Source organism: Elaeis guineensis, chromosome 9, assembly GCF_000442705.2.
Source record: "Elaeis guineensis isolate ETL-2024a chromosome 9, EG11, whole genome shotgun sequence".
Taxonomy (NCBI): domain Eukaryota; kingdom Viridiplantae; phylum Streptophyta; class Magnoliopsida; order Arecales; family Arecaceae; genus Elaeis; species Elaeis guineensis.
Genome location: NC_026001.2, coordinates 14,798,901 through 14,870,989, shown reverse-complemented (window position 1 = coordinate 14,870,989; position 72,089 = coordinate 14,798,901). Strand labels below are relative to the sequence as shown.

Here is a 72,089-nt window from a genome sequence, read left to right as displayed (position 1 = left end):
ATCTTAACCAAATCTCATCTGGTTTAGCCCAAATAAAATAGATGAAATCCAATATAATTAGGTTTATAATTTTTTATTCAAATCTTAATCAAATTAAAAATTGATTGAACTAAATTTCTGATCAAATCAGTGACAATTCTCTCTTAGTAATTAGGTCATCTCATAACCTAATCAGATCAAACCTAATTGAATCTAATTCAATTAGATTTTATTTAATCCTCTTTACTCAATCAAATTAAGTCAATCAATAATCTAATTGCTAATTAATCCTTCATTAATTTACTAATACTTAGTGAATAAATTTATTATAACTTTTGCATAAGGTTAATCATCAATCGAATTGATGATTAAGTCTTTGAATGATTCTCAATTATTGATCAACTACATGATTAGTTAGAAACTTCTTTTGAGTATGACCCCATAGGTTTGAACCTAAATCAGTAGCACAAGAATAAATTTTTGAATTAATCGATGTAACCATCTAGCAATGGTGACTCGATGTCCGAATAGATCGAATGATGGTGAAAAAACATTCAAGAATCTACTGGTGTATAGTTATTGTATAATTCATCCTTTTGACTCGAATGCTCAAAGACGATCTAAGATTTAACTATCAATCCTAGATAAATCATCTACATTATATTTCAATCTTTCAAATCCATCACATGGAGTATCTAGATCCAGATTTTGCTAAATTAAAATACATTGATACATTAATTTCTACTAATTCGGAGGGATCAATCTCATCTTAACTCACATATCGATTTGATAAGTACTTGACTGCATCCAAAAATTTTTTATCACTGAATTATAAACTCAAATAATCTGGCATCAAAGTATAGTGAGTTGCTTATAAATCACCGTGGTGATCTCAGATCGGAGGGACACTTGTACCCATACTTTTCGCAAGCTACCCTTAACAGCAGAGTGCTCTGCAGTTGGTCACGTTCAGTGACAATATACTCTTACATCTCACCTACATGTTATACTAATATCTCCACACCATTTGATTATGAGGACAACTAATACATATGGCATATAATGACTTACACTTAATATCGCTATCGTCCTAGTAATAGCGTGTCATTTAGTAGCAAACTAGTTTAAAGACTACATGATAAATCCTCCTTTATCAATCAAAGTAATCCTAAGAACTTCATCACAATATAAGAGCTCGTTAGAAGATGTAACCTTGTGATGAAGAAAGTCAAATAATATTTATTATTGATCAATTCATATGCATTTATAATTAGCACAATCATCAAATGATTGGCTTTAGGATACATTTTCTAACAACTCCCACTTGAACTAAAGCCAATCAATATAGTATCATATACCCATCTTTGTTTTATCTTCTCAGAACTCTTATATACTGAGGTTTTAGTAAATGAGTTGGTCAGATTTTTTTTTTCATCAATATTTTAAAGTTCGACGTCACCTTAACAGATTTTTCGAATAAAGTGATAGCGATGCAAAATGCTTGGTAAGCTAATGAGACTTTAGCTCTTTGGTATGAGCTATAGTTTCGATGCTGTACAATACAGCAGAACCATCATTGGAGGGTGCCACTCCTAGCTTGTCAGTGAATTTGTATAATCACATATCTTCTTTGCAAGCATCAGATGCTGCAATGCATTCAGCCTCACAAATTAAATTTGGCTATAATTTTTTGCTTGAATTTTTTTCAGCAAATTGCTCCATTATTTAAGGTATGGATATATTCCAACACACTCTTGTTATTATTATGTCCAACTAAAAATAGGAGTAATACTCTATAAATTTTTAAGTCAGATTCTCTATAACCAAGTCATCGATCCTTAGTATTTCTCAAATACATAAGAATGATCTTCCAGTGATTCTTATCTAGATCTTGCAAGTATCCACTCACTATCTTAGTGAGTATACTATATCTGATCTCATACATGGTGTACATGATAGAATAAATTCTACTCATAAACACCTCATATATGTTGGATTGAAAAAATTCAAGCAACCTCTTAGATCTATCTCTATAGATCTTCATCCCTAGGATAAGAGCTATTTTTCCAAAGTCCTTTATGGAGAACTATGATAACAGCGAAACTCTTATTCTCTGTAATATAAGGAATGTCACTCCTGATTAAAAAAATTTTATTCACATATAAAATAAGAAATATACTCACAGAACTATTAATCTATTTATGTTTGCAAGGTTCTTCTTCGTTCTCAACGAAGCCATGCATTTTGATCATTTATCAAAATGCATGTTCTAATTCCAAAATATTTTAGCATTACCACAGGAAAAAATTATCTCGTTATAATCAATACCATAATATAGATGATATCCTTAGGCAACTAGATAGACTTTATAGGTATCTACCTTCTTGTCTACGCTCTTTGATCCTATTGAAGATCTACTTACACTCTATGGATTTTATCCCTTCGAGTGAATCAATGAGTATCCATACACCATTGACTTTTATGGACTCCATTTCGAATTTTATGGTTTTAAGTCACTAATCAGAGTCAGACCTCTGTATGGCATCCATGTAGGCGATCAAATCTTTGTTGTTCTCATTGAGTTCAACAAGATCATGTTCCGAAACTAAAAATTGAAGTATCTATCCGATGGACGTGGTACTCTACCAGATCTCCTTAATGGTGCCTCTACAATGGGTTTCAGATTTGATCTAATCAAATTCGATTCTATGGGTTCTTTAGATTGTGTTAATTTTTTCTATCTGTCGAACTTCATAAGTTTCACATTAGAGATATCAGTTCTTTCACCAAGATACTCTTTTTTTAAAAAGAATACTGAACAACTTCTGTTCTTTAGCATGGTAGAAGTTATATCCCCTAAATTTTTTGGAGTTATCTTACAAAATAATACATATAGGACCGAAATCCAAGCTAATTGATCTGCAAATGCTTGACATAAAATAAACACTCTCAAATCTTAATGTAAGAGAGTATCGGCTTAGCCTAACCCATATCTCATATGGAGTCTTTACAACTGATTAATTCAAAATCCAATTCAGAATATGATAAATAGTCTCAAAAGTATAACCTTAAAAAGAGACTGACAGACTTGTAAACCTCATCATGAATCGAACTATATCTAACAAAATTGATTCTAATAAGAAAGAATCCTATTCTCTTTTAGATATGTCAAAAAACTCACTGAAAGGCATTCTCCTCCTTGGTCTAACTGAAGAGTTTCAATGCTCTTTTCAATTTGTCTCTCTACCTTATTATAAAATTATTTGAATATTTTAAATAATCCAAATTGATGGCAAATATGTTCGTAGATCCAATACATCAGTATATATTAGACTCAGAACATCATTAGCTCGTTCATCTTTTCCAGCAAAAGGTGATATGGTCATCTTACTAAAGAGATAGGATTGACAGATTGACAATGATTCACAATCATTGACTTCGAGAATTATCTCCTATTGATTCTATTCTTGCTTATATGACCGAGCCTAAATTGCCAAATATAGACTTCCATGATATAATCTACTTTAGAAGTTTGATTAATGTATACAGTACACTAACAGGCTGTGACTATTTGTAAATACCATTTTTTAACTATCCACATAATTTTGACATCATTCATAATGATATCACATAAATCATTAAATAATAGTGATAATTACTAAAATGATATTATTAGAATTAAAAATAGACTCGATGATTCTTAAAATCAGAATTGGAACATAACTTTCATCTCCAATATTCAGGAATCTCTTATGGTTTTCAATCTTTCTACTAATCTGAAGTTGTTACAACAACTTGCATGGACTTCCGATATCTAATATTCAGGTAGTAGTGTCATGATAGAGAAATCACAAGGTGTTATCATATAAGTACCTTGTCTGACAATCCTTTGCTAATTTCTCTTCCTTAGTCTGTTCGGATCAAGAGATTCTGTCAGACTAAGTTAACCTTAGACTCCTTTGTCAGTTCGGACTCATCAGTCTAAGCATGACTCTCCTGCACCTTCTTTTTTTTTCTCAAAAGATTGATGTCCCACTGAAGACACATCTTTATAAGTGCAAAAGAACTCCTTCAACTTTTGAAGAATTTTCTCCTACTGAGTATCATTGAATTTACAACTAAATTCATATTCTTTACTACTCTCAAAAATATCACATAGTGATATGATCATTTAACCACTTCCAATAAGTGCCTTTGATCATGTCATGTGTGTTGGATGTGAAAATATTAGGTACTGGATCCGTAATCATATATAAGATTATTTGCAACTACTTACAACTTTCAATACCAATTATCGAAGTCGGATTCTATAAGTCAATCACTGTCAAACAGTGAAGGAGCAACGGACATCTAGCCATAATTGAAATGAAAACACAAGACCTCTATGTTTATGAATTTATTAAGTCTAAACACTTGAACTTTAGTCTAAAGATTCTCTCTCTATTTTAGTCGAATTAGTAGCCTTTATCTCCCATCTGAAGAATTATCCTAATTTCTTAGCGGTACTAGAATTCACACAGACTACACACGAGCCTGATTTTGACTGGCTCACCTATGTACATCTATGGTAGATTCTTAGCCAATTATTTTAGTAAATAATTTTTAGTAATTAATTTAGCCTCAGATTTCATTTCAGTAGGTGATGGGCCTCCACTGAAAGTTTCGATTAGGTCCAACCATTAACATGAACGTTTTTAAAAATCTAACTATCGATTGATCATATTCGACTTTGGCTGGCTAACTTGACCACTAGTCAGAGAGATTCGATTGAGTCATCATATTATGAATGATAATTTCAATAGCAGATGAGTACTAGGCCTTTGGGCCTCCAATAACCATCATACTAATAGATCCATTATCATCCAACTTAATGAAAGGCTATGATTTAGTTATTACCATAACTATCTCATTTTAGGGACCTAATAATTAGAAGATTTAATTTATGAATTGAGAAAAAAGAAGAGAAGAGATCAACTAGTAAACCACAATCCTCCTACGAACTTCATCAAGTCATTGAATTAGAATAGATTCATACCGATTGAAATGGCATCTAGATCAGTCACATGGATCAACCTTAATGACATGGGTCAACTCGAATCACTTGGCAGTTTAATCAAGATATAATCTATCAAATTGATCAGATAAGTAAGATCAGTGGGAGGATCTGCTAAGCTTATCTTAGACACTATCGAAATGACCAGATAAGCCGCTCCTAATTAAAACCATCGGTCGAAATATCAAACTTATCTTAAACACCAATTAGTTAATTAGTTTTGATTTGACCAACCTAATGATTCAGTTTCAACCACTGAGCCACAATCAAGGTCCATTTGATCTAATCAAAGATATGAACTTGACAATCTACAACTATTACATTAGTTCTAGAGAAATCCTGATTTAATCTAATTCAATATTTGATTAGATTTAATCAATTTCTTTACATAGTTCATTAACTCTTTGATTCTAATATTAGGTCTAAGCTAATTAAGAGGATCTAATTTGAGCTAACCCATGCCTTCATATTTTATACAGTGTCATTAGATCTTAAATCATAATTTTAGATTTAATCGATTCTATACTTAATTCTTAATTAAGTTTCAGCATCAACATGGGTTTAAGTTTAGGTTTGAAATAATTTTAACTTTTTTATTTTGTAAATAATTATAATAAATTTTATGTAAAGATTTTTTATTCTAAAACTGAATCTACTCAATCAATATTGAGCCGGCTACACAAGGAGACTGAGTCAACTCAGTTCAAAACTGGGTCGGCTTAGTAACTATGCGAGCACATTTTAAAGAATTTTATATCTAAAAAATCTTACATAATACTAAAATAAAATTAATCATAAATATTTTTTTAGATCATATCTAAAATCTTTATGATTCAAAATTTTATTTTTTTATGATTAAAATAATTTTAATCATATAGATTAGATATTTTATTTTTCATACAATATTGTATCACATACAACAAATCTAGGATTTCAAGATCTAAAATTTTACAGAAAAATAAGTTCTTCTTTTTGTATTCTTCTTCATGGAATCTAATCACATGGTACCCCTACACACCATAAGAGCACCTCATTGGATGAGAAGTGAGGGCCTTTAAGCCCTTCTTGCTCTTATGACCGGATGATTTGACGATCAACCCAATCCAAGTACTTGCTAATCAGATCATCTAATTTAATCACATATCATATATGCTTGAATTTAGATCTAATCTAAATTACATCAGATATGATCATAACCTTAGATCACATCTAAATCAGATCATAAACATCATATGCAACATATAAAATCAAATTTTATCAAAGATCAGCATAAACTAGGACAACCTGTTCACTGTAAGGGGTAAACCCTACAGCAGGATAACCTTATATCAGTTTGTGCGATCAACTATTAATTAAATTTAGATCAAAATATCATATGTCAGATCTAAATAAAATTTAAATTTAAATTTAATATATACATATAATATGTCATAACGAACCTAGGCTCTGACACCACTGTTGAAAACATAGGCAATTTCATGCATGTATTTTAAAATTTTTTTAAAATAAAATATAACAAAAGATAATTAGATTAATTATATTAACCTAACATGCATATGATTTAATCATCAAATCAACCTACTCTAAAAATCTATGACATGATATGTTGCATATAAAATCTGAAAAATAGAGACGATAAAATCTGCATGCATGGATGTAAGCAGTAGATCAAATCTACGCCTATCTGAGTTTAGAACTCGATACCTGAGCACGAGTTGATAATCATCGCTGCTAAGAGATAAGGTGAAGATGATCATTACTGGTTGCTCGTAGCTGTACATGCATCCGATCTCCATAGAAAGTCCACTCAAAGTCCTGATCTGATCGGTCTTCTCGGGAGTGCTAGCTTGCATGAAAATCTTCTCTTTGACTGATCTGGATCCTTTCTTCAAATTTTTAGAATATTTTTAGAGGTTGAAGATGGACTTCTGGAGAAGATGAAGAGGTGTGGAAGAAGAAAGGAGAAGAAATTATTTTCTCTTTTGTTTTTCTCTCTTCTCAAACTCTGAGGTAGAAATCCTAGAAGACTAGGTTTTGCACACACCCAAAGATAGAGGACTCTCCTTTCTTTTTTTCACCAAGAACCCATGCCCCAAAGCTTCCTCACATGAAGGCCTCTTCCTTTAGTGTCTTACACACATAAGAATAAAATAAAACTCTTTTTATTTCAACATGTAAGGAGGTAGGGATGAAAAGTCCTACACATCTTGGACTCTTCCATAGTTGTTGCACCTTCACAATTTTTACGCTAAAAATAAATATGGGATGCCCCAAAACTTATTTTTTTACATGAAATTAGATCTTGATCTATTTCTCACAATGAGAAACCTTATTTTGTCAGACAAAATAATGGAATAAAAGAAAGTGGCATGGAGATGTTGTAGATAATGTCAAACATTATCTAAAAGATATCCTATTTCAAATCAGATTTGAACATACCATTTAAAACCATATCCTATCCAAATTTGGATGTGAGAAAGGAAGGAAGAAGACCTATTTGGCATAAAAAAATCTCATACAAAAACTATTTGTGCTTGATGAAAAGTGGGTGTCAAACTTTGGTGCGCAAGGGAGAAGAGTCCATTCCAATATGGACTCTTAATTTTCTTATTTGAATCTTAACCAAATCTCATCTGGTTTAGCTCAAATAAAATAGAAAAAACTCAATATAATTAGGTTCATAATTTTTTAATCAAATTTTAATCAAATTAAAAATTGATTGAATTAAAATTTTGATCAAATTAGGGATAATTCTTCCTCAGCGATTAGGTCATCTCATAACCTAATCGGGTCGAACTTAATTGAATCTAATTTAATTAGATTTTATTTAAATTTTTTTGCTCAATTAAATTGAACTAATCAATAATTTAATTATTAATTAATTCTCTATTAAGTTACTAATACTTGATAAATAAATTTATTATAATTTTTACATAAGGTTAATCATCAATCAAATTGACGATTAAGCTCTTGAACGATTCTCAATCGTTGATCAGCCACATGATCAGTTAAAAATTTCTTTTGCATGTGAGCCCATAGATTCGAACTTAAGTCAATAATATATAAATAAATTTTTAAATCAATTGATGTAACCATCTAGCAATAGTGACCCGATATCCAGATAGGTCGAATGATGGTGAAGCAATATTAAAGAACCTACTGACATATGGTTACTATATAATTTATCTCTTTGATCCTAATACTCAAGGATGATCTAAGATTTAACTATCAATTCTAGAAAAATTATCTACATTGTATTTCAATCTTTCAAATCTATCACATGGATTATTCAGGCTCAGATTTTGCTAAGTTGAAATGCATTGATATATTAACTCTTACTAATTCGGAGGGGTCAAATCCATCTTGACTCTCGCACCGACTTGATAAGTACTTGACTGCATCCAAAAATCTTCCATCACAGAATTATAGACTCAGATAGTTCGATATGAAAATATAATGAGTTGCTTGCAAGTCACCGTGGTGATTTCAGGTCGGAGGGATACTTATGTCCATACTTTTTGTGAGCTACTCTTGACAGTAAAATGCTTCACAGTTAATCATGTTCAGTGATGATGTACTCCTACATCTCACCTGCATGCTATACCAGTGTCTCCATATTATTTGGTTATGAAGATAATCAATGCATATGGCATACAACGATCTACACTTGATATCGCTATCATCCAAGCAATAGCGTATCGTTTGGTCGTGAACCAGTTTAAGAACTACACGATAAATTATTTTTTATCGATCAAAATAATCCTAAGGACTTCATTACAGTACAGGAGTTTGTTAGAAGATATAATCTTATGATGAAAAAGGTCAAATAATATTTATTATTGATCAATTCATATACATTTATAATTAGTACAATCGTCAAACGATTAGCTTTAGGATACATTTTCCAATAGGTTTCATATTGACTCGAATCGATTGAATCTGACATATGATGGACAAATGGGTTTGATGAGTTATTCTTGACTCGCATCTTATCGAAACTTATAACAGAAGAATCGAACTATACGGTAACTATACCTAGAGGCTCAATATTTTATTCTACTAGATTACCACTACATACTGCTAGGTATCACTGATGGATCGTGAGACTTATCGAGCATTATCTTGATGATCGATGATCTTTGATGAATAGAGTTAAAATCGTTCCAATCCATCAAAAAGAGTTTCGATGATATTGTGATAGAAATCACGGTATATCTCACTATCAGACCGAATAGAACTTATGAGATCATATACAAGAGATCTTTATCCGATCAGATGGTTGATTAATAATTATGAATTGTTATTAGATCTAATCGTCAATGTGATCGATAATTAATCTAGTGTAAAAATTATAATAAAATAATTTATTAAAAATTAGTGAATTATAAAAAAATTAATTAGCAATTAGATTGCTAATGGCTTAATTTGATTAAGTAATAGGATTAGGATCAAGTCTAATTGAATTAGATTCAATTTCACTTAATTTGGATTTGATGAGATCAAGCCTAATTGAGTTATGAGATAATCCAATTGCGAGGAAGACCAATTCAATCAGAACTTAGGTTCAATTAATTTTTAATTGGATTAGGATTTCATTAAGGAGATTAGGTTCCTAATTAGATTAGGTTTTCTTCTCTATTTGAGTCTAACCAAATTAGATTTGGATGGAGACCAAATTGGATCAACCAAGAGTCTAAATTGGTTTGGACTTCTTCCCTTGCGCCACACCCCAAGTCCACACTAAAATTCATCACGCCATTTCTGTTTTTGCATGAGGTTTCTTCACGCAAAAATATGTTGTCGCCCTTCCTATCTCACGCCAATGGATTAGAGAAAATCAGTTTGATTTTGAGTTCAAATTTTGATTTGAATTCAAGACTCAATCGGATAAGGATTAAGCCTTATCTTGGATGGAGTTTGGTTTCATCCAAACTCTTTTGGATGCCAATCATAAAAGAACTATTCTTTTTGGCATTAAACCTGATTATTCACCATGAGAAAATTGAGAATTGGGGCATGAAATCTAAGAGAGTTCATGGGGCTTTCTTGTGTGCATGAAAAATAGAGGAGAGGCGTCTCCTCTTGGGCATGAGATCCCTAAGATTTTCTAGGGTTACTTCCTATTGTATGGTGTGGAATTTTGGGAAGAGAGAAAAGAAAAGAGAAAAGGTTCTCTAGATTCTAATCTTTCCTTCATCTTTCTCTTGTTCCTCTTTAGAGATCCGAAAGAGTCTGAGAGATCTCAAAAAGAAACCAGAATCGACCATCAAGAAGTGATTTCTACAAGAAAGCTGGCTTCCCGCTGAACTCAGGAGCCTTTGATCGGATTGAGGACTTCATGTGGATATTCATAGAGATCGGACGCATGTGCGGCTTGTCAGAGATCTCATCAGATTATCACAATCATCAGATTACGGTGAAAGACTATCCGCATAAAGATATGAAGATCGGATCTCCAAATTTTTTATTCTTATTTAAATCTAATTTAAATTTTAACATCTTAAAAGCATGTGATCAATCTTGTTGCATGTAGATTAGATCTATTTCATGTGTGTCAGATAGATTAAAGTGTTTAATCTATACCAGATTTTTATTCCGCTACGTTAATGATTTTTAAAAATTAAAAATCTGCATGCACCATGCCTCTCTTACTTTTTTGGCTACAAAAATATTATTTTGTAGCCAAAGAGTCGCTACCTAAAATGTATTTTGCTGTAGAGACCATAGTAAAATCTTAAATATTATTAAATATTAAAATTATAGTAGCTAATTAAAAATTATATTAATTATATATATTTGATATGAATGAAAATAGGAGAAGATAAAGAAAAAAATTAAAAGAGTGTTAAAAAAAATACAAAAAGAGACAAATCTAATTCAGTTTGAGAAAAGAGACAAGAAGGATATATAATTTTCTATTACATTAAGATTAATAAAAGTATAAAAAGTAAATTAATGTTGGGTTTAAAAGATAAATAAAGAAGTAATGAATAAAAAAAGAAAAAGAATGAGAGATGGAGAAAGAGGTCAAAGTGGCATGAGAGAGAGAGAGGTAAGATTTATGAGTCATTAAAGAGAGAATATAGGTCATAATTATTTTTTTCATCTTTTGATATGGTCCTTTTAGAATATAAAAAATAAATTGAAGTGAGGTTTAAATATAAGAAGTGGACAAACAGAGTTAGGGTGGGTTATAAAAGATAAATAAAAAAATAATTAATAAAAAAATAGAGAGGGAGAGGTCAAAATGGTATGAGAGAGGGAGAGAAAGGTAGGATATGTGAATCATTAAGGAGAGAGAGATTATGGGTCATAATTACTCTTTTGATCAATGTGATATTTTTTATTCTTTACTTTTTTAAAATTTTATATAAAATTTAGGGTCAATTTATAAAATTAATGAGATCAATTTTAACTTTTCTTCGTGATATATATCTATATCTAATATATCTAATATTTTTTTAATTTTTTTGTGGATCAATTGATCTCATGTTGATTTATCTACGTCTGCCGATAGATGGCCATCAAAGAGAATGCTTTGCCTATCACACACAGCATGCTGCGTACGACACACGGCATGCATGATGATTTGGATAGCCATTTATCTCTATGATAGAATGATATGGCAGTCATCAAGCATTGTACTAGACGTAAAAATGTACACCGCAGGGGATGTTGACTTGCAACGGAATTCTTGGTCCACCCATCTCTCTCTCCAACAGGTCCCAATCTAATAGCTGGTAAAAATTGCGGACATCAAAGCTTTTCCAGTGTTGTTGACAGAGTGATGTATGACTTGCCCTCTTGGGCAGAACAAGTGGTGGTGACTACTACTCCCCCCTCGGAGGCCGGAGCTAGGATGGAAAGACCGGTTTCATGGAGCCATTGGTTTCCACATTCTCCTTTAGCCGCGTAAGTCTCGGCTAGATTTCCCTTCTCGCGCGCTAGTTGAGCTAATGGAAAGGATAATCAAAAGCTACTTGGATATGGTTGGCGAACCATGGTGCAACAATTAAAAAATGAATTTGCACCAACAACTTCTCTTGACAAGTGCTCATAATTCTTCTGAATCAACTCCAAATTATGATATAAAAGAAGAGTAATTCAGGACCATATAAAAAAGACTATTTATACTTAAATTTTAAAAATTTAAATATATCAATTAGCTATCAAAATTTTAAATTTGTTGCGCCGCAATCCAATCATCTATCTAGACTTTGATACTATTAAAGGAGTGAGAAAAAAGATAAAAATATTCGAAATTTAAAGACGTTAGATCTAGCTTTCACGTGATCTCAAAATACTCTATACTCCATCATTCAACCATATCTGTATAGATCATAAAGCATTCTCTCCTCTGTTATTCATCTATATTCATAAATCTCAATGCACTCCATCCTATGTACATCTATCCACTTGCATATATCTCAAAACATTCTATTATATGTCATTCATCTACTTGCACATATCTCAAAGTGCACCATCATCTATCATCTATATACCTGCATAGATCTCTCAAAGTTCTTTGCCATCCATCCATCTACACAAATATTAAAGTACTCCATCCTCTATAATCCATTCATTTGCATACATCTCAAAGTGCTCTATTTTTTAACATCCATCTACTTGTATATGTCTTAATGCTTTCCATTCTTTATCATCCATCCATCTATATGAATTTCAAAATGTTTCATTCTTTGTTATCATCTGTCTATGTAGATCTCAAAGCACTCCATCTTCTATCATTCTTCCACTTGTGATATCTAAAAGCATACCATCCTCTATCACTGATCTATTAGCATAGATCTCAAAGTACTCAACTATTGTCTATCTATCTACATGGATCTCAAAGTACTTTATCTTTTATTATCTATCCATCCGTATAGATATCAAAGTACTCTATTTTTTGTCATTCATCTATCTGCACTGATCTTAAAGCAATCCATCCTCCATCATTCATCGATCTACACGTCTCTCAAAGCACTCATCCTATATTATCTATCCACCTACACAACTCTCAAAGTATTGCATTCTCTATCATCCATCCTTCTACATAGATCTCAAAGCACTCCATCTTTTGTCATTCATCCATTTGCATAAATTTTAAAATACTATAACTTTTATCATTCATCCACCTACATAGATCTCAAATACTCTGTTCTCTAACATTCATCTATCTATATAGATCTGAAAACACTCCATCCTCTTTCATTTATCCACTTGCATAACTATCAAAACACTCCATCTTCTATGATCCAGTATCTATCCAGGTCTCAAAATGATCTATGTTTTGCCATCCATCCATCTGTATAGATTTCAAAGCTCCCTATCCTATATTATTCGTCTACACACAAATTTCAAAATGTTACATCTTTTATCATCCATCTACTCATACAGATTTTAAAACATTCTATTTTTATTATCCATCCACTTGTATATATACCAACGCACTCCATCCACATGTCCATCCTTCCTCTCCCTTAAATTCATGCCAAAATAAGAGCTCTCTACTAAGTTATCCGGAAAGATAGTCATGGGATTCAAAAATTTAGTTATGACTTCACAAAGTAGTATTTTATAAAGGAAATAGATGGTAGAACTATATTATAATAAATTTAAAATTTTAGTGGCTAATTGATATTTTTAAAATTTTTAAAGTCTAAAAAAAGATGGCCCATGGATGACTATAAATTTTTTTAAGAAAATATATCTAATTTTTATACGAGTTGCAAAGTGGCTTCCTACACCCTTTTCCTTTATTTTTAAAGAGTAGCGACGGCACTGTTGTTATTTTTCATGCTTAAGCCAGCAATCACCTGCCACCTTGTTCTGCGGGCACCATCTGCGGGACTTCCATGTTTTTCCTCTGTTTTGTTACCAATAAATTATCTATAGATTTAATATTCTTTCACCTTCTATGAAAATTGGAGCTGAAACCTAGTCACGCACGTGTGGATGGTCAAGTACAACATGAGCACGTATTTGAAGCTCCAGGGGCTTCAGGTGGATGAAAAAGGAAAGGAAAAGAGAATGAAAAAAAGGAAGCATGCAGCATTGGCTGCTGGGGAAAGATGGGAGGATCCCACAACTAAATCTCAAGCTTTCTAATTTCTATAATATTTTTTTAGGTAAAAATAATTTTTATTATATTTAAAGCAATAGTCATAGAACATATAATCCATCAGAGGGATGATTTAGTAACACAGAATCTTTCACACACACACACAAAAATAAAAGAAAAAAGAAAAAAAGGAAGAGGAAAAGAATGCATGGTAGTGTGACATTTCTACAGCCACTAATTAACATGCCCTGTATTTAGTTGATAGGGAAGCGAGAGATATATTCCAAATTAGCAAAAAAAAAAACGTATTAAGAACTAAATTTGCAGTTTCCATGATTGAATCCAAGATATGCAAGGTTTGAAGTTCAAATTAATGGGATCACCTTAAGCACGTCATGTAAGCTGTCTATCAAAAAGGAGGGAAAAAGGGTTAGCTCTGTAAAGACGGCAGTGGAAATATGAAACAACTACCGCCTCAAATTCAGTAAGGTGGCTTCCTGCAAACTTCCCAATTTCACCACCATCAGCTGTGATTTCCACTAAACAATACCAGAATGGCCAAACAATCCATAACAAAAAGTCATATATGCCAGAAATTTAATTATTGTCTTGGTCACCCAAAGGATGAATTTCATACTCAATATCTACCTGGTGCATAGTAGATTTAGAACTAAACACACATCTGCTCCCCATTTAAGCTTTGATATCCTCACTAAATTTAGAATCCAAATCTATTCAAATCTAATTACAAAGTACCACAAATCTAATCATAAATATCATAATCAATCCACGGTCAATCTAAGTAGATTCATATAGTATCTCCTATTTTATATGGGCTGTAAATTGGTTCTTCTCTGATATCATTCTTGACAACCCAAGATCTCCTCCAAAATGTTTGGCTGAAAAGTATTGCACCTAAGATTTATATAAGCATAGCTACTGATGTAAGACTAAATATGTGCCAGTATGATTCCTCAAACCTTGCATATTTGCTAGGATTATACCATAGAAGGGTATGCAACAATGTCACATGGCCAATCCAAGTGTTGGGTTTAGGGCATGATAAACAGAACCATCGACACGAAAGATGCAGTAAGCAAACCAAATAGATGCAAAGATGGGACCAGAGCATTATGAAGGCAACCCATCTGCTGTTGGGAGTTCTTGCTGGCTTCATTCATATAAGCATGCTAACAGTAATATTTACATCTATTTCAAACACATCAGATTTCTTTTTCCCCAACAATGAAGCATCAGATTTGAGGTATAATCAACAAAAGAGGGGATAATAAGGTATAATTAGAAGAGAGGAATCCTTAGCATGAAGATATTTCCACTTGATTTAAAAATAAAATCGTCAGAGTTCTTTTGCCAGTTATACAGTTCTGGTCCTGAGATCATGAAAACAATTTAACAAAGCTGTAAAAATTCTATTTCCATTCAAGTACTAATATATGAGAGTTTCATCAAACAGGCAGGTAGTGCAAGTTCTAGTGCATGTAACACTAGCCTTTTCCACTTCCACATCATATAGATTCGGAATTCCACACCATCTCAAATCTAAGACCTGCAATCTAGTATTGTATTGGAGCAGAGGAAGGCTCAACCTAGGAAAAGGATTCACAAATTCATGCCAGTCACAGGCTTTTGCAAGGAGAAGAAATGACTGCAATGGCGAAACAAGATTAAGAAAAGATTCGACTAGTTGGGCAGACCACCACTACTTCGTCCTATCATTTGGATTTAAAAGCCTTATCACGATAAACTACATCAACTTACATAAACCTTGATTAATAATGAAAGATCTACTGTAGTCCGCAAGAAATTGAAGCTAGACATCAAGTTATATTGCAAAATTCTAAACTGGTCCGAACTGAGTGGAATTAACGCAGGTAGTCTGAGACCAGTACCAATGCAAAATTCTAAATGCATGCAAGATTTCTGTCAATTTTTGATGGATGAGATGCCATATAACAAATTCTAAACAAATGACTGATTCCCCCATCAAGGAATATGGTATAATACATGCTGCTTGAGAAAGAGGCAATGCTTGGAAGGTCATCTATATTGGGCACCAAGTGTGACACCCGGCCCATTTGGGCCTTAGACCAAGCCCATATAAAAGACTAAAGCCCATACAAAAAAAAAAAAACAGAAAATAGGAAGAAGACTTCTGATAGGAGTCTTCTTCTCCGATAAATCCTGGACAGAAAAGAGTCCTAGGACCTCTGGAGATCTAGGACCCCCATAAACAAGCCTCCCCCCTCCCTCAAGAGCCTCCACGGCGATTGTTGAGCTCGATTCGTCCTCTTTTCTCCGTGGAAGCTGCGGCATCCTCTTCTCGTGTTCGTCGGAAATCGAAGGTCGGAGAGACCACCGAAACTCAGGTAAGGCTCCGACCTTTCTTCCTCTCCTTCTTTTATTTCTCTCCATGGCTTTAGACCCTCAACAGTCGTCAGACTCGTTGGAAAATCCATGAAAAGCTGAATCTCTGTTTTGCTCTGTTCGGTCGGGCCCTTTTCTCCTCTTTTTCGACCACCAGCGCCGCCGTTTGCGGTGTCTCACCCTTAAGATAGGATCCTCATCTCTCTATCCCTTTTCTCCGGGAGGTTTTGACCGCCGGCGACCAGCCAATGATCGAAAAACTAGAGAGAAAGGGGTGGTACCCAATTTTTCAATTGCTTCTTGATTTCTCACCGGTCGAACCTCACCGCCGCCCTTCCTTGCTCTGTCGCCGTCGATCAGACGCTGCCACCCCTCGTAGGAGCTGAGCCACCAAGCCCCCCTCAATCCGTCCTCTGTTCGGTCGGGAAGAGAAAGAAGAAAAGAAAAAGAAAGAAAGAAGAAAAGAAAAAGAAAAAGAGAAAATTAAGAAAAAATGAGAAAAATAAAAAAAATGAAAGAATTTTTTCTCTCTCCTCTCCCTCCTTTCTCTCTCTTTTCTCTCTCCTCTCTCCATCTTCTCTCTCTAAATTTTCTCTCTCTAAAACTTTCTCTCTCTTTATGGATTTTATCTCTCTAAGATCTTTCTCTCTCTCTGATTGCATTATGGATCCTAGGATAAATTTCAGATAAAAATTATATGACCTGAGCTTTCTCCGAAATTCATACAGTAGATTGGATCCCGATCCGGTTCTTATTCAAAATTCATAGCATCTGATTATAGTTAATTCATATTGAGTCACCCTGATATGACCTCTAATGATCTCGATCATGATTGTCTTATTTGAAAGATACGGAGATTTTCTCTCCACTTTTTTCTCTATTTTCTCTCTCTAAAATTTTCTCTCTCTTCATGAATTTTCTCTTTGTAAAAGTTTTGTGAACTAATGGAGGGTCCAGATACTCAAACGAATCCTAATTTTGGTTAATCATAGGAGAGATCCTGAATTTGTGTTATTAGGATTGTTTATCTGTAATTTCTTCATATATAATTTTTATATTTAATCCTGATCATGTAGAGATGTAATTATTGTATAAGAAGATATGGAGCAAAATATCTTATTTTCGAATTCGTAGATTGAGAAGCTCATCGAATTCTACTTTTAGATCGATCATCGATAGAGATAAGAATCTCTGTATATGATCACCATTATATATGCTATTTTATCGTTGGTCTTGCATCATTGATTTTGCATCGTTGGATTTGAGATTGATGAATCACTATACTTGAGATACCGTTATATTGCTTATATGATTTTTAAGCATGAGTGTATTATGTCAATACATATGTATCAATGATTGTGTTGGGTATAAAATATCCACAGCCGAAGTTCTCAGCAGGATCAACTCCGAGAAGCTCTGCCCGGACTCCTACGGGAGCCGGGCTCCGCCCACAACTTCAACCGCAAGAAGGACTTCGCCCGGACTCCTACGGGAGCCGGGCTCCGTCGCCAACTTCAACCGCAAGGAGGACTCCGCCCGGACTCCTACGGGAGCCGGGCTCCGTCGCCAACTTCGACTGCCGGTAAGACCCGTCCAGACTCCTACGGGAGCCGGACTTCGCACCTGACTTTAATTGCAGGGGACTCCACCCGGACTCCTACGGGAGCCGGGCTCCGCCCACAACTTCGACCGCAAGGAGGACTCCGCCCGGACTCCTACGGGAGCCGGGCTCCGTCGCCAACTTCAACCGCAATGAGGACTCCGCCCGGATTCCTACGGGAGCTGGGCTTCGTCGCCAACTTCGACTGCCGGTAAGACCCATCCGGACTCCTACAGGAGCCGGACTTCGCACCTGACCTTAATTGCAGGGGACTCCGCCCGAACTCCTACGGGAGCTGGGCTCCGCCCATGACTTCAACTCCGTCCGGACTCCCACGGGAGCCGGGCTCTGCCCACGACTTCAAGGAGGACTCCGCCCGGGCTCCTACGGGAGCCAGGCTCCGTCACCAGCTGGGACCGCTGCCGAACTTCAGTCAATGAATCCGCACTTTCTGACGCAACACAGCAACCACCACGATCCTGCTCCACTTCCTGCGACGGATTCCGCGCAGCTCCATCACTCCCCGACAGACCGCTATGACGGCCACGACTCTGCTCCACCTCCCGTGACGGATCCCGCGTGGCTCCACTATTCCCTGGCAGACCGCTATGATGCCCACGATCCTGCTCCACCTTCTGTAACGGATACTGCGCGATTCTTCCATCCGTAGGCAAGTCGCGACAACGGACGCCGCTCCACTCCCTGCGGCAGACTCCACGTGGCGCGCTGTAGTGAGGGCCACGGGTCTACTCCACTACTCCTCGCAACAAATTCCTCCTGACGGTGGGCGGCCCACTACTAGATGGTTATAAATGTCGCTATCAGTCTGTTGAGCCCTCCGCCTATAAAAAGGAGATCCCAGATACGTTATTCCCTAAGCTCTCATTTTTTACCTCAAAACTCTGCTAAATTCTCCGTTCGAGCACTCCATTCTTGTTGAGGCAGAGAACTGACTTGAGCGTCGGAGGGTCTTGCCGGAGCAACCCCACCTCTGGTTTAGACTTCCTTTGCAGGTCCCGACGGCGACCGCGACTCCCCCGACTCCAGCTTCTCCGGTGCGAGCGGATTTTTGCACCAACAGGATTGGCGCTAGAGGGAGGACGTGTGTCTTCGTAGTACCCTTGCTCTTAAAGGAGCGCTCAACGGAGCCGCCTCCGATCATCTCCTCTGGCACCCACTCCTTGTTTCCCCCACGGGATCCTTACTTGATGCCTCCCCGCAAGGCGTCCACGCGACGGTCCACGACCTCCGCGGCCAGATCTCAGGCTCTGGCCTCCCCTCCTGTTTCTCAACCTCCTCCTCCTCCCCTAGCGGCGGTGGTCGGTGCGGAGCAGTTTGACCTGCTGGCGCAGCAGGTCAAAGGCCTCACAGAAGCTGTGCAGGCTATGCAGCAACAGCAGCCGCAGGCATCAGTACGCCTGGAGAGGGTGTCTCCGGAACACCAGAATCCGACGGCGGGGCGGGCCACCTGGGCCAGCCGCCCCGTCCTTCCTGAGAAAACGAACTCGAGGGTGGAGAGCCCTCAATCGGACCACGACTCCACCCCTGGAAGATCCCTGCCCCCATTCTGCCAGAGGACTCTCGAGACTCGAAGTCGGGAGGATTTCTTGGACCGGAGGCTCCAGGAGATGAACCGACGGATTGAAGAACTCCGCCACGCTCCCCCCGCTTATGGTGAGGATATTTGTACTGACCCTCCCTTCTCTCAAATGATCATGTAGGAACCGATCCCGCCAAACTTCAAGCTCCCCCGGTTCGAAAGCTATGATGGGACTTCGGACCCGGTTGATCATCTGGAGGCCTTCCGGACGATGATGCTGCTTCACGATGCTCCCGACGTTATTCTATGCCGGACCTTTCCATCCACCTTGAAGGGAGCAGCGAGAAACTGGTACTCGACTTTGAAATCGGGTACCATCTTTTTCTTTGATCAAATGAGCCACCAATTTGTGGCCCATTTTGTCAGCAGTCGGCACTCCCGGAAGGGTTCGGAGTCCCTCATCAATATCAAGTAGAGGGAAGGGGAGTCCATTCGGGCCTACGTCAACCGTTTCAACGTTGCGGCGCTGGAGGTCCGAAACTTAGACCAATCAGTCGCAATGGCCGTCCTGAAGGGTGGCCTTCAGAAGAATGACCTTTTGTTCTCCCTGGAGAAGAAATACCCCAGGGATTTTGCTGATTTGCTGGCTCGGGCTGAAGGGTACACCCGAGCAGAAGAAGCCTTCAAAATGAAGGATGAAGAGACAGCGAGGGAGCGGCAGGCGGGAGACTCGAGTAAGCCCGCAATCGAAAAAAGACCAAGAGAAGCCCGGCCGCATTCTCGATCCCCTCCTGGGCACAAGTGTGCCCATACTCCACCCCGGGTGCGCAGGCAGAGAAGTCCGGATCGTGGGGTTCGACGGGGTTCCCCACCGGAGAGATTCCGCAACTACGCCTCCCTCAATGCTTCGAAGGCCCAGGTACTGATGGAGGTCAGGGAGCAGCTCTCTAGACCGGAGAGGATGTGCACACACCCCGGGAAGTGCAACCCCAACAAGTTCTGTCTCTACCACCGCGACCACGGCCACGACACGGAGGAATGCATCCAACTCCGGGACGAGATCGAGGAGCTCATCTGGCGAGGTCGACTCGATAGGTTCATCCGACGCAGGCCTGAGGGTAGAGAAGATTGGCCAAGGGCCCTTCCACAACCTGAACCACCAAGAAGGGAGGAGCAACCCGGGGACCGACCTCCCATCGGGACCATCGACTCCATCATCGGAGGGCCTCAAGGAGGAGCAGACCTCCCGCAACCGTGGAATTCGGAAAACCTGTAAATGTATCACTTACGATCTCACCTTGAATCTAAATTTCTTTCTACTTGACGTACTCTTCCCATCTGGCATGGATTTGTCACGACTGGATATAACCCCTTCAAACATCTGAAACAAAGTTATGTTAGGAATGGGGGGAGAACCTCATCCTAACATACCTAAAATGAAAGTCAGATTATCTCGAGATCGGATTGGGGGGAGAGGTCATGCAACGCCCATATGCGCCCCCACGGCCCTGTTAGGGAAAGGAGGAGAACCTCGCCCTAACTTAAGCAAAGTCGAAGGCCCGGTTCTTTTAGACCGGATGGGGGGAGAGGCCTTACAGCGCCCTAATGTGCCCTCACAGCCATATCAGGAACAGGAGGAGGACCTCGTCCTGACATGAGCAAAGTCAAAGGCCCGATTCTTCTAGACCGGATGGGGGGAGAGGCCTTACAGCACCCTAATGTGCCCCCACAGCCATGTCAGAAACAGGAGGAGGACCTCGTCCTGACATGAGCAAAGTCAAAGGCCCGATTCTTTTAGACCGGATGGGGGGAGAGGCCTTACAGCGCCCTAACGTGCCCCCACAGCCATGTCAGGAACAGGAGGAGGACCTCGTCCTGACATGAGCAAAGTCAAAGGCCCGATTCTTTTAGACCGGATGGGGGGAGAGGCCTTACAGCGCCCTAACGTGCCCCCACGGCCATGTCGGGAACGGGAGGAGAACCTCGCCCTGACTTGAGCAAGGTCGAAGGCCCAGACTCCTACGGGAGCCGGGCTCCGTCCGTGACTAATGCGGCAAGGGAGACCCCACCCGGACTCCTACGGGAGCCGGGCTCCGTCCGTGACTAATGCGGCAAGGGAGACCCCGCCCGGACTCTTACGGGAGCCGGGCTCCATTCGTGACTTATGCGGCAAGGGAGACTCCACCCGGACTCCCATGGGAGCCGGGCCCCGTCCGTGACTTCTGCAGCAAGGAAGACTCCGCCCGCCCTGGCAATGGCCCTTACATGCCCCCACGGGAATCGGGGGAGAACCTCGTCCTGATGGTGATGAAACCCGACCACCCAACAAGGTCGGATGAAGGGAAAAAGCCCCTCAGCGGCACCTCCACGCTCCTATGCAACCTCGCAAAAAGCGAGGGTAGGGCCCTCACTCTGAGAAGAGGAGAAAAATTAAAAAGGAAGGGTGACGAGCTACGACGGAAACAGATGAAGGATGGACCGCACCAAAGACCTAAAGAACTTCGTCCCAACAAAGACAAGGAGTTCCTACCAAACACCCCCGGCCTCTAAGAAGACTCCCGACACAGGACAAGAAGACAGCGACGTCCCCGAAGTAATGCGGAGTCCGGACCGCCAAGCTCGGGCTTGCGGCCATGTACGACGAGGAAGGCAAGCTAACGCATCGACGACCGAGTGCCTCCCAACGACGTCAGCATCAGACAAGTCAAACGATAAAAAAAGTTCGACGGACGATAATTTAATATAACGCGTGGACGAGGTAACACAAAACACCCTTTTCATTCCATTTTCAAAATACACACTACAAAGCCCGGAAGGCCAAGGAAAGAAAAGCAAAACGACAAAAGCGGGACAAAACAATAAAAAGGGAAGTATATACATGAAAAGATGGAAGGGCGAAAAGAGCTCTAAGGAGGCTCTGCCCCCTCCGACCTAGAGTTATTTACTCCACCCCTCATCCAGGACTGCTTCAGATTCTCAATTTCTTCTTTTAGCTCCCCCCTTTTCTGCAGCGCGTCCTGGAGTGCCTGGCGAAGTCGCTGGCTCTCGGCCTCCGCCTCTCGATGCCTCTTCCTCAAGACCTCGGATTCCGCCTCTGCGTCCGCGACGGCCCGCTGCTCGTATGCCAGTTGTATCTTCAGTTGTTGCAGCTCGGCTGTCTTTTCCCCGAGGGCGACAGAAATCCCTTCAACGGTTCCTCTTAGGGACTGGAGCTCATCAGAATCCCAGGCGGAAGTGAGCTGAGCCCTGTTGGCCAGCTGCCTCTGGAGACGGGCAACTTCGTCGGTCGCCGCCCTGAGTCTCCCTTTATATTCTTCCACCTGTCTGCGCCAGCTGGCCCGATACACGTCGTGGCTCACCTCGGCATCCTGAAGCTGCCGCTGAAGATCGAAGACCTTCTTCGACCACTCCTAGTCGCCGTCGGCCCGGGCCAAGAGCCGAGACGAACTTCCTTCCAGCTGACCGATCTTCCCCTTCGCGGCCGACAGTTCCACCTTGAGGGCGCTAATCCTGGCGGCCTGAGCCCAAATTCGGTCGCTGGCGCTCTTCTTGCATTCCTCGAGCTCCTTCGTGAAGTCTGCCTTCCTCCGGCTATACTCCATGATCCCCTTCACGTGGAGATTTCGAAAATGGGTGGCCTCCGCGGTGGCTTCAGAATGACCTTCTCTCAATCTGCGAAGCTCGTCTTTCATCTTCTTTGACTTCTTTGTCAAGTGAAGGACTTCCTTCTTCAGCCGCTGGATCGTCGACTTCAGCGGGACCCCCAGGGGTAGGGGAAGTGCTTCTGCAGGATACTGCCATCGGAAGGCAAGAGCGTCAAAGCACGACTCATCGCAGGGAGAAAAGCGGAGAGAAGAAGGGGAGGGAGGAGAAGCCATCCGCAACAAGAAATTCAACTTTATTGATTGGATGATTTTTGAAGATAAAAAAGAAAAGAAAAAATTACGATGAAATGAAAATACAAGGTCGAAGGTCTCAGACCTCGGGGGCGGGGGTTGGAGAACTCGGCGTCCCCGGCAAGGGGGCTACGACAGCAGTGGTGGCTGGCGAGGGACCGGCCTCATCTTCGGACTCCTCGCCCAGGAAGCTGAGGTCGAGCTCCGAAAATTTTTTGGCCACCTTCTCTTGGCAGAGCTCGAACCCCTTGATGAACGCCTCCTGGTCGAATTGGACATTCAGGTCCCTCATCTCTGTGGAGGCCTTGAATTCCTCTACCGCAAGGACTCTGGCCTCCGAGACCAGGACCGAAATCTGCTCAGCCAAGTTGGCGACCTCGACCTCCGCCTTTCTCGCTGACTCCTCCAAGGCCTGCCTCTCCTCCTCCCGGGCTTGTTTCTCTCTTTCCAGGGCCTCTTGGAGGGTGGCTACTTCGGCCGTCTTTGCTTGGAGGCGAGCAACCTCGGCCCGGCAGTGCTCCTCCACCTTGAGGATGTCCCTCCTCGCATGGTTCACCGCCTCGATATTGGTGAGGAGCTGGTGCCCAATCTGCAAGGGCGGCTAGGGGATCAGAACAAAGGCCTAATAGCCAGGTAAATGAAGATTCGCTTACCTCAAGGAAGGACCCCAAAGAGTCCCAGGCCCACTGCTCAGGATCGGTGCGGTCGATCCTCTCGACGACGTCGGACAGAATGCAGCCGTCGATCAACCGCCTGATCAGGTCCCTGTCATTGAAGGGATTCTCCGGCCCCTCTTCGGAGCAGAGGGACTCGTCAGCAACAGTTCGATGGCTGCCCACCCTGCGGGCCACCGACTTCCTTCTCTTTCCCCTTTCGACTACGGGCGCCTTCGTGGAACGGACCCCCGAAGCAGGGGCCCCAGTCGGCGGGCTCCTCGAGGAGACCCGGGGAGCCGTCGCCTCGGCATCCGAGGGAATGTCAATCGCTGGAGTCTCCTAGGTGGGTGCGGCCAAGCTCGACTCCTCTGCCCTGGCCCTCTTCGCCGATCCGGAGGTCGCGACTCCCTTCCTTTTGTGGGCCCTGAGGCCCCTGACGAGCATTCGCGCTGCTTCGGCATCCATTCCTTAAAAAAAAAAAAAAAAGAAGAAGAAGAAGAAAAAGAAGCAAATCGATCAATCAGGAGTCAGAAATCGAAAAAAAAAAGAGAAAAAAAGAAAAAGAGAGAGAAGGAAGAAGAGGTAAAAAAAGAGAAAGAAAAAGAAGAAAGGCAGGAAAAAAGAAGATAAAGGAAAGGGTGAAATACTCGTAGGATCCTGGGGGCTCAGGCCGATGTTGAACAGAAATTGCTCCCTCAAAAGATTGGAAAGGGAAGGAGCAGAATAGACAAGAAGCTTCCGGGCAGCCTGGAGGTCATCCTCCCCCAGGCTGGGGGCCCGACGGACAGAATCCCTCAGAGAGCCCCAAGGGGGCAGGCCCAGCCTCAAGGTCAGGCAGTGGACGAAGAGGTATTTCTCCTTCCAATTGTGGATTGAAGAAGGTGCGCCTTTCAGCAACCTCTTCTTGCCAAACTGGGGGGAGAAGTACCACCAGTCCTTCGCCGAAGGATGGCGCTTGAAAGTATAGAAGTGCCTAAATAGGGAGAGGGACGGTTGGACCTCGACTACGTGGCAAAGGGAGAGAAATCCTATCAAAAACCTAAAAGAATTCGAAGCCACAGAAGCCAAGGAGATGTCTAAGAAGCGAAAGAGGGCGACAACAAAGGATGGAAGCGGAAGCTGGAGCCCGGCATGGAATGCCTCTTGGTACAGGCAAAAACGACCGAGTGGAGGAGTGCTAGCCCGGTCAGAAGGGCTAGGCAACTCCAGATCATACTTCGGAGGAACTCCATACTGAACTCTTATCAGAAGGAGTTCCTCCAGAGTCAAGGAACATGGAATGGCGCCCGGTGCAAAAATCAGGCGGGGCCCAGCCCAGACGCAGGTCCGTCTACAGAGCAAGGGACCTGGGGGTTTGAGGCGGAAGAACTCCCGGAACTGCAGGGAGCAGAAGAGTCAGACGATATTTCGGGTAGCTTCGAATGAGGGCTCTAAAGATCCCGATGAAGACGGACAGAATGAGGGGCGAGAGGTCACAGGAAACTAACTCAGAGGAACACAAAAAATAATGGCAAAAAAGAGGTCCCTAAGCGGCGGGAAGAAAGATGGAGGTGCTGGAACTAACCTAGATCGCTCTGAGGGACCAGAAGGACGAAGACAGGGACGACTTGAAGGGCGCCTACGGCTCGAGAAGATACCAACTGAAACAGGGCTTTCGAAGGGAAGGCAGACACTGTTAGAACTCTGGAACAGGAATAGGGCCCCTAAAGGTGAAAGGATGGGTTTAAATAGACCCTGGGATCCGACGCCATAATGATCACGAATCCCCCCAGGCCAGCCCGCGCCCGACACGTGTCCCACTCCCCCCGGTGGGCGGCTAAAAGTGGCTGACAGATCGACAGAGCCATTATGGCGCCGTACCTGGGCCAGTGTACCGACGGGAATTTTGAAGGGTCCCTTCGTTTCGCCCTGATTTGAAAAGACTCCAGCACGCGCATATTTAATGTCAAAATATCTGGGGGCGGTCGTGCGCAGGATTCGAGGGGACAACTTCGGCTATGCCAATCTCTCTGTACTTTCTTCATTCGAAATTCAAACTCGAAAGTAGGGGGACTGGTGTTGGGTATAAAATACTCACAGCCGAAGTTCTCAGCAAGATCAACTCCGAGAAGCTCCGCCCGGACTCCTACGGGAGTCGGGCTCCGCCCACAACTTCAACCGCAAGAAGGACTCCGCCCGGACTCCTACGGGAGCCGGGCTCCGTCGCCAACTTCAACCGCAAGGAGGACTCCACCCGGACTCCTACGGGAGCCGGGCTCCGTCGCCAACTTCGACTGCCGGTAAAACCCGTCCGGACTCCTACGGGAGCCGGACTTCGCACCTGACTTTAATTGCAGGGGACTCCGCCCGGACTCCTACGGGAGCCGGGCTCCGCCCACAACTTCGACCGCAAGGAGGACTCCGTCCGGACTCCTACAGGAGCCGGGCTCCGCCCATGACTTCAACTCCGCCCGGACTCCCACGAGAGCCGGGCTCCGCCCACGACTTCAAGGAGGACTCCGCCCGGGCTCCTACGGGAGCCAGGCTCCGTCACCAGCTGGGACCGCTGCCGAACTTCAGGCAACGAATTCACACTTTCTAGCGCAACACAGCAACCACCACGATCCTGCTCCACTTCCTGCAACGAATTCCGTGCAGCTCCATCACTCCCCGACAGACCGCTATGACGGCCACAACTCTGCTCCACCTCCCGTGACGGATCCCACGCGGCTCCACTATTCCCTGGCAGACCACTATGATGCCCATGATCCTGCTCCACCTTCTGTAACGGATACTGCGCGATTCTTCCATCCGCAGGCAAGTCGCGACAACGGACGCCGCTCCACTCCCTGCGGCAGACTCCATGTGGCGCGCTGCAGTGAGGGCCACGGGTCTACTCCACTACTCCTCGCAACAAATTCCTCCTGACGGTGGGCGGTTCACTACGAGACAGTTATAAATGTCGCTATCAGTCTGTTGAGCCCTCCGCCTATAAAAAGGGGATCCCAGATACGTTATTCCCTAAGCTCTCATTTTTTACCTCAAAACTCTGCTAAATTCTCCGTTCGAGCACTCCATTCTTGTTGAGGCAGAGAACTGACTTGAGCGTCGGAGGGTCTTGCTGGAGCAACCCCACCTCCGGTTTAGACTTTCTTTGCAGGTCCAGACGGCGACCGTGACTCCCCCGACTCCAGCTTCTCCGGTGCGAGCGGATTTTTGCACCAACAGATTGTATGGATATGACTTATCTAATTTGATCACAGTATAAATCAAAATTGATTTGGTGAAATCAACATATAATGATTAAATGAAAAAGAAATATGATTTGGACTAGTCTTGTCATGTGGAACAGTCCGTCAGGAGCTTATGCCTGGGACAGCCGACCAGGAGCTTATGTCTGGGAAAGCCTACGAGGAGCTTATGTCTGGGACAGCTTATTAGGAGCTTATGCCTGGGACAGTCTGCCAGGAGCTTATGCGTGGGACAGCCCCATGAGCTTATATGTGGATCAGCCGGCCAAGAGCTTATGCCTGTGACAGTCTGCTAGGAGCTTATACCTGGGACAGTCCCATGGGCTTATATATGGATCAGCCAGTCAGGAGCTTATGCTTTAGACAGTCCGTCAGGAGCTGGTGCCTGGGACAGCCTTGAGAGGCTTATGAGTGAAAATTTGATCGGATGAAAATTGAGGCATAGTGTTGGTTAGTCCAAAGCCAGAAAAAAAAGATTAAAGATTATGTGATAATGAAAAGAGAAAGGAAAGACAAGATATAAAATAATTGTTGAACAAAAGTATTTCACCCATTAACATATGATGATGCATCTCTTTTGACAACGAACATAAATTATAGATGTTTGCATTATTCTGGATATTGAATATAAAATTTTATGTTTAATTGCTTATCTTTATTTTTAAATTATATTATTATATTAGTGTGATATAGAAATTCTTACTGGACTGTAAAGCTCATATCCCTTTATCTTTCTTTTTTTTCTCAAAGTTACAGGATGCTCATGATTGGCTGTGGTATAGATTTGCGGGTGAGCAAATGCATAGATAGAGTGTCATGATATTCGATCAGAAGATAGAAAAAATTTCAATTATAATTATACAAGTTTTACTAATTATTATTGAAATTAGATATTATGGATGTTGAGGTTGTAATGAATTACTTTTGGTCTTGCATATTCTTTAGGATTTTCTCTAAAAAGTGTGTGGCCATCACGTATCCGACCCGGGTTTTGAGTTCGGGGCATGACACCAAGGGTCTCCCTCCAATCTCAACAAAGCTAAAATGTCACAAATTAGCACAAATGATCTGTTCAAATAGGACACTTTCAATACATTTCATCGTGATTTATGTTCAAGTTGTTGAATTATCACAACTTTGTGCTAAGAGCAGTATGTATGTCCAAAGCCCTACTTATGAGGCATTTGCACATCATCCTATTGAAGCGCTTCAAGTAAGATTGCATTTTTAATTTTCTAAGCATGGCATGTTTCTGCAACAAAAGCTGTAAAAATTGAAGTATTCACTGCAAAATAGATATACCTATGTGCAGAAACAAGTAGAAGTATATAGAAAACAATAGTAGGCTAATAACAAAATGCTAAGCATGCAAGAACTAAAAACAGAATGGCCCTTGAAGAAAGGACTTGTGCTAAGTCCACTTTATATTTATTTCATGAGTTGCTACAGATAAGAGGTAGAGGTAGAGGTAGAGGTAGAGACAAATGACTAGAGGCTCTCACCCCACACTCTAGATTTTATTTCAATAATTCCATATTGGAATAGGTTGTTTTAAATGTTTATTATCCTTCAAGTTACATCCAATGGATGTAATCTTGAGTGAATCCTCTAGCAAGTGAGGTTATCTCCTGGTGTCACACCAAAGTCGCTGCAGTACTGCTCGTAAAGTTGAACCCGGGCATTCATCTCAGCTGGTTGTCCTCCATTGCACTCTAGGCTGTTAATCTTCCTAATTGTGGCTCCAAACCCCTGGCCAGAGGTTATGACAGAGTGCACATTTTCCATCCAAAACCACAAGGCGGTCTTGAATGATATAATCACATCAGTAGCCACAGTGTTGGGTGAGTTCAAGCCATCAAATCCAATGCTTTGTCCAGCAGCACCGTAGTTATAGTTCCAAGTCAGCTGAAGAGGGCCACGGCCGAAGTACTTCTGCCCTTGGGCACATGGGTACTGAGTGTAGCTTGGATCACAGTAGGCATTGGATTGGTCCGTCTCATCTATGTAGCAAAAATCTGCTCAGAAAAAGAAGTAGAAAATTTAGATCATGTTTGCTATGATCTTCTTGTGTTTTGCTTTTTTTTTTTTTTTCCTTTTTTCCCTGCAAGCCGCTGAAGTATCACATGAAGATTGATGCATATATATGTATATATGTGTGTGTGCACGCGTGCGCATATATATATATATATATATATATGCGAAAGTTCTTTATGTTTTAACCTTTGATTTGTTTGCAACTTTAGTCTGAGAAACATGTTGTGTTTGGATTTTATCTTTCATGTGACAGAATGATTGATCTTTTTTTATGACATCAACCATTATATCATGTCTCCTACATATTTTGACCTGTCTCTTTTGTCTGTCTATATAAATCTTATGGTAGCTAGCTATCATGCGATCCAACGGTGAAAAAAATTGTGCATCATTCTTTCACGCAAAAATTACAACATGACAAAAGACAAGCTTATAACTCTCTTCTGGAAAGTGGAAATTAAACATAAAATACGAACTGTACGTAGATCATGTATATATGCTGCTACAAAATACCAGCAATGAAACCTAAATTAAAAACCCAGTCTGGTAGAGGAACTTACATCCGGTCTCATGGGTGACATGGGCAAAGAAGGCAGCAACCTCCTGCTTAGAAGTGACGGAGGATCCGTCCTGGCCAAACTGAGGATACGACCCCAGGGCATCCAGGAACGCCTGCCTCGTATAGAAGCTCTTGCCAGGGCAAGAGCCAGAGGCCTGATTGATAATGCTGTCGAAGAACTGCTGGGTGACAAGATCGGCGACCGAGCTGCCACCACCGGTGGCCGGCGACGAGTAGCATGGCCCCCCTCGGCAGCCCTTACCACAGTACGCGTAGCCGGTGCCGCAGTAGCCATACTGGCTGCAGCAGAGGTCCGACGAGCACCCACAATTCTGGGCAGTGGTGGAGATTATGCCGGCAAGTAGGAGGCTCAGCTGGAATAAGATTACACTACGTGCCATTTTTGTTTGCTGTTCTCTAAGATGGATGGAGTGATAGAATTGTGGCTAAGTATTTATAGACAGAAGAGAAAGAAAGGTAGCGAGTTAGGAAGCATCTTGGTGACTTCTGCGATGGCTTGACCAAGACTTGGCAGCCGTTGCAGAAGAGAGAAAAACATTAGATGGCTTGTGGGTATCTCCTTTGTTGGAGCCGCCACTGACTTCCGAGTTGCAGACATGGTGCATGAACGTTGCTAGGCAGGAGCCCAATAAAGAAATCATGCATCAATCTTGCATTTTAAGGAAAATACCAAGTCTTTTCTTTGACCTGATCACGTTAACGCATCATGATCCATGATTATTATTATTTAATTCTTAGTTTCGGACACACTTATTTTTAGTTCTTCTGAACAGTTATATTTTTCCTGCACATAATTGTATTGTCCCTCCATACATTTATATTTGTATATACACAGTTATTTATAGCTGGAGTCGTAGAATGAGAATGCACGATCGCTGAGAACCGGGCCGGGGAATTAAAGAAACTTTGAAACTTGGACGAGTGTTAAAAATCGGATTGAAGTTTACCCAAAAAAAAAAACAAAAAATGGATTTGAAGTTCTAGTCTGGCCAATGGAAGGACCAGCTATTACACAAACCCTTTTTTTAGAAGATATATTGTATTATTTTAGTATTTTTATTAGTTCATCATGTCATATATTTGTGAACAGAGGGATACACATGATTGGGGATAAATTTTGAATGACGTTTAATTTGTTCAGAGTTGGAAGCATCCTGGTGACTTCCGGAATGGCTTGACCAAGACTTTGGCGGTCGTTACAAGCCAGAACAGCAGTATGGTACCACAGTAAAATGATATTAAAAAAGAAAGAAAGAAAAAAGGTTACATGGCTAATGCGTTAGTCTTTCCTTCAAGCAATGTATCATTTGTATCCACCTCCTCCCTGCCATTTCTACATGGCATATTTTAACGCATACTGCTCTTATCCCCAAAAAGATATTTGATGTTGTTTCTAGCAAGATCATGTAAATATACTGCAACATGAAATATAGAAATTGCTGGGCTTTTTTGGTGTTTGAATACAAAGCAGAACAGGTGCAAATGATGACAAAAGGTGTATACTTTCACAATAAAATGTCAACCTGAAGTATTATTTAATTTGCACGCGTTATAGACTACAGATGATCAAGCAGTCAAATAGACGTGCAACACGCATGAATAAGGCTAGACAAATGAACAATTCCGTCTTTCAGAAGAGAGGAATCCTTAGAGATATTTATACTTGATCAAAACAATAGTCAAAGTTGTCTTGCCTGTTATACATTTCTGGTCCAGAAATGATGACAATTATTTAACAATGCCGCAAAAATTCTATTTCCATTCAACTACTAATATATAAAAGTTTCATCAAACAGGCAGCGAGAGGCATATTATGATACTCGATGATCAAATTATGAGTTCCTATATATATGAAGTCATAATTTGACCCCAAGATATCATAAGAAAGGGAGAGGTATTTTTGTTATTTAAAAATTTCATAAATTTTTAATGATAAAAATATCTTTACATCTTTATGATTTTTCGAAGAAAAATTATGATATCCTATGTGCAGTAAGCCATAATTTTACCGCATGATGTCATAATATGGCCACAGAATATCATAATTTTTTTAGAAGAGGAGAGGTAATTTCATCATTCAAAATTTTAAATAAAAAAATGAAACTATAGATATTAAATATATATTAGAAAATGATGGCTATGTAGCCCAATCAAATTGGGCAGTACATTTCTTCTACACCACATGTGGTGTACAAAGAATTTCTCTAATCAGACCACCACTATTGTATCCTATCTTTTGGATTTAAAATGCTTATGACCATATTGTCAACTAACATAAATCTTGAATAATAATGAAAGATCGACCAGAGTCCACAAGAAATTGAAGCTACACATCAAGTTATCAACAACACTGGTGGTTTACCTGGCACATTCACAATTATAAAGCAAGTTGCTGCTCAAAGAAAGGGTGCAAACAGTCCAATAACCCCGCAGAAATTACATGCACTTAAGGTCATAAGATATCAACTTAATTCTCCATCCAAGATACTTTCTAGGTTGGGCAAGACCAAAGCCAACCAAAAATTAGCTGATGCAGCCTCGTACATCTCAACCTATGCAGCTCTGCTATAATCAAAAGCATCCTTTAAATATTTTTGCACAAAAAGATACATCTGATTTGATGATGGTGATTCCATAGGACACAACTTCACATTCATCCTATCACATCTATTAACAGGGAATGATTTATATTTAAGTGGGCTTTGGGTTTAATTAAAGGGTTTTGCTATGATGCTTTAAAAGATATTTTAATCTTTTTACTATTTATCTATTTCTGATCATCGGATTAAATATGAACCATCTAGATTTCAACAAATTGAAGTGCTCAGATGCATGGCTGGTGTGTTAAATATTATAGAGATCAAGATTGTTTTATGCCACAATTAAATTGATTTTTTTTTTAAAAATCCTCTCCATGGGCCATCGAAGGCAGAGGTAGTGCGAAGAAGCCGCGGCCTGGTTGGGGGTGAGGACTGCAAGTGCACATTGGGTGGCGGGGGTGGGGTTGTGGTGGCATAGAGAAACCATGGTGGGGGTGGGTGCAAAGCAGCCGCGAGGTGGGGACTACAGGCATGCGCAAGGCACCGAGCGGGGAGGGGGGTGCATAGAGAAGCCGCGGGGGTAGGAGGTGTTGTGGTGGTGCGGAGAAGTCATGATAGGGACAGACGTAGAGTAGCATCGAGCACCGAAGGTGGGGGGCATAGAGCAGCCATAGGCACGGAAGGGGCAGGGGATCGAGAGCGGAGGAGGCGAGAGCCACTAAGGAGGTTGGGGATTTGGTGGCTCAAAGGAGGCATAGACCCCCACGGGGGGGGGGGGGGGGGGGGGTTGTGGTGTGCAGAAGAGCAGTGGAGGCACAAGTCGTGGGGGAGGGGGGTTGTGGTGCACAGAGGGGCACGGAGGTGCGAGAGCCTGGGTGGTGGAACGGAGGAGGCACGGGGGCCCAAGTGAGGGTGCAGAGGGGCCATGGGTGGCATCGATGGGGGTGGGGAGGGTCGGGTGCAATGAAGCCATAGAGAGGAAGAAGAAAGGATAAAAAAATAAAATATTTTTTAAAAAAAATAAAATATATAAAAAATAATAATATGTAATACTTAAAATATTCTTTATAATTATATATATATATATATTAAAACAAAGGCTCTACCAAGCAAAGCCTCCGTTTGACATGTGGCTAAAAGATTTCATGACACGTGGCTAAAAGATTTCTTTGATACAGAATGAAAAAATGCCGATGCGCAAGCCATGTAGACATGCGGCATCCAGGTGCAGGAGCACATGTTGTCACGCAGACGCACGGCACCAAGGCACGGGGCTCGGGGTAGCCCAAAATAAATCTATTTTTTTTAAGTAGTAAAATACTTATCGTGAGGAAAGAAAGCCATCAACCAAGCGAAAAGAAAGAAAAAATCATGATATCAATCAATAGAAGACTAGGGATGCGATGCTAAGTGATGGCAAATACGATCACATGGATCCATAGGATGTTCTTCCTCAGATAGAATTTAAAATAAAATTTAAAATTTTATTATATAAATCTAAAAAATATATACTATTTCATTGAAAAGCTTATTCTAAAAGCTTTTCGATGGTACTAGGGGAGAGAGAGGAGAAGGCGGAGAAGGGTGAGCAAGGAAGAAGTGCAAGAAGATTAGAGAGGTCTTTTAGGTTTCGGTTGGACTTTTTTTCTTCCTTCCATCATCACCGACATTGGCCTTTCCCTCCTATCTTCCTTAGGTGCTTTTCTTTCCATAGAATACTGAAAAGATTAAGAAACAAAATATACCCAATACAAAACCCCAGCTATCATCTAAGCTTTCCTATGCAGCCGCTCCAAGCCTCTTATCCAATTGGGACTCTCAAGGATGGAAAAAATAAAGAAAAAAAAGGGGGAAAACACAAAACCCCATCGTGCCTCCCACACCATGGCATGAGGTAGTGGCCTCCACCACATCGATGATGACATTGGAGGTACTCGGGAGATCTGGGGGGCCGGCATCGAGCATGATGTGGATCAAATAAAAAATATCCAACCGATGAAACCATTCATTAGTGACACCGGCGGCCTGGAGGAGCTCTTGCATCGTGGATGCCAATTCTAAGGCATCGAGCACCTTGGCCTGGATCATGGAGTCCTTAGTCTTAGCATTCCCCCTGATCACCACATCGTGGACACATAGCCTCATCGAACTGCTTGATAGCCGATGGAAGAGGCTCTGTACCTTCTCCCTCTCTAATGGAGGGCTACCGTCGTCCTTCCTTGCTCCTTCCTCTTCCTCCTCTTCTTCGTATTCTTCTTCCTCTCCATTTCCATCATCATTTTCTCCTTCTCCTCCTCCATTGCCAGTAGTGGAGCAACGGTGGATAGAATGATCGCAGGAGGGGGGTTGGGGGAGGCACGGGCGAGCGACGGGTGGCACCGCACAGGGAGGGGGGAGGGAAAAAGGGCAGTTTCATCCAAAAATTTTACTACAAGATTATCAAAGTAGTGGTAATATAGATAGCCACCCCTTCCCTTGGTAATCCAGATTATCTCATGGGAGATAATGTGGATTACCTGGTAATCTAGATTATCAATCCAAAAAATATACCAAACGTGATAATTGAAGAGAAAGAAACCTGTTTCTTTGGGAGAATGGGGTGGATAGCTAGGATGCATCTAAATATTTTTTATAATAACTTAATAAAGATTATATCTTTACTTGTTACATAGCAGAATATGGATTAAATCTTCAAAGATTCTGAATCCAAAGCCTCACATAGGTCTGAATCCATAAATTTTTTACATCGCGTGCACGCCAAACTTCGTAGGAAAGTGGGATGAAGCCTCGGATTGAAGCACCTTCGCAAGACAACAAGGGAGGAGAGAGAACCTCTGATGTGATGCCTCACACCAACAAGAGGGGATGCCCAAAGTGCCTCCATGCCTTGGAGAAGATGGGACACCCAAAAGGGGAACACACATGTTAGATGTATGTCTTAGAAGCCAATATGGCTGAATATTGTAATAAATCTAGGACATAATTTTATACTTAATACACCGATATGATCAATAAAAGGGTAAGTTCATTTTTATTCAAGTGTAATGTGTCATTGAATCATCCATGAAATTAGTTTCGATACATATTCTCAAGGTGTTGAAAATTAGAGATACATATTTAATTCTTAAATGCTCCCAGTCATAGGATCATCATGAGGATGGTGATAGATTCGGATAGACTGGTGCACAAATCATTTTTTTCAGGATAGATAAGTCTCTGATCTACTGTGTAGAGACACAGGACGATGAGTGTAGATACTTTTTAGAGAACAACTAGTACTGAATATGATCATACGAGAGATCACTTGAATTTTTATTCGATCGTCAGTGATTGTCTCGATGCTGTAGTTGTGTAACTTGTTCTTTGACTTAAGATGGTATTGCTGCTCACAGTAAGACTGCTGAAGTTTAACTGACACATAAACATAAATCTCAATGAGCCCTTGTAGTGGATGTTGGTGATAATTAGTCCACTGTAGGAGTGGGGTGTGCATCAAGATAGGATCTATCGATCTTAATAGAGAGAAATAGTCTTATAAAATTTGAGAGGTTAAGTTAAAGAGTCTGTGACCACAGCAGTGTGATTGATGAAAAAAATTTTTCATAGAAGTCACAACTGGATTTGAGCTAATCGAATCTATCATATAACTGATGTTGAGATTTGATGATTTATCCATGATCTGCCATCTAGTCGGGACTCACGATAGAGAGACTGAATCACACGTTAACCATACCTAGAGGTTCATTTCAGTTCTACTGGATTGCCACTACATATTGCTAGGTGTTACTGATAGATTATGAGAGCTCACTAGAATTATTTTAGATCGACAATCCTTATTGAGTTAGAGTGAAATTGTTCCGACCCATTGAAAAGAGTTTCAATGATACTTTGATAAAGATTATTGTATGTCTTACTATCAGATAGAATTGAACCTATGAGGTCACACAATAAAGAAATTAGGTCTGAAATAAGCAATTGAGCTTATGAAGTATCAATTGAGTTTAGAGAAATCCAATAGATTCATAATAACCTTGCTAGCATATGGTTGAACCCAATTTCTCTTTTTATTGGAATTATTTATTTGATAAGATAATTTTAACTTAATTATCTGCTAATAATCTAAATGAATAAGACTTGTTGGACTACAATTATTGGGTGTTTAAGATTATAGATCATATAAATTAAGGGTGCAAGTCCCTAATAATTTTCTTGATAGTTATTCTTGGGTGCCACCTTGATTTGATCAAGTTGGGCATGTTCATTGATTAGAGGGCCTTTAGTTCTCCTATGGGGCGTCTCTTGGATGTATTTTGGGATGTCTAACTATAGGTGCAAGGACTCCAATTGTTGGCGCCTAAAGGGTCTCCTAAAGTAAGCTGGATAACTTAAGTTATTAGAAAACTCAATGCGAATAAGACTTGTATTATGAGATTGAATAGGATTCAATCATCATGTCTATTTAAAGAGACCTCCCCTAAGATTCCTAGAGTATCCAAACCAGTAGCCCTCACACCCATAGAAGGTCTCCACACCCTCTCTTCCTCCCCTTTTCTCTTCTCTCTTGGGCATTCTACATGCCCCTTCTCTTGGGACACACGTCCCAAAGTGTTCCACGCCAAAGGCTATTGGGTGCCTTTTCTTTGCTAGTTTCTAGCATCTGATAGCAGCACATAACAAGGAAAGAAACTTTAGAGAAGAGAAGAAGAAGAAGATCAAAAAAAAAGATCAAGCATTCATCGCGATCCAGACTTCGTTCAGATTCAGCAAGCTGAATTTTAAAGAACAAAAATTCAGATTAAAAAAAGCTGTTTCGGACTGATCTCGAGTGGATACTCATAGAGATCGGATATTTATGCGGCTAAGAGAGAACCTCTTCTCTTTTAGATACAGATTTGAAGAAAAAAATTATAAAACAGATATGTGATTTGATCATAATCTGAATTTCAGTATATATCAATTTCAGCATATGAGATAGATCCATGTAGTTTTATTTTTTCTTGCATGCATAATTCAGATTAAAAGTATTTTGATCTTATTCTTCACTGTGATATTTAGAAAATAAAATTTTGAAATACATATGCATGCATCAAACTTTAAATTTCAACAGTAGTACCAGAGCCATGGATTTTCATATACTGAAATCGATATACATATTTTTGAAAATATTTTAAAATTAGATTTTTTTTGATATATAAGATGTATAGATGGATATTTAAATCTAAAATTAAATTTTAAATTTAATTTTAAAATATATTATTGATATGTAATTGCATGCATAGATCTGAATTTTGATTTAGAAATAGTTCTAGTTCATGTTCATGTGATACATAGATGAATGCATAAAATCTGAAATTTTTATATAATTTAAATTTTGATTCATATATGTAATATATGATTACATATTTAGATCATAAATTTATTTTTGATCTGATCCATGATTAGTATATGAGATATATGATATCATGCTTAGATCTAAAATTTTATTTAGATCTGATTTTACATACATATATATGATATATATTTATGTGTTAAAATTTAATTATTTTTATATTTTAAAACTTATTTTCATGCAATGAATTTCAATCTGAAATATGATTTTAAAATCTAAAATTTATGTTTGTGCATGAAGATTTTGGTCATAGAAAAATCATTAATTAGGTCATGTAATAGGTTTGCATTTAAAATTTTTTATTTAAGTCATATGGGTCTAATTTGATTAAGTAATTGATCAAATCAAGTCAAGTATTGATTAGGGTCGGATCAATTAAGTTAATAATCATACAATTATTGTTGATCAAATCGATTGAATCCCATATGTAGAATTGATTAACCTAAAGACCTAATTTGGCTCGTTGGTTTGAGTCTGATTCGCTTGAGTTAACCTGTTTGGACCAATTGACCTATTGATGTCTGAAGCAAGTTAATGAGATGTGGTTATTTAATTAGTTTCGTTAGCCGATCTAATCAATTTATTGATATCTTAGGAAGGTAATGGGGGGACCCCCATCGATCTCTACTTACCTAGCCAATTTAGAAGATTAGATCTTGAATTAGGTCGCTTAGCGGTTGGATTTATCCAATCCAGTTGATCAATCATATGATGACTGATTAGATGATATCTAAATCTAATCATCCCCACAAATATTAAGTCCATAGGTCTTCCACCATTGTAAATGTGTGGGCGTGCTACCGACGTTGATTGTTCTCGGCTGATTACAGTAGTTCAGTTGCATTAAAAATAGGCAATCATTCTATTAGCAAAGAGTTGCTCCAGGATAAGGATGGGGTTCGGCCAATAATTGTTAGGTGAGGGACCCAATGACGGTCTTGCACCTGCTAGTAAATGATGGGTTGGACTTAACTAAGAAGTGTGGGCAATAACTGTTAGGTGAGCCCACATGACTTAAAAATCAAGTCATTGCAACATGTTTAGAGAAGTATCTGGGCAAAGAGTTGTCTACGCATCGATGTGCATATTACCAATAACTGTTAGGTGAGGTGCATGTCATTGGTGTGACCACAGCACTCACTAGGAATCCTTTATTGCGTTAGGATTTTTGCTTTCTTTCCGGAGAGTGGAGGGATCCGATAAATTAGTGAGAGTCATTGTTTGTATCTTAAAGTCTCTAGAAGTAAATATAACTATTAAGTATAAAAGTCTAACTTAAATCTTTAATCTCATAGTTAAAAATGTCAGTCTCGAATCCTCTAGCCTGCATCCTTGAAACTAATCATTTGATTGGTATCAATTACAAAGACTGGCTCAGAAACCTCAGAATTGTCCCGATCTTCAAAAAATTAGATCATATACTCGATCAGGAATCCATAGTGTTATCAAATCGTCCTACTACTGAGCAAAAGGTTACTTTTGAGAAGTGGACGGATGAAGACAGTCGGGTTAAGTGTTATGTGCTGGCATCTATGTCAAACGAGTTGCAAAGCAGCATGAGCATATACCTACTGTCCGGGCTATGATCACGCACCTACAAGAGTTGTATGATGAGCAGAGCCGTACTGCATGCTTCAATGTATCCAAAAGACTCTTCAATCTGAAGATGCACGAGGGACTGTCTGTCCATGAGCACTGTATGACAGTGATCAAGGACATTAAGGAGTTTGGAAAGCTAGGGTAGATATGCAAAAGAAATTACAGATGGATCTGATCCTTCAATCCCTTTCTAGTTCATATAGTCAATTCATTAAGAATTTTTATATGAACAAATTTGACTGCACTATTCTCGAACTCGTCAACATGTTGGTCACCACGGAGGGTACCTTGAAGAGTTCAAGGGGCACTGTTCTTACTGTGGAGTGGACTTCTTCTTCCAAGAGAAAGTCTACTGAAAAGAAAAAGGTTAAATCCACGAAGAAGCAGAAGAAAGAGAGCAAGTCGAAGAAAGATGGTCCAAAGGCGGCTGAGGCAAAGAAAAAGTATTTTCACTATCATGCTGAAGGCCACTGGAGGAGGAACTGTCCAAAATACCTGAAAAGCCTAAAGACCAAAAAGAGTGATAAACCTTCTGAAGGTATGCTTGTAATTGAATCTAACCTTACAGTTTCTTCTACTTTCTGTTGGGTATTAGACTCTGGCTCGAGTGCTCATATATGTACCTCAATACAAGGTCCGATAGAAAGTATGAGGTTGAGAGAAGGTAACATGATCCTTCGGATCGGTAATGGAGCAAAGATTGCTGCAGATAATGTTGGCACTTACCCTCTTCGATTATCGTCTGGTGTTAGATTAGATTTGAAAGACTGTTATTATGTTCCTATAGCTAGTCAAAATTTAATTTTCGCATCTGTGCTGGCACATGAAGGTTTTGAAATTACTTTCAATAAAATTTTTTATTTTATTTATTTATGAAATAAATTGATTACATAAGATCTTTTAATTGACAGTCTTTATCACTTGCATGCTGATGTGAATATGAACCTAAATGAGCAAATAGTGAGTGTCATAGGCCAAAAGAGACCCAGAGATAAAATTAACCAGAAGTACTTGTGGCACCATAGACTAGGCCATATTAGAGAGGACAAGATAAATAGATTGAAAAAAGATGGGATCCTTGGCTCTCTTAACCCAGAGTCGTATCCAACTTGCAAATCCTACCTTCGAGAAAAAATGATCAAATTATCCTTTGTAGGACATGGGGAGAGGGCCACTGAGTTACTTATCCTAGTACACACCGACGTGTGTGGGCCATTTAATGTGCAGGTTAGGAGTAGTTATACCTACTTCATTACCTTTATCGATGATCTGTCTAGGTATGGGTATATGTATCTCATGAAACACAAGTTTGAGGCCTTTGAAAAGTTAAAAAAATTCAGATATGAAGTAGAAAAATAAATAGACAAATCCGTTAAGGTTCTTCAATTTGATCGAGGAGGTGAATATCTTAGTCAGAAATTTTTGAGATATCTTAAGGATAACAACATAGTCTCTCAATGGATGCCTCTTGAAATACCTCAGCTTAATGAGATATCCGAAAGGAGGAACAGGACCCTATTGGATATGGTCAGGTCCACGATAAGCTTCACTAATCTACCCTTATTTCTTTTGGAACATGTTTTGTTAACTGTCATTCACTTATTAAATAGGATTCCATCAAAGTCCGTTCCTACTGCATTATATGAGATATGGTTTGATAAGAAGCTAAGTTTGGGTTATCTTAAGACTTGAGGATGTTCGGCCTATGATAAGAGATAGATGGCAGATAAATTAGAGGATAGATCTATTATAGCTCGCTTTATAGGGTATCCAAAAGAATCCATGGAATACTACTTCTACTTTTCACAAGATCACAATGTGATTATGAGTCGGAATACCATATTTCTAGAAAAATAGTTTATCCAGGATGGCGATAGTGGGAGGTTAGTGGAGCTCGAAGAGAAAATCTTTAAAGAGCCAAGAGCTATAGATCCTCAGAAACCCATAGTCCATGAGCCAGTAGTTGTTATTCCTTTACTACTTCATAGATCTAGCTGGATCTTCCGACCTCTTAAAAGGTACATGGATATGCTTACGGAGGAAGTAAAGAAAATATTTCTTATGGAAGATAGGGATCATACTGATGATCCTAATATCTTTGACGAGGCGATGTCTGACATCGATTTCGAGAAATGATTAGATGCTATGAAGTCAGAAATTGACTCGATACACTCGAACCAAGTCTGGACTTTAGTGGATCCACCTGAGGGTATTATATCCATTGGGTATAAATGGATCTACAAAAGGAAGATAGGTGCCGATGGTAAGGTAGAGACCTATAAAGCTAGACTTGTGGCTAAAGGTTATAGTCAGTGCGAAGACATTAACTATCAAAAAATTTTCTCGTCTGTAACCATGCTGAAATCCATCCATACTCTGCTTGCTGTTGCAGCATACTATAATTATGAAATCTGACAGATGGATGTAAAAACTGCCTTCCTAAATGAATATTTTCAAAAAGATATCTATATGGAGTAGCCTATAAATTTCATGTCCGGTGATGGTGATCACAGAGTCTGAAGCTGTAAAGGTCCATATACGGATTAAAGCAAGTTTCTTGGAGTTGGAACCATCATTTTGATGAGGCAATCAAATCATTTGATTTTATCAAAAATGAAGAGGAACTTTGTGTATACAAGAGGGTCAGTGGGAGTGCAATCACCTTTCTCGTATTGTACATGGATGATATTCTCCTTATTGGGAATGACATTCTCATGCTGACCACGGTCAAAAGATGGTTGTCCAAAAAATTCTTCATGAAAAATCTAGGAGAAGCGTCCTAAAGGTCTATCAGGATAGACCTAAACGGATGCTTGGCCTATCACAAAAGCTGTACATAAAGAAGGTATTGAAGAGGTTCAGCATGAAAAACTCCAAGAGAGGCCTCTTACCTCTTAGGCATGGTATTAGTCTCTCCAAGACGATGTGTCCGACCACATCTGAGGAGGTACAATGCATGAGTAAGATTTGTTATGCTTCGATCACAGGGAGCCTCATGTACGTCATGCTATGTACTCGACCTGATATTACTCTTACCATGAGTGTCACAAGCAGGGATCAATCGAATCCAAGCGATGAACACTGGATAGCTATGAAGAACATCCTTAAGTACTTAAGAAGGACTAAAGATTTATTCTTGAGCTTTAGAGATGATTCTGAGTTGCGAGTCGAGGGATATACTGATTCAGATTTTATGTCTGATCCTGATGATAGAAAATCTACATCAGGGTATGTCTTCATTTGCAATGATGGTGCAGTTAGCTAGAAGAGTTTCAAGTAACCTATCATAGTGAATTCGACCATGGAGGCTGAGTATGTCGCTGCTTTGGATGCTGCAAAGGAAGACTTTTGATTCAAAAAATTCATCGCGGAACTTAAGGTTATGACATCGGATGTCATACCACTGTACTACGATAATAATGGAGCCATAGCACTTGCTAAGGAGCTGAGGTCTCATCAAAAATCTAAGCACAATGAGCGGTGGTTTCATATCATATGCGACTACCTCAAAAAAGAACATATCGAGATGCAAAGAGTAGACTCTGTGGACAACGTGGCAAACTCGCTGCCTAAGCAGTTGAGCCAATCGAAAATGAAAGTCTACCTTGAGAAGATGGGACTTAAATTTGTGGCCAATTGACTTTAGTCTAAGTGGAAGATTGTTGATGTATGTCCTAGAAGCCAATATGGCTGACACATTGTAATAAATCTAGGATACAATTTTGTACTTAATACACTGATATGATCAATAAAAGGGCAAGTTCTTTTTCATTCAAGTATAATGTGTCCTTGAATCATCCATGAAATTAGTTTTGATACATATTCTCAAGGTGTTGAAAATTAGAGACGTATTTAATTTCTAAATGCTCCTAGTCATACGATCATCATGAGGATGGTGATAGATTCGGATAGATTGGTGCACAAATCATTTCTTTCGGGATAGATAAATCTCTGATCTACTGTGTAGAGACACAGGATGATGAGTGCGGATACTTTTTAGAGAACAACTAGTATTGAGTATGATCATACGAGAGATCACTTGAATTTCTATTCGATCGTCAGTGATTGTCTCGATGCTGTAGTTGTGACTGGTCTTTTGACTTAAGATAGTACTGTTGCTCACAGTAAGGCTGCTGAAGTTTAACTGATACATAAACATAGATCTCAATGAGCTCTTATAGTGGATGTTGGTGATAGTTAGTCCACTGTAGGAGTGGGGTGCGCATCAAGATAGGATCTATCGATCTTGATAGAGAGGAGTAATCCTATGAGATTTGAGAGGTTAAGTTCAAGAGTCTGTGGTCACAACAGTGTCATTGATGGAAAAGAGTTTTCATAGAAGTCACAACTGGACTTGAGCTAATCGAATCTATCATATGACTGATGTTGAGGTTTGATGATTTATCTATGACCTGCCATCTAGTCGGGACTCACGATAGAGGGACTAAATCACACGTTAACTATATCTAGAGGTTCATTTTAGTTCTATTGGATTGCCACTACATACTTTTAGGTGTCACTGGTAGATTGTGAGAGCTCACTAGGATTATTCTGGATCGACAATCCTTACTGAGTTAAAATAGAATTATTCCGATCTATTGAAAAGAGTTTCAATGATACTTTGATAGAGATCATTGTATGTCTCACTACTAGATAGAATTGAATCTATGTGGTCACACAACAAAGAGATTAGGTCTGGAATAAGCAATTGAGCTTATGAAGTATCAATTGGATTTAGAAAAACTCAATGGATTCGTGATAACCTTGCTAGTACATGGTTGGATCCAATTCTTCTTTTCGTTAGGATTACTTATTTGATAAGATAATTTTAACTTAATTATCTGCTAATAGTCTAAATGAATAAGATTCATTGGACTCCAATTGTTGGGTATCTAAAGTTATGAATCATATAAATTAAGGGTGCAAGTCTCTAATTAATTTTTTTGATAGTTATTCTTGGGTGCCACCTTGATTTGATCAAATTAGGCGTGTCTATTGATCAGAGAGCCTTTAATTCTCCTATGGAGTATCTCTTGAGTGTATTTTGGGATGTCTAATTATGGGTGCAAGGACTCCAATTGTTGGTGCCTAAAAGTTCTCTTAGAGTAAGTTGGATAACTTAAGTTATTAGGAAAAATCCCAATATAAGTAGAACTTATATTATGAGATTGAATAGGATTCAATCCTCATGCCTATTTAAAGGGACCTCTCCTAAGGTTCCTAGAGTATCCAAACCAGTAGCCCCCACACCCATAGAAGGTCTCCACACCCTCTCTTCCTTCCCTTTTCTCTTCTCTCTTGGGCATTCTACATGCCCCTTCTCTTGGGATGCACGTCCCAAGGTGTTCCACGCCAAAGGCTATTGGGTGCCTCTTCCTTGCTAGTTTCTAGCATCTGATAGCAGCACATAGTAAGGGAAGAAACTCTAGAGAAGAGAAGAAGAAGAAGATCAAAAAAAGAAATCAAGCATTGATCGCGATCCAGGCTTCATTCAGATTCAGCAAGTTGAATTTTAGAGAACAAAAATTCAGATTAAAAAAGACTATTCCAAACTAATTCCGAGTAGATACTCGTAGAGGTCGGACAGGTATGTGATTTGATCACAATCTGAATTTCAGCATATATCAATCTCAGCATATGAGATAGATTCATGTGGTTTTATATTTTCTTGCATGCATAATTTGGATTGAAAGTGTTTTGATCTAATTCTCTGCTGCGGTATTTAGAAAATAAAGTTTTGAAACACATATGCATGCACTAAAATCTGAATCCGTAAATCTTCTACTTCGCACGCATGTCAAATTTCACAAGAAAGTGGGATGAAGCCTCGGATTGAAGCACCTTCGTAAGACAAGAAGAGAGAGGAGAGAACCTCTGATGTAATGCCTCACACCAGCAAGAGGGGATGCCCAAAGTGCCTCCATGCCTTGGAGAAGATGGGATGCCCAAAGGGGGAACACGCCAAGGGTGATGCTTACTTCTCCTAACTAGGTGCCCTCATGCACCCACGCCTACACCCAAGTGTGGGGTGGCACCATACAGCACCCCACCACCTTTTGATCAACCATGAGGAGAGAGAATCTCAGTAAAAGTAGATTCTAAGAATCTAATTTAAATATGGATCAATTCGAATCCAATTCGAACCTGATTTGAATCAATTTCGAATAGACTGTCAATCCTAAACTATTTAGGATTTAGGATCAAGTCTAACTTAGATTTATGAATTCAATTAAGTCTAATTAAATTAAATCTAATCTAAAATTAATTAGTACTTAAATTTAATTTTTCATAGACTCTTTGGATCAAAGATCAAATCTTGTTCATCCTCGAAATTGAATCTGAACCTCATATCTAGTGCTAGTTAGACATAGTCAACTATTTAATCCCGTATGATCTATAACTTAATTCTTAATTAAGTTAATCTATTTGTTTAATCAAGTTATGTACTTTTAAATTAAACATATAGACTTAGGTCAATTCTTTCCTACATTGCTTGACTTTGTGCATGACTCCATAGGTTCGAACACTAAGTCGATAGCACAAGAACCATTTTCTGTACTAATCAAAGTTATGATCTAGTAATAATTTTTGATGTCCGGATAGGTCGAATAATTGCAAGACAATATTCAAGAACCTATGCATATGGTTATCGCATAATTCATCCCTTTAATTCTGAATGCTTAGGATGGTCTAGGGTTAAACTGTCAATCCTGATGGATCATCCATATTGTATTCCAATCGTAGTTTAAATCATCACATGGATTATCTTAATCAAGATTTTACTAAATTGAAATACAGTGATACATCAGCTCATATAATCCAAAGGGATCAATTTTATCTTGATCTACATACAGACTTCGCAAGTACTTGACTGTATCTAATAGTCTTCCATTACTGCATTAGAAAAGCAGATAGTCTAGCATCAAAACACAGTGAGTTACTTATAAGTCATTATGGTGATCTCAGATCTGAGGAATACTTATGCCTATACACTTCGTGAGCTGCTCTTGACAGCAAAGTACTCAGCAGGTGATTCACTTATTCAGTGACAATATACTCCTACATCTCATCTGTATGCCATACCAGTGTCTCCATACTTCTTGATTAAGATGACAACCAATCTATATGACACACAACGATCTTCACTCGATAAACATCATCATCCTTTAATGACGTATCATTTGATCATGAATATATTTAAGAACTATACGATAAATCTTTTTTTATCGCTTACTTTATAATTCGAAAGACTTCATCACAACACAAGAGTTCAAGTAAAGAAGATGTAACTTTTTGATAAATGATACCAAAATAATTTTTATTCATTAATTAATAATTTATATACATATTACAAACTAAGCACAATTATCTATATGATTGGCGTTAGGACACATTTCGTAACAACTCTCATTTGATCTAAAGCCAATCATGGCAGTATCTTCTACCCATCTTCCACTTATGATCATCAAACTTTTTGATCTCGAGAACTTTATGACATCACCTCGATCTACGATCTCTCGTACAAGGTGATAGCAATGCAAAATATACTTGGTACACTAGTGTGACTTTGATTCTTTTGCTTAAGCTATGGCTCCAGTGCTATGACAATACAGCAAAATAAGGCCATCAATAGAGAATGTAACTCCAAGCTCGATGATAAATTTTCGCAATCACACCATTTTCTTTGCAGCATCGGTGTAGCAATGTATTCTACTTCACATACAGAATCGGTCATAATATATTACTTGAAACTCTTCCAAGGTAAATACATAGTCCGACATGCTTCTACTATCATCATGGTTTGACTGAAAATTAAAATAAATATACCCCATAAGTTTCAAGTCAGTGTCTCTATAGATAAGCCATTGGTTCTTAGTATTTTTCAAATATTTAAAGATTGTCTTCACAGTCTTTCAATAATTTTCACCAAGATCAAACTGATACCTACTTACTACTCCTAGTGAATATACCACATCTAGTCTCGTACATGTCATGACGTACATGATAGACCCCACTGTCAAAGCATATGGGATCTTACTCATACATTCTCTTTCCTGAGGGATTGTCGGATAATCTTTCTTGGAAAGAATAATTCCATAGCCTATCGGAAGATAACTTTTTTTGAAATTTTTTATGTTGAACCATTTCAATATGGTATCGATGTACGTGGATTGAGATAATCCAAGCAATCTTCTGATCTATCTCTATAGATCTTCATCCTTAAGATGTAGATGCTCTTCATAGAGAACTGTGATGAGAGCCACTGCTTATACTTTACAAAGTTGGAATGTCATTTTCTATTAACAGTATGTCATCTACATACAGTATAAGAAAGATGACTACAGAATCATTAGCTCATTTATAGATGCAAAGCTGTTCTCCATTCCTAACGAAATCATATATTTTGATCATCTTATCAAAATGCATGTTCCAACTCCTAGATGCTTGTTTCAGTTCATAGATAGACCTATTTAGTTTGTACACCTTAGATTCGTTTGTGGATGTGAACCCTTCAAATTGTATCATATACACTTCTTTTTTTAGCTCTCCATTTAGGAAAGCAGTTTTGACATCCATTTTTTAGATATCATAATCTAAGTGTGCTGCTATCGCAAGCATAATCCAGATGGACTTGAGTATTGTCACAATTGAAAATGTCTCGCCATAGTCAATACCATAGCACTGACCATAATCTTTGGCAACTAGAAGGGCTTTATAGGTTTTCACTTTTTCATCCGCTCCTCTTTTTCTCTTAAAAATTCACTTGCACCCTATAATTTTTATCCCTTCAGATAAATCAACTAGTATCTATTGATCTCTATAGACTCCATCTCGAATTTCATGGTCTCAAACTATTTTTGAGAGTCGGGCCTTTGCATAGCTTCCATATATGTGATCAGATCCTCATCATTCTCATTTAGTTCGATAGGATCACCATCCTGAATTAAAAAACTATAATATCCATCCGGTTGATGCGATACTCTATCGAATCTCCTTAATGGTGTCTCTATAGGCTTCAGATTCGATTCTCTAATCAAATCTGATTCTGTATGTGTCAGTTCTTCTACCTCATGAACTTTACCAAGTTTAATTTTGTTGACATTAGCTTTTTCTTCAAGAAAGTTTTTTTTTCAAAAAGATTGTCCTATTACTGATAAACACCTTTTGTTCTTTCGCGAGGTAGAAGTAGTACCCTTTAGTTTCTTTTGGATACCCTACAAATAAGCATTTATCAAATTTTGGTCCAAACCTATCTATCTTCAAACACTTGACATAAACTGAACACCCCCAAACCCGAAGGTGTTAGAGCACCGACCTACGCCCTCCACATCTCATATGGAGTTTTTCGACAGACTTGCTCAAACCTTGTTAAGAATATAGCCGGCAATTTCAAGAGCATATCTCCATAAAGAGATTGACAGATTAGTAAACCTCATCATGGACCGAACCATGTCTAGCAAGATTCGATTCTTCCTTTCAGACACCTCATTATGTTGTGGTGTTCTATGAGGAATCCACTAAGAGATAATCCATTCTCCTCTAGATATGTTAGAAAATCATTGGTTAGGTATTCACCTCTTTGGTCTGACCGAAGAGTTTTAATACTCTTTTCAGTTTATTTTTCTATTTCACTATAAAATTATTTGAATATTTTAAATGATTTAGATTTATACTTCATAAGATAGACGTACCCATATCCCGATAGATCGTCTGTAAATATACTGAAGTAATAGTATCCTCCTCTAGTAGCTATATTCATGGGTCCACATACATCACTATATATTAGACCTAAAATGTCACTGGCTCGTTCATCTTTTTTCTTAAAAGGTGACTTAGTCATCTTACCAAATAGACAGTATTCATAAGTTGGTAATGATTCACAATCATTAATTTCAAGAACACCCTCCTTGATTAACCTATCTATCATATTCTTATTCACATGACCTAGCCTACAATGCCAAAGATAGGAATTACTGACATTATTTATCCTAAGATATTTATTTGATATGTACATTATACTAACAGACTGTGATAATATATATATGCCATGTTTTAATTGTCTATACATAATTGTAGTATCATTCACAATGACATCATAAAAATTATTTTTTATTAAAAATTTAAAATCAAATTTGACCAAAAGACCTACAGAGATGATATTCATAAAAAAAGAAGGATAATAATGATACTTATATAACATGACACTATTAGACTCGAAAATAAGCTGCATAGTTCTTAAAGCTAGAACTAAAACAAAGCTTCCATCTCCAACATTTAGGAATCGCTTGTCTTCTCTAAATTTTTTACTGACCTGCAGTCCTTATAATGAATTACAAATATTAATCAAACTTTCGATATCCAATACTAGATAGTAGTATCACAAACAGAAAAATTATAAGGAGTTATCATATAAGTACCTTGCAAAGCAACTGATTGCTTATTTCTCTTGTTCTTTGACCTGTTTGGGTCAAGAGAAGCTATATAAGTCAGATAATTTTTTTTTTCAATGATCCAGCTTCTTACAAAATATGCATTCTATCTGGCTCTTATCGACTTTCGATTTTTTGCTCTGCTTTAGCTTGGAATCGGTGGCATGATTTTTCTGCACCTTCTTCTTCTTTCCTCTCTTAGAGGATCGATGACCCATAGACGAATCTCCCACTACATGCACCGGCTCTTTCTGGAGTTGATGGTCTTTCTCGAATGTCTGCAACAATCCAAGCAAATCATGATAGTTTATTGTAGGTTTGATCATTTTATAATGACTCAAGAAGGATAGGTAGAATTTTGGTAGCAAACTGAGGATAGCATCCTTGTCTAACTGTTCATGTAACGGAAAATCGAGTTTGCTTAAGCATTCAATCTGCTCGATCATATATAATATATGATTAGTGACTGATGCCCCCTCTTGCATATGAGCATTGAATACAATGCAGAAGGTTTTATGTCTCTCCATATCCTCAGGGATGCCGAAGGACTCATTTAATATTTGAATCATATCCTCTGGTTGTGCATTCTCAAACTTTTTATCATTATTGCTACCCTCATAATGCAACGCACCATCGTGCGGTCACTGAGTTACTTCAAATAAGTGTCTCTCGCAGCACAGGATGCATTGGCAGTAGGTTCTTCAAGTGATGGATCCGTAAGAACGTACAGGATCCTCTCGTGCTCCAAGATAATTTTTAACTTCCGATACCAGCTATCGAAGTTGAGTCTGGTAAGCTTATCATTGTCCAACAGTGAATGGAGCGATAGTGTGTTGGCCATAGTTAAAAAAAAATATATAAACTTATTAGTATATGAATTATTTTAATCCTAAAGATATGGACTTTAGTCTAAAAGTTCTTTCACTATTTTATATGAATTGATAGCCTCTATCTTCAATTTTAGAAATTACATTAATTTTTTAGTGGGCACTAGAATCCACACAGACTACATTCGGATCCGAATGTGGCTCGGCCAATTCAAGTGCATCTATGGGTAGGTTCATAGTCAATTATTTCTTTAAACAGCTTCTAGCAATTAGATTTTGCCCCAGGTATCTCTTCGGCAGGCATGTGGTGCTTCCACTGAAAATTTTGATTAGGTCCAACCATTAACATAACTATATCAAGTGCATCCAACAAACGAATGTTCAGGTCTAAATGTAGCTCGGCCAATCTGAGCATTGATCTAAAGGGCATAATAAGATGGTCATATGATGAATGATAATTTTAATACCCAATAGACACCAGGCATGTGGCGTCTCCAATATCTATTTGAAATATTGAACTTATTATCACGTATCTTAATGAGAGGCTATGAACAAGTTATCTCCATAACTGTATTATTTTAAGGACCTAATAATTTAGAAGATTTGATTTTATTGATTTGAGAATAAAAAAAAAATTGACCTGCAAGTCGTAAATTCTCCCCTTGACTTCACCAAGCCATGAAAAGAACTTTATACAAGCTGATCTAAAGACACCTGAATTAGTCATACTGATTTACTTTAATGGCATGGATCAGCTCAAATCGACTAGTGACCTAATCAAAATATAATCTACCATGTTGGCCAAATAAGTGAGATCAGTGGGAGGGATATGCCATTAACTCATCGTAGATGCCATCTAGGTGAGTAGTTTTCAATTAATAATCATTTGATCAAAACTGTCAAACTTACTTTAGACACCAACTAGTTAATTAGTTTCGATTTGATCCATTAAAAGATTTGGGCTCAACCATTGAGCCATGATCATGGTCCATTTAATAAGATCAAAAATATGGACTTGATCAAGCTTCAACTATTGAGATTGATTTAGAAAAATTTTGATCTAATCTAATTCAACTCTTGATTAGATTTAACCAATTTCTTAATTCAGTCCATATTTATTTCTAACCCTAGGTCCAACCTAATAGAAGGACCTGATTCATGCTAACCCATTGCCCATTGATTTATATGGTATCTTAGTAATCTTCAATTCTCAAATCTAAATCATTTAAACTTAATTCTAAATTAATTGTATGAAACATGTGTTTCGATTTGAAGAACTATTTTACTAGGATTTCAAGTGAAGCATACCATATATTTCATATCATGAAAATAAATTTTTATATCAATGTTTAACAATTAAACATACATAAGTATGATCTAAACTTCATACATACATCACATGTATCATGACTATTTTTAGATCACTATCGATTACATCTAATGTAACTTACTTTTCAGACTTTAAAATAATTTTTATATTTGAATCTATCTTATTATAAATTATTTTAGATTTAATCTAAACTTATTTATGATCAAAATAATTTATAAAAATCTGTTTGCTCTTCTTCTTCATAAAATTAGATCACAATGACACCCCTATACGTCATAAAAAAACTCGTCGAATGAACAAGAGAGGAAGATTAATCCATTCTATCTCTTATGACCGGATGGTTTGGTAATCTCATCAATCTGAGTACTGAGCTACTAAGATCTGAAATATTATTTTAAATAGGATTACATCAATATATAATTTGATAAAATATTTTATATCATGAATATGACTTTGATCTCATCAATCATATTCTTCATCTAATTTAATCAAATTTGATGCATCATATATATCATATCATATCTGAAATATATCTTATATTGATTATAAAATATCAAATTTAGATCTAAAATCTTATAAAAAATTAATTAGATGTACATATGAACATATAAAGATTATTTTTTTGCTTAGATCTTATTTTGACGTTGTGCAGAATTTTAATAAAAATCAGATCTAAAAATCTATCAAAACATATTCAATTCAGATTTAAAATAAGTCTAACTTTATAATCAAAATAATAATATTAAAATTTTATTAAAATTAATTTAAAATTTATTTAAAATAGAATATTATTCTAATAAAATTTAATAATAAAAAATTTTTGTTATAATAATTTATAACAAACCTTAACCAACTATTGATTAGGTTCTTATAATCTAATCAAAATCAAATTATAAATTTTATTTAAATAGATCTAAATTAGATTTAAGGTCTAACATAAAATTTTACTTACATACAATATGTAAATAAATCAGAAAAAATTAATTATGTATCTATATATCAAAGTCTGACTCTGATACCAATTGAAGGGAAAGAAATCTGTTTCATTTTGGAGAATGAGACGGATAGCCAGGATGTATCTAAAATTTTTTTATAATAACTTAATAAAGATTAGATGTTTACCTGATACGTAGTGCAATAGGGATCAAATTCTTAAAGATTCTGAATTCAAACCTCATGTAGATCTAAATCCATAAATCCTCTATTTCGTACGCACGTCAAACTTCGCAGAAAAGCAGGATGAAGCCTCAGATTGAAGCACCTTCACAAGGCAACAAGAGAGGGTAGAAAACCTCCAATGTGATGCCTCACACCAACAAGAGGGGATGCCCAAAGTGCCTCCACGCCTTGGAGAAGATGGGATGCCCAAAAGGGGAACACGCCAAGGGTGATGCCTACTTCTCCTTCACGCCTCTTCTCTCTCTCTTTTTCACCTTAGCACATAATCTAATTGTTATACTATGATAGTTAGAGATCTTCCCTATTTATAGATGATTTTTCATGACCTATAAGACTAAAATTTCTAATTCAAATAGACTTTGAATTAATCCATAGCTTATTAAGAAGGAGTCCTAAAGGAGAAAGGATTGGCGCCTAACTAGGCGCCCTCATGCACCCACGCCTACACCCAAACGTGGGACGACACCATGCAGCACCCCACTATCTCTTGATCGGTCATGAGGAGAGAGAGTCTCAGTAAAAGAAGACTCTAAAGATCTAATCCAAATATGGATCAATTCGAATCTGATTCAAATCTGATTCGAACCAATTTCGAATAAGCTGTCAATCATAAACTGTTTAGGATTTAGGGCCAAGTCTAACATGAATTTATGAACCCAATTAAGTTTAATTAAATTAAATCTAATTTAAAATTAATTAACACTTAAATCCAATCTTTCATAGACTCTTTGGATCAAAGATCAAATCTTGTTCATCTTTGGAATTGAACCTAAACATCATGTCTAATGCTAGCTTGATATAGTCAACTGTTTAATCCTGTATGATCCACAACTTAATTCTCAATCAAGTTAATCTATTTGTTCAATCAAGTCATATACTTCTAAATTGAACATATAGACTTAGGTCAATTCTTTCCTACATCGCTTGACTTTGTGCGTAACTCCATAAGTTCGAATAGTAAGTCGATAGCACAGGAATCATTTTCTTTACTAATCGAAGTTACCATCTAGCAATGATTTTCGACATCCGGATAGATCAAAAAATTACAAGACAATATTCAAGAATCTATGCATATGGTTACTGCATAATTCATCCCTTTGATCATAAATGCTCTAAGAGGATCTAGGGTTAAATTGTCAACCCTGATGGATCATCCACATTGTATTCCAATTATTTAAATCCATTACATGGATTATCCTGGTCAAGATTTTATTAAATTAAAATACAGTAATACATCAGCTCTTATAATCCGGAGGGATCAATTCTATCTTGATCTACGCAGACTTTGTAAGTACTTGATTGTACTCAGTAGCCTTCCGTCACTGTATTAGAAATACAGATAGTCCAACAACAAAGCACAGTAAGTTACTTACAAGTCACTATGATGATCTCAGGTCTGAAGGATACTTATGTCCATAAGCTTTGCAAGCTGCTTTTAACAATAGAGCGCTCAGCAGGTGAGTCACTTATTCAGTGATGATGTACTTTTCTATCTCACCTGTATACCATATCAGTATATCCACACTCCTTAGTTAAGAGGAAAACCAATCTATATGGCACACAATGACCTTCACTCGATAAACATTATCATCCTTTAATGATATATCATTTGATCGCGAACATATTTAAGAACTATACGATAAATCTTTTTTTATCGATTACTTTATAGTTCTAAGGACTTCATCACAACACAAGAGTTCTAGCAAGGAAGATGTAACTTTGTGATGAATGATGTCAAAATAATTTTTATTTATTAATTAATAATTCATATGTACATTAGAACACATTTCCTAACATAATCTGTTGGGGCTCCTTTAAATTGTCAGTAATCTGGATAAATTGCCAGCTACCAAATGCAAGGTAAAAGTTATGCTTGTCTGATAATGCAAAATTAAGTAATCTTTTTTTTGGAGTGGAGGGCATGGAGCTAGATTCTTTTCTATAATCATTTAGTTCTCACCAAAAATTTTTTTTAATAATATTATTTTTATTATAGTTATATAAATAATATGATTTTATTATGGTGTGATAGAAAAAATAATCAATTCATTATTTTAAAAAGAGAGAAATCTTATCAGAATATTTTTCTTTTTGATCCAGGTACCTTATCATGCATGTTTATAACATCCTGAGCAAATCTCACAACTTTACCGTCATGTCACGTATGGTGGACACAATTTTTTTTTTTTTTTTCTGATGACATTCATATGAGAGCATGGATCTTCTGCGGTGCACTGTACAGTATAGTGCATCACGTACACCATCCATCATGTATGGGCCGTGCAATGTAGATAGTGTATGGCCACATGCAACCGTTCATCACACAATGAACGGTGCACAAGATACACTGCACCATGTGGTGCATCATGAGTACCATAGAGGATCTTCGCTCTTCATACGGACAAAAAGAATAAAAACAATGAACACAGAGAAGAGAAGTATCAAGGGGGTCTATCTTAACAGATTCTTCTAGCATCAGCTTCTAGCACCAAAGCAACCTCAAGGTGAATACTGGAGGAATCGGAAAGAAGAATATTGCTCTTTGTACCGGCTAACCAAATCTTATCACACAACCAAATAGCTATACTTGTATTTACAATTTTCAATTATAAATAATTAAATATAAATATATTTTGCAATTACAATTCCAACTGAAATATTTTTAATGATAACTTTTTTTAAATTACATGTAATCATTTTGCAAGCAAACCAAAAAGCTCTGCGGATGCAAAGTTTTAAGTTCTTGCTTCATAAATTCAAAGGCAATGCATAGGTAATTAAATGATAGATTTGCTTGCTGATATAATTCTTAGGGTATCCACCCCATTTTATGTTTTTTTTTTTTTTCTTGAGAGAGAAACAAAAGGATTATCAAGCCCTATCTAATGTATTGCGACAAATTTGAAGTAGAACAATTGGAAAAGACTTTGTGCTAAATAATTTGATAAATTGGATCATTGAGCACAATAATTGGGGTATATTTGGTTGGCAAGAGTTGAACTATGGCATGAAAATGAGTCTCCTATCTTGTCATTTGGTAGGGGGAGTTCCATTTCTATTCTAATTTCATGGAGAAATAAAAATGCTCCAACCTCCCAACCTCCAATTCCTACTCTTCTCTAGTATTCAAATTTTTATTTCAACTAACACTCAACCCCCATATTGCGGGGGTTTGATTGATAATAATAATATTTTTTATGCTATTAATTTTAATTGATCCAAAAATCAAGAATGCCATAAGATAGGTTTTTAGAACATATTTTATAAGCATCAAAAATAAAATATAAGTTGTTTGATATAAAAAGGAAAGTTCTGGTTTCCTAAATTTTATCTTGACAATTCTAATGCATGAATTCACCGCCATCAAAAATAAATATAAACACGTCATGTAAGCTATCTATCAAAAAGGGGCAAAAAAAGGATAGCTCTGTACAGACGACAATGGAAAAATGAAACACCCTCTCAAACTTAGTAAGGTAGCTCTCCCTACAAACCTACCAATTTCACCACCATCAGCAATGATCTCTGCTAAACAATACCAGATTGGCTAAACAATCCATAATAAGAAGTCATATATGCCGAAAATTTAATTATTGTCTCGATCATCCAAAGGATGAATTTTATACCCAAGATCTACATGGTGCATGATAGATTTAGAACTAAACATACATCCGCACAAGTTCTCACATGTGCTCCTCATTTAAGCTTTGATATCCTTACCAAATTTTGAATTTAAATCTATTCAAATCTAATCACAAAGTACCACAAATCTAATCACAAATACCATGGTCAATCTAAATAGATTCATATAATGCCTTCTAGTTTATATGGGCCATAAATTATGTCTTTTTTGATATCATTTTTAACAACCCATGACCTCCTCCAAAAAATTTAGCTAAAAAGCATTGTACCTAAGATCTACATTTGTATAGCTGCTGATGCAAGACTAAATATGTGCCGGTATGATTCCTCAAACCTTGCACATTTGCTAGGATTATACCATAGAAGGGTATGCGACAATATCACATGGCCAATCCAAGTGTTGGGTTTAGGGCATGATAAACAAAACCATCGACACGAAAGATGCAGTAAGCAAACCAAATAGATGCGAAGATGGGACCAAAGCATTATGAAGGCAACCCATCTGCTGTTGGGAGTTCTTGCTGGCTTCATTCGTATATGTGTGCTAACGGTAACATTACATCTATTTCAAACACATCAGATTTCTTTTTACCCAACAATGAAGCATCAGATTTGAGGTATAATCAACAAAAGGGGGATAATAAGGTATAATTAGAAGAGAGGAATCCTTGGCATGAAGACATTTCCACTTGATTTAAAAATAAAATCGTCAGAGTTCTTTTGCCAGTTATACATTTCTGGTCCTGAGATAATGAAAACAAATTAACAATGCTGTAAAAATTCTATTTCCATTCAAGTACTAATATATAACAGTTTCATCAAACAGGCAGGTATTGCAAGTTCTACTGCATGTAACATTAGCCTTTTCCACTTCCACATCATATAGATTCGGAATTCCACACCATCTCAAATCTAAGACCTGCAATCTAGTATTGTATTGGAGCAGAGGAAGGCTCAACCTAGGAAAAGGATTCACAAATTCATGCCGGTCACAGGCTTTTGCAAGGAGAAGAAATGACTGCAATGGCGAAACAAGATTAACAAAAGATTCGACTAGCTGGGCAGACCACCACTACTTCGTCCTCTCATTTGGATGTAAAAGCCTTATCACGATAAACTAAATCATCAACTTACATAAACCTTGATTAATAATGAAAGATCGACTGTAGTCCGCAAGAAATTGAAGCTAGACATCAAGTTATATTGCAAAATTCTGAACTGGTCCGAACTGAGTGGAGTTAACGCAGGTAGTCTAAGACCAGTACCAATGCAAAATTCTAAATTGCATGCAAGATTTCTGTCAATTTTAGATGGATGAGATGCCATATAACAAATTCTAAACAAATGACTGATTCCCCCATCAAGGAATAAAGTATAATACATGCTTCTTTGAGAAAGAGGCAATGCTTGGAAGGTCATCTATATTGGGCACCAAGTGTGACACCCGGCCCATTTGGGCCTTAGACCAAGCCCATATAAAAGACTAAAGCCCATACAAAAAAAAAAAAAAAAAAAAAGGGAAGAAGACTTCTGATGTGAGTCTTCTTCTCCGATGAATCCTGGACGGAAAAGAGTCCTAGGACCTCTGAAGCTCTAGGACCCCTATAAACAAGCCTCCCCCTCCCTCAAGAGCCTCCACAGCAATTGTTGAGCTCGATTCCTCCTCTTTTCTTCGTGGAAGCCGCGGCATCTTCTTCTCGTGTTCGTCGGAAATCGAAGGTCGGAGAGGCCACCAGAACTCAGGTAAGACTCCGACCTTTCTTTCTCTCCCTCTTTTATTTCTCTCCATGGATTTAGACCCTCAACAGCCGTTAGACTCATCGAAAAATCCATGAAAAGCTGAACCTCTGTTTTGCTCTGTTCGGTCGGGCCCTTTTCTTCTCTTTTCTGACCACCAGTGCCGCCGTTTGCGGTGTCTCACCCTTAAGATAGGATCCTCATCTCTCTATCCCTCTTCTCCGAGAGGTTTTGGCCGCTGACGACCGGCCAATGATTGAAAAACTAGAGAGAAAGGGGTGGTACCCAATTTTTTCGATTGTTTCTTGATTTCTCACCGGTCGAACCTCACCGCCGTCCTTCCTTACTCTGTCACCGTCGACCAGACGTTGCCACCCCTCGTAGGAGCTGAGCCACCAAGCCCCCCTCAGTTCATCCTCTGTTCGGTCGGGAAGAGAAAGAAGAAAAGAAAAAGAAAGAAAGAAGAAGAAAAGAAAAAGAAAAAGAGAAAAATAAGAAAAAAAGAGAAAAATAAAAAAAAAATGAGAGAATTTTTCTCTCTCCTCTCCCTCCTTTCTCTCTCTTTTCTCTCTCCTCTCTTTACCTTCTCTCTCCATCTTCTCTCTCTAGATTTTCTCTTTATTTTCTCTCTCTAGAACTTTCTCTCTCTTTATGGATTTTGTCTCTCTAAGATCTTTCTCTCTCTCTGATTGCATCATGAATTTTAGGATAAACTTGAGATGAAAATTATATGACCTGAGCTTGCTCCGAAATTCATGCAGTAGATTAGATCCCGATCTGGTCATTATTCGAAATTCATAGCATCTGATTATAGTTAATTCATATTGAGTCATCCTGATATGACCTCTAATGATCTCGATCATGATTGTCTTATTTGAAAGATACGAAGATTCTCTCTCTATTTTTTTCTCTACTTTCTCTCTCTAAAATTTTCTCTCTCTTCATGAATTTTCTCTTTCTAAAAATTTTGTGGACTAATGGAGGGTCCAGATATTCAAATGAATCTTAATTTTGGTTAATCCTAGGAGAGGTCCTGGATTTGTGTTATTAGGATTGTTTATCCGTAATTTTTTCATATATAATTTTTATATTTAATCCTGATCATGTAGAGATGTAATTGTTGTATAAGAAGATATGGAGCAAAATATCTTAATTTCGAATTCGTAGATTGAGGAGCCCATCGAATTCTACTTTTAGATCGATCATCGATAGAGATGAGAATCTCTGTATATGATCACCATTATATATGCTATTTTATCGTTGGTCTTGCATCATTGATTTTGTTTCGTTGGATTTGAGATTGATGAATTGCTATACTTGAGACACCGTTATATTGCTTATATGATTTTTGAGCATGAGTGTATTATGTCAATACATATGTATCAATGATTGTATGGATATGACATATCTAATTTGATCACAGTGTAAATCGAAATTGATTTGGTGAAATCAACATATAATGATTAAATGAAAAAGAAATATGATTTGGACTAGTCTTGTCATGTGGAACAGTCCGCCAGGAGCTTATGTCTGGGACAGCTGACCAGGAGCTTATGTCTGAAAAAGTCTGCGAGGAGCTTATGTTTGGGACAGCTTGCTAGGAGCTTATGCCTGGGACAGTCTGCCAAGAGCTTATGCGTGGGACAGCCCCATGAGCTTATATGTGGATTAGCCGGCCAGGAGCTTATGCCTGGGACAGCCCGTCGGGAGTTTATGCCTGGGACAGTCCCATGAGCTTATATATGGATCAGCCGATCAGGAGCTTATGCTTGGGACAGTCCGTCAGAAGCTTGTGCTTGGGACAGCCTTGAGAGGCTTATGAGTGAAAATTTGATCGGATGAAAATTGAGGCATAGTGTTGGTTAGTCCAAAGCCAGAAAAAAAAGATTAAAGATTATGTGATAATGAAAAGAGAGAGGAAAGACAAGACATAAAATAATTATTGAACAAAAGTATTTCACCAATTAACATATGATGATACATCTCTTTTGACAACGAAGATAAATTATAGATGTTTGCATTATTCCGGATATTGAATATAAAATTTTATGTTTAATTACTTATCCTTATTTTTAAATTATATTATTATATTAGTGTGATATAGAAATTCTTACTGGGCTGTAAAGCTCATATCCCTTCATCTTTCTTTTTTTCTCAAAGTTACAGGATGCTCATGATTGGCTGTGGTATAGATTTGCGGGTGAGCAAATGCATAGATAGAGTGTCATGATATTCGATCAGAAGATAGAAAAAATTTTAATTGTAATTATACAAGTTTTACTAATTATTATTGGAATTAGATATTATGGATGTTGAGGTTGTAATGAATTACTTTTGGTCTTGCATATTCTTTAGGGCTTGCTCTAAGAAGTGTGCGGCCATCACGTATCCGATCCGGATTTTGAGTTCAGGGCATGACACCAAGGGTCTCCCTCCAATCTCAACAAAGCTAAAATGTCACAAATTAGCATAAATGATTTGTTCAAATAGGACACTTTCAATACATTTCATCGTGATTTATGTTCAAGTTGTTGAATTATCACAACTTTGTGCTAAGAGCAGTATGTATGTCCAGAGCCCTACTTATGAGGCATTTGCACATCATCCTATTGAAGCACTTCAAGTAAGACTGTATTTTTAATTTTCTAAGCACGGCATGTTTCTGTGACAAAAGTTGTAAAAATTGAAGTATTAATTGCAAAATAGATATACCTATGTGCAGAAACAAGTAGAAGTATATAGAAAACAGTAGTAGGCTAATAACAAAATGCTAAGCATGCAAGAACTAAAAACAGAATGGCCCTTGAAGAAAGGACTTGTGCTAAGTCCACTTTATATTTATTTCATGAGTTGCTACAGATAAGAGGTAGAGGTAGAGGTAGAGACAAATGACGAGAGGCTCTCACCCCACACTCTAGATTTTATTTCAATAATTCCATATTGGAATAGGTTGTTTTAAATGTTTATTATCCTTCAAGTTACATCCAATGGATGTAATCTTGAGTGAATCCTCTAGCAAGTGAGGTTATCTCCTGGTGTCACACCAAAGTCGCTGCAGTACTGCTCGTAAAGTTGAACCCGGGCATTCATCTCAGCTGGTTGTCCTCCATTGCACTCTAGGCTGTTAATCTTCCTAATTGTGGCTCCAAACCCCTGGCCAGAGGTTATGACAGAGTGCACATTTTCCATCCAAAACCACAAGGCGGTCTTGAATGATATAATCACATCAGTAGCCACAGTGTTGGGTGAGTTCAAGCCATCAAATCCAATGCTTTGTCCAGCAGCACCGTAGTTATAGTTCCAAGTCAGCTGAAGAGGGCCACGGCCGAAGTACTTCTGCCCTTGGGCACATGGGTACTGAGTGTAGCTTGAATCACAGTAGGTATTGGATTGGTCCGTCTCATCTATGTAGCAAAAATCTGCTCAAAAAAAGAAGTAGAAAATTTAGGTCCTGTTTGCTATGATCTTCTTGTGTTTTGCTTTTTTTTTTTTTTTCCTTTTTTCCCTGCAAGTCGCTGAAGTATCACATGAAGATTGATGCATATGTATGTATATATGTGTGTGTGTGCACGCGTGCGCATATATATGTATATATGCGAAAGTTCTTTATGTTTTAACCTTTGATTTGTTTGCAACTTTAGTCTGAGAAACATGTCGCGTTTGGGTTTTATCTTTCATGTGACACAATGATTGATTTTTTTTCACGGCATCAACTATTAGATCATGTCTCCTACATATTTTGACCTGTCTCTTTTGTCTGTCTATATAAATCTTATGGTAGCTATTATGCGATCCAAAGGTGAAAAAAATTGTGCATCATTCTTTCACGCAAAAATGACAACATGACAAAAGACAAGCTTATAACTCTCTGCTTGAAAGTGGAAATTAAACATAAAATACGAACTGTACGTACATCATGTATATATGCTGCTACAAAATACCAGCAATGAAACCTAAATTAAAAATTCAGTCTGGTAGAGGAACTTACATCCGGTCTCATGGGTCACATGGGCAAAGAAGGCAGCAACCTCCTGCTTAGAAGTGACGGAGGATCCATCCTGGCCAAACTGAGGATACGACCCCAGGGCGTCCAGGAACGCCTGCCTCTTATAGAAGCTCTTGCCAGGGCAAGAGCTAGGGGCCTGATTGATAATGCTGTCGAAGAACTGCTGGGTGACAAGATCGGCGACCGAGCTGCCACCACCGGTGGCCGGCGACGAGTAACATGGCCCCCCTCGGCAGCCCTTACCGCAGTACGCGTTGCCGGTTCCGCAGTAGCCATACTGGCTGCAGCAGAGGTCCGACGAGCACCCACAATTCTGGGCAGTGGTGGAGATTATGCCGGCAAGTAGGAGGCTCAGCTGGAATAAGATTACACTACGTGCCATTTTTGTTTCCTGTTCTCTAAGATGGATGGAGTGATAGAATTGTGGCTGAGAAGTATTTATAGACAGAAAGAGAAAGAAAAGTAGTGAGTTAGGTAGCATCTTGGTGACTTCTGCGATGGCTTGACCAAGCCTTGGCAGCCGTTGCAAAAGTAGGACACGGAAGTCTAACATAAGAGGAAGAAAAAAATTAGATGGCTTGTGGGTATTTCCTTTGTTAGAGCCGCCACTGACTTCCGAGTTGCAGACATGGTGCATGAACGTTGCTAGTTAGGAGCCCAATACAGAAATCATGCATCAATCTTGCATTTTAAGGAAAACACCAAGTCTTTTCTTTGACCTGATCACGTTAACGCATCATGATCCATGATTATTATTATTTAATTCTTAGTTTCGGACACACTTATTTTTGGTTCTTCTGTACAGTTATATTTTTCCTGCACATAATTGTATTTGTCCCTGCATACATTTATATTTGTATATTACGCACAGTTATTTATAATTGTAGTCGTAGAATATGAATGCATGATCGCTGAGAACCGGGAATTAAAGAAACTTTGAAAGTTGGACAAATGTAATTAAAAACCGGATTTGAAGTCATGGTCCGGCCAATGGAAGGACCAGCTATTCCATACACCCATTTTTTTGGATGATATATTGTATTATTTTAGTATTTTGAATGACGTTTGTTCAGAGTTGGAAGCATCCTGGTGACACGCGGAATGGCTTGACCAAGACTTGGCATCAGAACGGCAATATGGAAACACAGTAAAATGATCTAAAGAAAAAAGAAAAAAAGTTACATGGCTAATGTGTAACTCTTTCATTCAAGCAATATATCATTTGTATCCACCTCCTTCCTGCTACTACTCTCATAAAACTTCTGCCATTTATACATGGCACATTTTAACCGCATATCCGCAAAAAGAAATTTGATGGTGTTTCTAGCAAGATCATGTAAATATACTGCAACATGAAGGGTAGAAATTGCTGAGCTTTTTTGGTGTTTGAATGCAGAGAAGAACAGGCGCAAATGATGACAAAAGGTGTATATATACTTTCACAATAAAACGTAAACCTGAAGTATTATTTAATTTGCGTGTGTTATAGACTACAGATGGTCAAGCAGTCAAATAGACATCTGCAACACATGTGAATAAGGCTAGACGAACGATTCCGTCTTCCAGAAGAAAGGAATCCTTATCATGAAGATATTTCAACTTGGTTAAAATAGTAGTCAATGTTCTCTTGCCTGTTATACATTTCTGGTCAAGAAATGATGGCAATTAATTATTTAACAATGCTGCAAAAATTCTATTTCCATTCCAGAAGAAAGGAATCCTTAGCATGAAGATATTGGTTAATAGTAGTCAATGTTCTCTTGTCTGTTATACATTTCTGGTCAAGAAATGATGACAATTAATTATTTAACAATGCTGCAAAAATTCTATTTCCATTCAACTACGAATATATAAAAGTTTCATCAAACCAGCAGGTATTGCAAGTTTGACTGCAGGGTAAAACTAGCATTTTCCATTTTCCACATCATATGGATTCCTCACTATTACGAATCTAAGACTTGCAATCTAGTATTGTATTGGAGCAGAGGAAGGCTAAATTAACCTAGAAGGAGTCACCAGTTCATGCCAGTCACAGGCTTTGGCAAAGAGAAAAGAAATCACTACAACAGTGAAACAAGATTAAGAAAAGATTTAACTAGCTGGGCCAGGGCTAGCATTAATCTGACCACCACTATTTTGTCCTATGATTTGGATTTAATGGCTCATGACAATCGACCACATTGTCAAGTTACATAAATCTTGACTAATAATGAAAGGTAGGTTTGGTAAGACCGAAGCCAACCAAAAAGTCGCTGATGCAGCCTCGGCATATATCTCAACCTAATTTAGCTCAGTTGTGATCAAAAGCATCTTTTAAGGAGATGTTTGATCAGGAGGAATGGGGGTCCGAAATCGAAATCGGTGATTCTTATTCCAACTATTTGGTTGGAAATTCCATTCTGATTTCGATTTCGGAGTGGAATGAGAATGACTCAATCTATATAGAACTCAATCCCTACTTTCTTCTATGAATTCAATTTTTTATTTCAATTTCGATTCTGATTTTGATTCCGATCACGAACCAAACGCTTCGGGAGACTTGGTCATTCCGATTCCAACTCCAAGCCATTTCGATTTCTATTCCCATTTTGATTCTGGTTGCGAACTAAACACCCCCTAAATGTATTCTCACAAAAAGATACATCTGATCTGCTGATGGTGATTCGATGGTACACAACTTCACATTCATCCTATCAGATCTATTAACAGGGAAGGATTTATATTTAAGTAGGTTTTGTTCTTAATTAAATATCCAACGTGGGGCCATACTTAAAATATCAAAAGTATGAATAAACCAAGAAGTGTTTAAAGAATAAAGAGTAAATAAAACAAACTAAATGATGGATCTCTTCATTATCATGCTAGTTTGCCCCATCAAAATTATCAAAATTTAGCAGCCTCAAACATGCACTGCCAAATAACTTTTAAATGGGCATGGAATTATAAGGCAATTAAGAAATGAAAGAATGTATATACCTTCATTTACCATGAAAAGAGTTTATGCTCAAGTGGTCCACCAGATAAAAACAAGAAGCTGGTAAGAAAGGTCTGCCAGACACTACTTTAATATGCATCAATTGTTGCAAATCATTGCCATTTAGCATTTTGGATGAACGGTGATGAACTAGATCATATAGCAGTGAAAGATGGAATGACTCTTCCATCTCCAAGTTATAAGGCCCCTCAAAAATTCAAAGCCATCTTGTCTTGAATCATCCATGTCTTTGTATCAAGCAACTCTTCCCAAGTTGAAATATAAACTTAAAGAATTATACTTGTCTGGAAGTTCAAATTTAATCTTTTTAAGAGTGGAGGGCACGGAGGGAGCTAGATTTTTTTCTAATAATCGTTTAGTTCTTACCCAAAAAGAAATAGTAATTGTTGGTGCAAAAATCTGTTTGCGCCGGAGAAGCTGGAGTCGAGGGAGTCGCGGTCGCCGTCGGGACCTGCAAAGGAAGTCTAAACCGGAGGTGGGGTTGCTCCGGCAAGACCCTCCGACGCTCAAGTCAGTTCTCTGCCTCAACAAAAATGGAGTGCTCGAACGGAGAATTTAGCAGAGTTTTGAGATGAAAAATGAGAGCTTATAGAATAACGTATCTGGGGTCCCCTTTTATAGGCGGAGGGGGTAGTAGCCTGATAGCGACATCTGTAACCGTCTGGCAGTAGGCTGCCCAGGGTCAGGCGGAGTTTGCTGCGAAGAGTAGTGGAGTGGACCCGTGGCTATCACCGGGGTGTGCCACGTAGAGTCTGCCGCGGGGAGTGGAGCGGCGTCTGCTGTCGCGACTTGCCAGCGGACGGGAGAATCGCGCTGCATCTGTCGCAGGAAGTGGAGCAGGATCGTGGCCGTTATTGTGGCCTGCCAGAAAGTAGTGGAGCTGTGCGGGATCCGTCATAGGAAGTGGAGCAGCACTGTGACCATTACTGCGGCCTGTCAGGGAGTGATGGAGCTGCACGAGATCCGTCATAGGAAGTGGAGCAGGATCGTGGCCGTTATCGTGGCCTGCTTGGGAGTGCAGATCCATCGGTTGAAGTTCGGCAGCGGTCGGAGCTGATGACGGAGCCCGATTCCCGTGGGAGTCCGAGCGGAGTTTCCCTTGAGGTTGGAGTCGTGGGCGGAGTCCGGCTCCCGTGGGAGTCCGGGCGGAGTCCTCTTGGAGCTGAAGTCGCGGACGGAGCCCGGCTCCCGTAGGAGTCCGGGCGGAGTCCCCTGCAATCAAAGTCAGGTGCGAAGTCCGACTCCCGTAGGAGTCCGGACTGATCTTACCGGCAGTCGAAGCTGGCGATGGAGCCTGGCTCCCGTGGGAGTCCGGACGGAGTCCCCCTTGAGGTTGGAGTCGTGGGCGGAGTCCGACTCCCGTGGGAGTCCGGACGAAGTCTGTCTGTAGCCGTTGGAGTCGAGGGCGAAGCCCGGCTCCCGTAGGAGTCCGGGCGGAGTCTTCCTGCAATTAAAGTCAAAGGCGAAGTCCGGCTCCCGTAGGAGTCCGGGCAGGGCTTACCAGCAGTTGATGTTGAGGATGGAGCCCAGCTCCCGTAGGAGTCCGGGCGGAGTCTACTTGCGGTTGAAGTTGTCGGCGGAGTCCGGCTCCCGTAGGAGTCCGGACAAAGTCTGTCTGTAGCCGTTGGAGTCGAGGGTGAAGCCCGGCTCCCGTAGGAGTTCGGGCGGAGTCTTCCTGCAATTAAAGTCAAAGACGAAGTCCGGCTCCCGTAGGAGTCCGGACAGGGCTTACCAGCAGTTGATGTTGAGGATGGAGCCCGGCTCCCGTAGGAGTCCGGGCGAAGTCTACTTGCGGTTGAAGTTGTCGGTGGAGTCCGGCTCCCGTAGGAGTCCGGACGAAGTCTGTCTGTAGTCGTCGGAGTCGAGGGCAAAGCCCGGCTCCCGTAGGAGTCCGGGCGGAGTCTTCCTGCAATTAAAGTCAAAGGCGAAGTCCGACTCCCGTAGGAGTCCGGACAGGGCTTACCAGCAGTTGATGTTGAGGATGGAGCTCGGCTCCCGTAGGAGTCCGGGCGGAGTTGTCCTGTAGTCGATGTCGGCGACGGAGCCCGGCTCCCGTAGGAGTCCGGGCGGAGTTGTCCTGTAGTCGATGTCGGCGACGGAGCCCGGCTCCCGTAGGAGTCTGGGCGGAATTGTCCTAAAGTCGATGTCGGCAACGGAGCCCGGCTCCCGTAGGAGTCCGGGCGGAGTTGTCCTGTAGTCGATGTCGGCGATGGAGCCCGGCTCCCGTAGGAGTCTGGGCGGAGTTGTCCTGTTGCTGAGAACTTCGGCTGAGGGTATTTTATACCCAACACCAGTCCCCCTACTTTCGAGTTTGAATTTCAAATGAAGGAAGTACAGAGAGACTGGCACAACCGAAGTTGTCCCCTCGAATCCTGCGCACGACCGCCTTCAGATATTTTGGCATTAAATGTGCGCGTGCTGGAGTCTTTTCGAATCGGAGCGATACAAAGGGACTCTTCGAAATTCTCGCAGGTACACTGGCCCAGGTACGGCGCCATAACAGTCCTGCCAACCGTCAGCCGCTTTCAGCCGCCTACCATGGTGAGTGGGACACGTGTCGAGCGTGGGCTGGCCTGGGGGGATTCGCGATCATTATAGCGTCGGATCCCAGGGTCTATTCAAACCCGCGCTCCCGCTTTTGGGGCCCTTACCCTGCTTCAGAATTTTAACAGTGTCTGCCTTCCCTTCGAGAGCCCTGATTCAGTTGATATCTTCTTGAGCCGTAGGCGCCCTCCAAATCGTCCCTGTCTTCGTCCCTCTGGTCCCTCAGAGCGATCTAGGTTAGTTCCGGCACCTTCACCTTTCTTCCTGCCGTTTAGGGACCTCTTTTTTGCCATTATTTTTTGGTGTTCCCCCCAGTCGGTTTCCTGTGACCCCTTGCCCCTCATCCTGTCCATCTTCTTCGGGATCTTTGGAGCCCATATTCGAAGCCACTCAAAATGTCGTCCGGCTCTTCCACACCCTGCAGTTCCGGGAGTTCTTCCGCCTCAAACCCCTAGGTCCCCTGCTCTGTAGACAAACCCGCGTCTGGGGTTGGGCTCCGCCCGATTTTTGCACCGGGCGCCATTCCATGTTCCTTGACTCCGGAGGAACTCCTTCTGATAAGGGTTCAGTATGGAGTTCCTCCGGAGTACGACCTGGAGCTGCCTGGCCCTTCTGACCGAGCCAGCACTCTCCCATCCGGTCGTTTTTGTCTGTATCAAGAAGCGTTCCGTACCGGACTCCGGCTTCCGCTTCCTTCCTTTGTTGTTGCCCTCTTCCGCTTCTTAGACATCTCCCTGGCTTCTGTGGCCCCGAATTCTTTTAGATTTTTGATAGGATTTCTCTTCCTTTGCCACGTAGTCGAGGTCCAACCGTCCCTCTCCCTGTTCAGGCACTTCTATACTTTCAAGCGCCATCCTTCGGCAAAGGACTGGTGGTACTTCTCCCCCAGTTCGGTAAGAAGGGGTTGCTGAAAGGTGCCCCTTCTTCAATCCATAATTGGAAGGGAAAATACCTCTTCGTCCACTGCCCGACCCTGAGGCTGGGCCTGCCCCCCTGGGGCTCTCTGAGGAATTCTGTTCGCCGGGCCCCTAGTCTGGGAGAGGATGACCTCCAGGCTGTCCGGAAGCTTCTCGCCTATTCTGCTCCTTCCCTTCCCAATCTTCTGAGGGAGCAATTTCTTTTCAACATCGGCCTGAGCCTCCAGGATCCTGCGAGTATTTATCTTTTCCTTTATCTTCTCTTTTCATGCCTTTCTTCTTTTTCTTTCCCTTTTTATCTCTTCTTCCTTCTCTCTCTTTTTCCCCTCTGTTTCTTTTTTCCTTTCTTTCTTTCTTTCTTTCTTTCTTTCTTTTTTTTGACTCTTGATTGATTGGTTCGCTTCTTTTCCTTCTTTCTCTTTTCTTTTCTTCTCTTTTTTTTTTTTTTTAAGGGATGGACGCCGAAGCAGCGCGGATGCTTGCCAGGGGCCTCAGGGCTCACAAGAGAAAGGGCGTCGCAACCTCCGGATCGGTGAAGAGGGCCAGGGCGGAGGAGTCGAGCTTGGCCGCTCCTGCCCAGGCGGCCCCAGCGATTAACATTTCCTCGGATGCCGAGGCAACGGCTCCCCGGGCCTCCTCGAGGAGTCCGCCGGCTGGGGCCCCTGTTTCGGGGGTCCGCTCCACGGAGGCGCCCGTGGCCGAGAGGGGAAAGAAGAGGAAATCGGTGGCCCGCAGGGTGAGTAGCCACCGAACTACTACCGACGAGTCCCTCTGCTCCGAAGAGGGATCGGAGAATCCCTTCAACGACAGGAATTTGATCAGGCGGTTGATCGACGGCTGCATTCTGCCCGACGTCGTCGAGAGGATCGACCGCGCCGATCCTGAACAGCGAGCATGGGACTCTTTGGGGTCCTTCCTTGAGGTAAGCAAATCTTTATTTACCTGGTTACTCGGCCTTTGTTCTGATTTCCTAGCCGCCCTTGCAGATTGGGCACCAACTCCTCGCCAATATCGAGGCGGTGAACCGTGCGAGGAGGGACATCCTCCAGGTGGAGGAGCGCTGCCAGGCTGAGGTTGCTCGCCTCCAAGCGAAGACGGCCGAAGTAGCCGCCCTCCAAGAGGCCCTGGAAAGAGAGAGACAGGCCCGGGAGGAGGAGAGGCAGACCTTAGAGGAGTCGGCGAGAAGGGCGGAGGCCGAGGTCGCCAACTTGGCTGAGCAGATTCTGATCTTGGTCTCGGAGGCCAGAGTCCTTGCGGTAGAGGAATTCAAGGCTTCCACGGAGATGAGGGACCTGAACGTCCAATTCGGCCAGGAGGCGTTCATCAAGGGGTTTGAGCTCTGCCAAGAGAAGGTGGCCAGAAAATTTTTGGAGCTCGACCTCAGCTTCCTAGGCGAGGAGTCCGAAGACGAGGCCGGTCCCTCGCCAGCCGCTACTACTGTTGCAGCTCCCTTGCCGGGGACACCGAGTTCTCCAACCCCCGCCCCCGAGGTCTGAGACCTCCGACCTTGTATTTTTACTTCATCGCAATTTCCTTTTCCTTCTTGTTTCTAAAAATCATCCGATCAATAAAGTTGAATTTCTTGTCGTGGGCGGCTTCTCCCTCTTTCCTTTCTTCTCTCTGCTTTTCTTCCTGCAATGAGTCGTGTTTTAACGCTTTCGCCTTCCGATGGCAGCATTCTGCGGAAGCACTTCCCCTTCCCTTGGGGATCCCGCTGAAATCGACGATCCAGCGGCTGAAGAAGGAGATCCTTCACTTGACAAAGAAGTCGAAGAAGATGGAAGGCGAGCTCCGCAGATTGAGAGAAAGTCATTCTGAAGCCACTGCGGAAGCCACTCACTTTCGAAATCTCTACGTGAAGGGGATCATGGAGTATAGCCGGAGGAAGGCGAATTTCGCGAAGGAGCTTAAGGAATGCAAGAAGAGCGCCAGCGACCGAATTTAGGCTCAGACCGCCAGGATTAGTGCCCTCAAGGTGGAACTATCAGCCGCGAAGGGGAAGATCGGCCAGCTAGAAGGAAGTTCGTCCCGACTCTTGGCTCGGGTTGACGGCGATCATGAGTGGTCGAAGAAGGTCTCCGACCTTCAGCGGCAGCTTCAGGATACCGAGGTGAGCCACGACGTGCATCGGGCCAGCTGGCACAAACAAGTGGAGGAATATAAAGGGAGACTCAGGACGGCGACCGACGAAGTCGCCCGTCTCCAGAGGTAGCTGGCCAGCAGGGCTCAGCTTACTTCCACTCGAGATTCTGATGAGCTCCAGTCCCTAAGAGGAACCGTTGAAGGGATTTCTGTCGCTCTTGGGGATAAGACAGCCGAGCTGCAACAACTGAAGATTCAACTGGCATACGAGCAGCGGGCCGTCACGGATGCGGAGGCGGAATCCGAGGTCTTGAGGAAGAGGCGTCGAGAGGCGGAGGCCGAGAGCCAGCGACTTCGTCGGGGGCTCCAGGACGCGCTGCAGAAAAGGAAAGAGCTAGAAGAAGAAATTGAGAATCTAAGGCAGTCTTGGTTGAGAGGTGGAGCAGACAACTCTAGGTCGGAAGGAGCAGAGCCTCCTTAGAGCTCTTTTCGTCCTTCTGTCTTTTCATGTATTTACTTCCCTTTTTGTCATTTTGCTTTTCTTTCCTTGGCCTTCCGGGCTTTGTAGCGTGTATTACGAAAATGGAACGGAAAGGGTGTTTTGTGTTACCTCGTCTGCGTGTTGTGTTAAATTGTCGTCCGTCGAACTTTTCTTGCCGTTCGATTTGTCCGATGTAGACGTCGTTGGAGAGGCACCCAGTCGTCGATATGTTAGCTCGCCTTCCTCATCGTACGTGGCCACGAGCTCGAGCTTGGCAGTCCGAACTCCGCATTACTTCGAGGATGTCGCTGTCTTCCTGACCTGTGTCGGGAGTCTTCTTAGAAGTCAGGGGTGTTTGGTAGGAACTCCTCGTCTTC

At 40.0% G+C, this 72,089-nt stretch overlaps 2 protein-coding genes across 2 annotated transcripts; both read right to left on the bottom strand.

Annotated features, from left to right (window-relative positions):
- Nucleotides 1-28,793: 28,793 nt before the first annotated feature.
- LOC105051464 (endochitinase A-like) lies at nucleotides 28,794-30,423 on the bottom strand. The gene is made up of 2 exons (XM_029266396.2): nucleotides 29,995-30,423; nucleotides 28,794-29,415 (listed from the first exon to the last, which is right to left on the bottom strand). Exons 1-2 carry the CDS (start codon nucleotides 30,392-30,394, stop codon nucleotides 29,009-29,011), a joined length of 807 nt encoding a protein of 268 aa, XP_029122229.2. The 5' UTR covers nucleotides 30,395-30,423; the 3' UTR covers nucleotides 28,794-29,008.
- A 31,067-nt stretch (nucleotides 30,424-61,490) lies between these two features.
- On the bottom strand, nucleotides 61,491-63,113 carry LOC109504788 (endochitinase A-like). The gene is made up of 2 exons (XM_019852765.3): nucleotides 62,676-63,113; nucleotides 61,491-62,106 (listed from the first exon to the last, which is right to left on the bottom strand). The coding sequence occupies exons 1-2, from the start codon at nucleotides 63,073-63,075 to the stop codon at nucleotides 61,700-61,702; spliced, it is 807 nt and encodes a 268-aa protein (XP_019708324.2). The 5' UTR covers nucleotides 63,076-63,113; the 3' UTR covers nucleotides 61,491-61,699.
- Between the last annotated feature and the right edge of the window lie 8,976 nt (nucleotides 63,114-72,089).

Excerpts from the sequence above, each read along its gene's own strand:
- LOC105051464 (XM_029266396.2), bottom strand. The coding sequence starts at position 30,394 with ATGGCACGTAGTGTAATCTTATTCCAGCTGAGCCTCCTACTTGCCGGC. Across the intron at positions 29,416-29,994 it reads TGTCACCCATGAGACCGGAT|ATTTTTGCTACATAGATGAG; the intron begins GTAAGTTCCTCT and ends TTTTCTGAGCAG.
- LOC109504788 (XM_019852765.3), bottom strand. The coding sequence starts at position 63,075 with ATGGCACGTAGTGTAATCTTATTCCAGCTGAGCCTCCTACTTGCCGGC. Across the intron at positions 62,107-62,675 it reads TGTGACCCATGAGACCGGAT|ATTTTTGCTACATAGATGAG; the intron begins GTAAGTTCCTCT and ends TTTTTTGAGCAG.